A 72,089-nucleotide genomic window follows, 5' to 3' on the forward strand; every position below is an offset into this window, starting at 1 on the left:
GTCATAATTCACATCCAACAGTCATTTACAGTCAAAAAATTAAATGTTAAAATTTCATCCATATTGACCAATTTGGGAACGTTCGACAGGTCCGGAGTCATCGTTTTTCATCCGAAAATTGATGTTTTTTGGACTGTACCAAAAATGATTCAAAATGTCAATTGGATCATGCCTCATGTTGAATAACCGCTTTTTAAACCCTCACAGTGACCAAAATTGCCATTTTTACAGAGTTTTGCTTACTCAAAAGCTTCAATTTTGACCAATTTCAGGGACAGAAATTACGTTAAACACACTTATTTTAGTTGAAAAACTCATAATTCACATCCAAAAGTCATTTACAGTAAAAAAATTACATGTTAAAATTTCATCCATATTGACCATTTTGGGAACGTTCCACAAGTCCGAAGTCATCGTTTTTCATCAGAAAAGTGATTTTTTTGGACTGTACCAAAAATGATTCAAAATGTCAATTGGATCATGCCTCATGTTGAATAACCACTTTTTAAACCCTCACAGTGACCAAAATTGCCATTTTTACAGAGTTTTGCTTACTCAAAAGCTTCAATTTTGATCAATTTCAGGCACAGAAATTACGTTAAACACACTTATTTTAGTTGCAAAACTCATAATTCACATCCAACAGTCATTTACAGTCAAAAAATCAAATGTTAAAATTTCATCCATATTGACCATTTTGGAAACGTTCGACAGGTCCGGAGTCATTGTTTTTCATCCGAAAATTGATTTTTTGGACTGTACCAAAAATGATTCAAAATGTCAATTGGATCGTGCCTAATGTTGAATAACCACTTTTTAAACCCTCACATTAACCAAAATTGCCATTTTTACAGAGTTTTGCTTACTCAAAAGCCTCAATTTTGACCAATTTCAGGCACAGAAATGACTTTAAACACACTTATTTTAGTTGAAAAAGTCACAATTCATTTCCAACAGTCATTTACAGTTAAAAAATAAAATGTTAAAATTTCATCCATATTGACCATTTTGGGAACGTTCGACAGGTCCGGAGTCATCGTTTTTCATCAGAAAATTGATGTTTTTTGGACTGTACCAAAAATGATTCAAAATGTAAATTGGATCGTGCCTCATGTTGAATAACCACTTTTTAAACCCTCACAGTGACCAAAATTGCCTTTTTAACAGAGTTTTGCTTACTCAAAAGCTTCAAGTTGAAAAAGTCATAATTCACATCCAACAGTCATTTAGAGTAAAAAGATTAAATGTTAACATTTCATCCATATTGACCATTTTGGGAACGTTCGACAGGTCCGGAGTTATCGTTTTTCATCAGAAAATTGATTTTTGGACTGTACCAAAAATGATTCAACATGTAAATTGGATCGTTCCTCATGTTGAATAACCACTTTTTAAACCCTCACAGTGACCAAAATTGCCATTTTTACAGAGTTTTGCTTATTAGAAAGCTTCAATTTTGTCCAATTTCAGGCACAGAAATGACTTTAAACACACTTATTTTAGTTGAAAAAGTCATAATTCACATCCAACAGTCATTTACAGTCAAAAAATTAAATGTTAAAATTTCATCCATATTGACCAATTTGGGAACGTTCGACAGGTCCGGAGTCATCGTTTTTCATCCGAAAATTGATGTTTTTTGGACTGTACCAAAAATGATTCAAAATGTCAATTGGATCATGCCTCATGCTGAATAACCACTTTTTAAACCCTCACAGTGACCAAAATTGCCACTTTTTACAGAGTTTTGCTTACTCAAAAGCTTCAATTTTGACCAATTTCAGGGACAGAAATTACGTTAAACACACTTATTTTAGTTGAAAAACTCATAATTCACATCCAAAAGTCATTTACAGTCAAAAAATTACATGTTAAAATTTCATCCATATTGACCATTTTGGGAACGTTCCACAAGTCCGGAGTCATCGTTTTTCATCAGAAAATTGATTTTTTTGGACTGTACCAAAAATGATTCAAAATGTCAATTGGATCATGCCTCATGTTGAATAACCACTTTTTAAACCCTCACAGTGACCAAAATTGCCATTTTTACAGAGTTTTGCTTACTCAAAAGCTTCAATTTGAAAAAGTCATAATTCACATCCAACAGTCATTTAGAGTAAAAAGATTAAATGTTAACATTTCATCCATATTGACCATTTTGGGAACGTTCGACAGGTCCGGAGTTATCGTTTTTCATCAGAAAATTGATTTTTTGGACTGTACCAAAAATGATTCAAAATGTCAATTGGATCGTGCCTCATGTTGAATAACCACTTTTTAAACTGTCACAGTGACCAAAATTGCCATTTTTACAGAGTTTTGCTTACTCAAAAGCTTCAATTTTGACAAATTTCATGCACAGAAATGACTTTAAACACACTTATTTTAGTTGAAAAACTCATAATTCACATCCAACAGTCATTTATAGTCAAAAAATAAAATGGTAAAATATCATCCATATTGACCATTTTGGGAACGTTCGACAGGTCCGGAGTCATCGTTTTTCATCAGAAAATTGATTTTTTGGACGGTACCAATATGATTCAAAATGTCAATTGGATCGTGCCTCATGTTGAATAACCACTTTTTAAACTGTCACAGTGACCAAAATTGCCATTTTTACAGAGTTTTGCTTACTCAAAAGCTGCAATTTTGACCAATTTCAGGCACAGAAATGACTTTAAACACATTTATTTTAGTTGAAAAACTCATAAGTCACATCCAACAGTCATTTACAGTCAACAATTTAAATGTTAAAATTTCATCCATATTGACCATTTTGGGAACGTTCCACAAGTCCGGAGTCATCGTTTTCCATCAAAAAATTGATTTTTTGGACTGTACCAAAAATGATTCAAAATGTCAATTGGATCGTGCCTCATGTTGAATAACCACTTTTTAAACCCTCACAGTGACCAAAATTGCCATTTTTATAGAGTTTTGCTTACTCAAAAGCTTCAATTTTGACCAATTTCATGCACAGAAATGACTTTAAACACACTTATTTTAGTTGAAAAACTCATAATTCACATCCAACAGTCATTTATAGTCAAAAAATAAAATGTTAAAATATCATCCATATTGACCATTTTGGGAACGTTCGACATGTCCGGAGTCATCGTTTTTCATCAGAAAATTTATTTTTTGGACTGTACCAAAATGATTCAAAATGTAAATTGGATCATGCCTCATGTTGAATAACCACTTTTTAAACCCTCACAGTGACCAAAATTGCCATTTTTACAGAGTTTTGCTTACTCAAAAGCTTCAAGTTGAAAAAGTCGTAATTCACATCCAACAGTCATTTAGAGTAAAAAGATTAAATGTTAACATTTCATCCATATTGACCATTTTGGGAACGTTCGACAGGTCCGGAGTTATCGTTTTTCATCAGAAAATTGATTTTTTGGACTGTACCAAAAATGATTCAAAATGTCAATTGGATCGTGCCTCATGTTGAATAACCACCTTTTAAACCCTCACAGTGACCAAAATTGCCATTTTTATAGAGTTTTGCTTACTCAAAAGCTTCAATTTTGACCAATTTCATGCACAGAAATGACTTTAAACACACTTATTTTAGTTGAAAAACTCATAATTCACATCCAACAGTCATTTATAGTCAAAAAATAAAATGTTAAAATTTCATCTATATTGACCATTTTGGGAACGTTCGACAGGTCCGGAGTCATCGTTTTTCATCAGAAAATTGACTTTTTTGGACTGTAACAAAAATGATTCAAAATGTCAATTGGATCATGCCTCATGTTGAATAACCACTTTTTAAACCCTCACAGTGACCAAAATTGCCATTTTTACAGAGTTTTGCTTACTCGAAAGCTTCAATTTTGACCAATTTCAGGCACAGAAATGACTTTAAAACACACTTATTTTGGTTGAAAAACTCATAATTCACATCCAACAGTCATTTACAGTCAATAAATAAAATGTTAAAATTTCATCCATATTGACCATTTTGGGAACGTTCGACAGGTCCAGAGTCATCGTTTTTCATCAGAAAATTGACTTTTTTGGAATGTAACAAAAATGATTCAAAATGTCAATTGGATCATGCCTCATGTTGAATAACCACTTTTTAAACCCTCACAGTGACCAAAATTGCCATTTTTACAGAGTTTTGCTTACTCAAAAGCTTCAATTTTGACCAATTTCAGGCACAGAAATGACTTTAAACACACTTATTTTGGTTGAAAAACTCATAATTCACATCCAACAGTCATTTACAGTCAATAAATAAAATGTTAAAATTTCATCCATATTGACCATTTTGGGAACGTTCGACAGGTCCGGAGTCATCGTTTTTCATCTGAAAAATTATTTTTGGGACTTGTACCAAAAAGGATTCAAAATGTCAATTGGATCGTGCCTCATGTTGAATAACCACCTTTTAAACCCTCACAGTGACCAAAATTGCCATTTTTATAGAGTTTTGCTTACTCAAAAGCTTCAATTTTGACCAATTTCATGCACAGAAATGACTTTAAACACACTTATTTTAGTTGAAAAACTCATAATTCACATCCAACAGTCATTTATAGTCAAAAAATAAAATGTTAAAATTTCATCTATATTGACCATTTTGGGAACGTTCGACAGGTCCGGAGTCATCGTTTTTCATCAGAAAATTGACTTTTTTGGACTGTAACAAAAATGATTCAAAATGTCAATTGGATCATGCCTCATGTTGAATAACCACTTTTTAAACCCTCACAGTGACCAAAATTGCCATTTTTACAGAGTTTTGCTTACTCGAAAGCTTCAATTTTGACCAATTTCAGGCACAGAAATGACTTTAAAACACACTTATTTTGGTTGAAAAACTCATAATTCACATCCAACAGTCATTTACAGTCAATAAATAAAATGTTAAAATTTCATCCATATTGACCATTTTGGGAACGTTCGACAGGTCCGGAGTCATCGTTTTTCATCAGAAAATTGACTTTTTTGGAATGTAACAAAAATGATTCAAAATGTCAATTGGATCATGCCTCATGTTGAATAACCACTTTTTAAACCCTCACAGTGACCAAAATTGCCATTTTTACAGAGTTTTGCTTACTCAAAAGCTTCAATTTTGACCAATTTCAGGCACAGAAATGACTTTAAACACACTTATTTTGGTTGAAAAACTCATAATTCACATCCAACAGTCATTTACAGTCAATAAATAAAATGTTAAAATTTCATCCATATTGACCATTTTGGGAACGTTCGACAGGTCCGGAGTCATCGTTTTTCATCTGAAAAATTATTTTTGGGACTTGTACCAAAAAGGATTCAAAATGTCAATTGGATCGTGCCTCATGTTGAATAACCACCTTTTAAACCCTCACAGTGACCAAAATTGCCATTTTTATAGAGTTTTGCTTACTCAAAAGCTTCAATTTTGACCAATTTCATGCACAGAAATGACTTTAAACACACTTATTTTAGTTGAAAAACTCATAATTCACATCCAACAGTCATTTATAGTCAAAAAATAAAATGTTAAAATTTCATCTATATTGACCATTTTGGGAACGTTCGACAGGTCCGGAGTCATCGTTTTTCATCAGAAAATTGACTTTTTTGGACTGTAACAAAAATGATTCAAAATGTCAATTGGATCATGCCTCATGTTGAATAACCACTTTTTAAACCCTCACAGTGATCAAAATTGCCATTTTTACAGAGTTTTGCTTACTCGAAAGCTTCAATTTTGTCCAATTTCAGGCACAGAAATGACTTTAAACACACTTATTTTAGTTGAAAAAGTCATAATTCACATCCAACAGTCATTTACAGTCAAAAAATTAAATGTTAAAATTTCATCCATATTGACCAATTTGGGAACGTTCGACAGGTCCGGAGTCATCGTTTTTCATCCGAAAATTGATGTTTTTTGGACTGTACCAAAAATGATTCAAAATGTCAATTGGATCATGCCTCATGTTGAATAACCACTTTTTAAACCCTCACAGTGACCAAAATTGCCATTTTTACAGAGTTTTGCTTACTCAAAAGCTTCAATTTTGATCAATTTCAGGCACAGAAATTACTTTAAACACACTTATTTTAGTTGAAAAACTCATAATTCACATCCAACAGTCATTTACAGTCAAAAAATCAAATGTTAAAATTTCATCCATATTGACCATTTTGGAAACGTTCGACAGGTCCGGAGTCATTGTTTTTCATCCGAAAATTGATTTTTTGGACTGTACCAAAAATGGTTCAAAATGTCAATTGGATCGTGCCTCATGTTGAATAACCACTTTTTAAACCATCACAGTGACCAAAATTGCCATTTTTACAGAGTTTTGCTTACTCAAAAGCTTTAATTTTGACCAATTTCAGGCACAGAAATTACTTTAAACACACTTATTTTAGTTGAAAAACTCATATTTCACATCCAACAGTCATTTACAGTCAAAAAATTAAATGTTAAAATTTCATCCATATTGACCATTTTGGGAACGTTCGACAGGTCCGGAGTCATCGTTTTCCATCAGAAAATTGTTTTTTTTTTGGACTGTACCAAAAATGATTCAAAATGTCAATTGGATCGTGCCTAATGTTGAATAACCACTTTTTAAACCCTCACATTAACCAAAATTGCCATTTTTACAGAGTTTTGCTTACTCAAAAGCCTCAATTTTGACCAATTTCAGGCACAGAAATGACTTTAAACACACTTATTTTAGTTGAAAAAGTCACAATTCATTTCCAACAGTCATTTACAGTTAAAAAATAAAATGTTAAAATTTCATCCATATTGACCATTTTGGGAACGTTCGACAGGTCCGGAGTCATCGTTTTTCATCAGAAAATTGATGTTTTTTGGACTGTACCAAAAATGATTCAAAATGTAAATTGGATCGTGCCTCATGTTGAATAACCACTTTTTAAACCTTCACAGTGACCAAAATTGCCTTTTTAACAGAGTTTTGCTTACTCAAAAGCTTCAAGTTGAAAAAGTCATAATTCACATCCAACAGTCATTTAGAGTAAAAAGATTAAATGTTAACATTTCATCCATATTGACCATTTTGGGAACGTTCGACAGGTCCGGAGTTATCGTTTTTCATCAGAAAATTGATTTTTGGACTGTACCAAAAATGATTCAAAATGTCAATTGGATCGTGCCTCATGTTGAATAACCACTTTTTAAACTGTCACAGTGACCAAAATTGCCATTTTTACAGAGTTTTGCTTACTCAAAAGCTGCAATTTTGACCAATTTCAGGCACAGAAATGACTTTAAATACACTTATTTTAGTTGAAAAAGTCACAATTCATTTCCAACAGTCATTTACAGTTAAAAAATAAAATGTTAAAATTTCATCCATATTGACCATTTTGGGAACGTTTGACAGGTCCGAAGTCATCGTTTTGCATCAGAAAATTGATTTTTTGGACTGTACCAAAAATAATTCAACATGTAAATTGGATCGTTCCTCATGTTGAATAACCACTTTTTAAACCCTCACAGTGACCAAAATTGCCATTTTTATAGAGTTTTGCTTATTAGAAAGCTTCAATTTTGTCCAATTTCAGGCACAGAAATTACTTTAAACACACTTATTTTAGTTGAAAAACTCATAATTCACATCCAACAGTCATTTACAGTCAAAAAATTAAATGTTAAAATTTCATCCATATTGACCATTTTGGGAACGTTCGACAGGTCCGGAGTCATCATTTTCCATCAGAAAATGTATTTTTTTGGACTGTACCAAAAATGATTCAAAATGTCTATTGGATCGTGCCTCATGTTGAATAACCACTTTTTAAAACCTCACAGTGACCAAAATTGCCATTTTTACAGAGTTTTGCTTACTCAAAAGCTTCAATTTTGACCAATTTCAGGCACAGAAATGACTTTAAACACATTTATTTTAGTTGAAAAACTCATAATTCACATCCAACAGTCATTTACAGTCAAAAAACTTAAATGTTAACATTTCATCCATATTGACCATTTTGGGAACGTTCCACAAGTCCGGAGTCATCGTTTTTCATCAGAAAATTGAATTTTTTTGGACTGTACCAAAAATGATTCAAAATGTCAATTGGATCATGCCTCATGTTGAATAACCACTTTTTAAACCCTCACAGTGACCAAAATTGCCATTTTTACAGAGTTTTGCTTACTCAAAAGCTTCAAGTTGAAAAAAGTCATAATTCACATCCAACAGTCATTTAGAGTAAAAAGATTAAATGTTAACATTTCATCCATATTGACCATTTTGGGAACGTTCGACAGGTCCGGAGTTATCGTTTTTCATCAGAAAATTGATTTTTTGGACTGTACCAAAAATGATTCAAAATGTCAATTGGATCGTGCCTCATGTTGAATAACCACTTTTTAAACTGTTACAGTGACCAAAATTGCCATTTTTACAGAGTTTTGCTTACTCAAAAGCTTCAATTTTGACAAATTTCATGCACAGAAATGACTTTAAACACACTTATTTTAGTTGAAAAACTCATAATTCACATCCAACAGTCATTTATAGTCAAAAAATAAAATGTTAAAATATCATCCATATTGACCATTTTGGGAACGTTCGACAGGTCCGGAGTCATCGTTTTTCATCAGAAAATTGATTTTTTGGACTGTACCAATATGATTCAAAATGTCAATTGGATCGTGCCTCATGTTGAATGACCACTTTTTAAACTGTCACAGTGACCAAAATTGCCATTTTTACAGAGTTTTGCTTACTCAAAAGCTTCAATTGTGACCAATTTCAGGCACAGAAATTACTTTAAACACACTTATTTTAGTTGAAAAACTCATATTTCACATCCAACAGTCATTTACAGTCAAAAAATTAAATGTTAAAATTTCATCCATATTGACCATTTTGGGAACGTTCGACAGGTCCGGAGTCATCGTTTTCCATCAGAAAATTGTTTTTTTTTGGACTGTACCAAAAATGATTCAAAATGTCAATTGGATCGTGCCTAATGTTGAATAACCACTTTTTAAACCCTCACATTAACCAAAATTGCCATTTTTACAGAGTTTTGCTTACTCAAAAGCCTCAATTTTGACCAATTTCAGGCACAGAAATGACTTTAAACACACTTATTTTAGTTGAAAAAGTCACAATTCATTTCCAACAGTCATTTACAGTTAAAAAATAAAATGTTAAAATTTCATCCATATTGACCATTTTGGGAACGTTCGACAGGTCCGGAGTCATCGTTTTTCATCAGAAAATTGATGTTTTTTGGACTGTACCAAAAATGATTCAAAATGTAAATTGGATCGTGCCTCATGTTGAATAACCACTTTTTAAACCCTCACAGTGACCAAAATTGCCTTTTTAACAGAGTTTTGCTTACTCAAAAGCTTCAAGTTGAAAAAGTCATAATTCACATCCAACAGTCATTTAGAGTAAAAAGATTAAATGTTAACATTTCATCCATATTGACCATTTTGGGAACGTTCGACAGGTCCGGAGTTATCGTTTTTTATCAGAAAATTGATTTTTGGACTGTACCAAAAATGATTCAAAATGTCAATTGGATCGTGCCTCATGTTGAATAACCACTTTTTATACTGTCACAGTGACCAAAATTGCCATTTTTACAGAGTTTTGCTTACTCAAAAGCTGCAATTTTGACCAATTTCAGGCACAGAAATGACTTTAAATACACTTATTTTAGTTGAAAAAGTCACAATTCATTTCCAACAGTCATTTACAGTTAAAAAATAAAATGTTAAAATTTCATCCATATTGACCATTTTGGGAACGTTTGACAGGTCCGGAGTCATCGTTTTGCATCAGAATATTGATTTTTTGGACTGTACCAAAAATAATTCAACATGTAAATTGGATCGTTCCTCATGTTGAATAACCACTTTTTAAACCCTCACAGTGACCAAAATTGCCATTTTTATAGAGTTTTGCTTATTAGAAAGCTTCAATTTTGTCCAATTTCAGGCACAGAAATGACTTTAAACACACTTATTTTAGTTGAAAAAGTCATAATTCACATCCAACAGTCATTTACAGACAAAAAATTAAATGTTAAAATTTCATCCATATTGACCATTTTGGGAACGTTCGACAGGTCCGGAGTTATCGTTTTCCATCAGAAAATTGTTTTTTTGGACTGTACCAAAAATGATTCAAAATGTCAATTGGATCGTGCCTCATGTTGAATAACCACTTTTTAAACTGTCACAGTGACCAAAATTGCCATTTTTACAGAGTTTTGCTTACTCAAAAGCTTCAATTTTGACCAATTTCATGCACAGAAATGACTTTAAACACACTTATTTTAGTTGAAAAACTCATAATTCACATCCAACAGTCATTTATAGTCAAAAAATAAAATGTTAAAATATCATCCATATTGACCATTTTGGGAACGTTCGACAGGTCCGGAGTTATCGTTTTTCATCAGAAAATTGATTTTTTGGACTGTACCAAAAATGATTCAACATGTAAATTGGATCGTTCCTCATGTTGAATAACCACTTTTTAAACCCTCACAGTGACCAAAATTGCCATTTTTACAGAGTTTTGCTTATTAGAAAGCTTCAATTTTGTCCAATTTCAGGCACAGAAATGACTTTAAACACACTTATTTTAGTTGAAAAAGTCATAATTCACATCCAACAGTCATTTACAGTCAAAAAATTAAATGTTAAAATTTCATCCATATTGACCAATTTGGGAACGTTCGACAGGTCCGGAGTCATCGTTTTTCATCCGAAAATTGATGTTTTTTGGACTGTACCAAAAATGATTCAAAATGTCAATTGGATCATGCCTCATGTTGAATAACCGCTTTTTAAACCCTCACAGTGACCAAAATTGCCATTTTTACAGAGTTTTGCTTACTCAAAAGCTTCAATTTTGACCAATTTCAGGGACAGAAATTACGTTAAACACACTTATTTTAGTTGAAAAACTCATAATTCACATCCAAAAGTCATTTACAGTAAAAAAATTACATGTTAAAATTTCATCCATATTGACCATTTTGGGAACGTTCCACAAGTCCGAAGTCATCGTTTTTCATCAGAAAAGTGATTTTTTTGGACTGTACCAAAAATGATTCAAAATGTCAATTGGATCATGCCTCATGTTGAATAACCACTTTTTAAACCCTCACAGTGACCAAAATTGCCATTTTTACAGAGTTTTGCTTACTCAAAAGCTTCAATTTTGATCAATTTCAGGCACAGAAATTACGTTAAACACACTTATTTTAGTTGCAAAACTCATAATTCACATCCAACAGTCATTTACAGTCAAAAAATCAAATGTTAAAATTTCATCCATATTGACCATTTTGGAAACGTTCGACAGGTCCGGAGTCATTGTTTTTCATCCGAAAATTGATTTTTTGGACTGTACCAAAAATGATTCAAAATGTCAATTGGATCGTGCCTAATGTTGAATAACCACTTTTTAAACCCTCACATTAACCAAAATTGCCATTTTTACAGAGTTTTGCTTACTCAAAAGCCTCAATTTTGACCAATTTCAGGCACAGAAATGACTTTAAACACACTTATTTTAGTTGAAAAAGTCACAATTCATTTCCAACAGTCATTTACAGTTAAAAAATAAAATGTTAAAATTTCATCCATATTGACCATTTTGGGAACGTTCGACAGGTCCGGAGTCATCGTTTTTCATCAGAAAATTGATGTTTTTTGGACTGTACCAAAAATGATTCAAAATGTAAATTGGATCGTGCCTCATGTTGAATAACCACTTTTTAAACCCTCACAGTGACCAAAATTGCCTTTTTAACAGAGTTTTGCTTACTCAAAAGCTTCAAGTTGAAAAAGTCATAATTCACATCCAACAGTCATTTAGAGTAAAAAGATTAAATGTTAACATTTCATCCATATTGACGATTTTGGGAACGTTCGACAGGTCCGGAGTTATCGTTTTTCATCAGAAAATTGATTTTTGGACTGTACCAAAAATGATTCAAAATGTCAATTGGATCGTGCCTCATGTTGAATAACCACTTTTTAAACTGTCACAGTGACCAAAATTGCCATTTTTACAGAGTTTTGCTTAACTCAAAAGCTGCAATTTTGACCAATTTCAGGCACAGAAATGACTTTAAACACATTTATTTTAGTTGAAAAACTCATAAGTCACATCCAACAGTCATTTACAGTCAACAATTTAAATGTTAAAATTTCATCCATATTGACCATTTTGGGAACGTTCCACAAGTCCGGAGTCATCGTTTTCCATCAAAAAATTGATTTTTTGGACTGTACCAAAAATGATTCAAAATGTCAATTGGATCGTGCCTCATGTTGAATAACCACTTTTTAAACCCTCACAGTGACCAAAATTGCCATTTTTATAGAGTTTTGCTTACTCAAAAGCTTCAATTTTGACCAATTTCATGCACAGAAATGACTTTAAACACACTTATTTTAGTTGAAAAACTCATAATTCACATCCAACAGTCATTTATAGTCAAAAAATAAAATGTTAAAATATCATCCATATTGACCATTTTGGGAACGTTCGACATGTCCGGAGTCATCGTTTTTCATCAGAAAATTTATTTTTTGGACTGTACCAAAATGATTAAAAATGTAAATTGGATCATGCCTCATGTTGAATAACCACTTTTTAAACCCTCACAGTGACCAAAATTGCCATTTTTACAGAGTTTTGCTTACTCAAAAGCTTCAAGTTGAAAAAGTCGTAATTCACATCCAACAGTCATTTAGAGTAAAAAGATTAAATGTTAACATTTCATCCATATTGACCATTTTGGGAACGTTCGACAGGTCCGGAGTTATCGTTTTTCATCAGAAAATTGATTTTTTGGACTGTACCAAAAATGATTCAAAATGTCAATTGGATCGTGCCTCATGTTGAATAACCACCTTTTAAACCCTCACAGTGACCAAAATTGCCATTTTTATAGAGTTTTGCTTACTCAAAAGCTTCAATTTTGACCAATTTCATGCACAGAAATGACTTTAAACACACTTATTTTAGTTGAAAAACTCATAATTCACATCCAACAGTCATTTATAGTCAAAAAATAAAATGTTAAAATTTCATCTATATTGACCATTTTGGGAACGTTCGACAGGTCCGGAGTCATCGTTTTTCATCAGAAAATTGACTTTTTTGGACTGTAACAAAAATGATTCAAAATGTCAATTGGATCATGCCTCATGTTGAATAACCACTTTTTAAACCCTCACAGTGACCAAAATTGCCATTTTTACAGAGTTTTGCTTACTCGAAAGCTTCAATTTTGACCAATTTCAGGCACAGAAATGACTTTAAAACACACTTATTTTGGTTGAAAAACTCATAATTCACATCCAACAGTCATTTACAGTCAATAAATAAAATGTTAAAATTTCATCCATATTGACCATTTTGGGAACGTTCGACAGGTCCGGAGTCATCGTTTTTCATCAGAAAATTGACTTTTTTGGAATGTAACAAAAATGATTCAAAATGTCAATTGGATCATGCCTCATGTTGAATAACCACTTTTTAAACCCTCACAGTGACCAAAATTGCCATTTTTACAGAGTTTTGCTTACTCAAAAGCTTCAATTTTGACCAATTTCAGGCACAGAAATGACTTTAAACACACTTATTTTGGTTGAAAAACTCATAATTCACATCCAACAGTCATTTACAGTCAATAAATAAAATGTTAAAATTTCATCCATATTGACCATTTTGGGAACGTTCGACAGGTCCGGAGTCATCGTTTTTCATCTGAAAAATTATTTTTGGGACTTGTACCAAAAAGGATTCAAAATGTCAATTGGATCGTGCCTCATGTTGAATAACCACCTTTTAAACCCTCACAGTGACCAAAATTGCCATTTTTATAGAGTTTTGCTTACTCAAAAGCTTCAATTTTGACCAATTTCATGCACAGAAATGACTTTAAACACACTTATTTTAGTTGAAAAACTCATAATTCACATCCAACAGTCATTTATAGTCAAAAAATAAAATGTTAAAATTTCATCTATATTGACCATTTTGGGAACGTTCGACAGGTCCGGAGTCATCGTTTTTCATCAGAAAATTGACTTTTTTGGACTGTAACAAAAATGATTCAAAATGTCAATTGGATCATGCCTCATGTTGAATAACCACTTTTTAAACCCTCACAGTGATCAAAATTGCCATTTTTACAGAGTTTTGCTTACTCGAAAGCTTCAATTTTGTCCAATTTCAGTCACAGAAATGACTTTAAACACACTTATTTTAGTTGAAAAAGTCATAATTCACATCCAACAGTCATTTACAGTCAAAAAATTAAATGTTAAAATTTCATCCATATTGACCAATTTGGGAACGTTCGACAGGTCCGGAGTCATCGTTTTTCATCCGAAAATTGATGTTTTTTGGACTGTACCAAAAATGATTCAAAATGTCAATTGGATCATGCCTCATGTTGAATAACCACTTTTTAAACCCTCACAGTGACCAAAATTGCCACTTTTTACAGAGTTTTGCTTACTCAAAAGCTTCAATTTTGATCAATTTCAGGCACAGAAATTACTTTAAACACACTTATTTTAGTTGAAAAACTCATAATTCACATCCAACAGTCATTTACAGTCAAAAAATCAAATGTTAAAATTTCATCCATATTGACCATTTTGGAAACGTTCGACAGGTCCGGAGTCATTGTTTTTCATCCGAAAATTGATTTTTTGGACTGTACCAAAAATGGTTCAAAATGTCAATTGGATCGTGCCTCATGTTGAATAACCACTTTTTAAACCATCACAGTGACCAAAATTGCCATTTTTACAGAGTTTTGCTTACTCAAAAGCTTTAATTTTGACCAATTTCAGGCACAGAAATTACTTTAAACACACTTATTTTAGTTGAAAAACTCATATTTCACATCCAACAGTCATTTACAGTCAAAAAATTAAATGTTAAAATTTCATCCATATTGACCATTTTGGGAACGTTCGACAGGTCCGGAGTCATCGTTTTCCATCAGAAAATTGTTTTTTTTTGGACTGTACCAAAAATGATTCAAAATGTCAATTGGATCGTGCCTAATGTTGAATAACCACTTTTTAAACCCTCACATTAACCAAAATTGCCATTTTTACAGAGTTTTGCTTACTCAAAAGCCTCAATTTTGACCAATTTCAGGCACAGAAATGACTTTAAACACACTTATTTTAGTTGAAAAAGTCACAATTCATTTCCAACAGTCATTTACAGTTAAAAAATAAAATGTTAAAATTTCATCCATATTGACCATTTTGGGAACGTTCGACAGGTCCGGAGTCATCGTTTTTCATCAGAAAATTGATGTTTTTTGGACTGTACCAAAAATGATTCAAAATGTAAATTGGATCGTGCCTCATGTTGAATAACCACTTTTTAAACCTTCACAGTGACCAAAATTGCCTTTTTAACAGAGTTTTGCTTACTCAAAAGCTTCAAGTTGAAAAAGTCATAATTCACATCCAACAGTCATTTAGAGTAAAAAGATTAAATGTTAACATTTCATCCATATTGACCATTTTGGGAACGTTCGACAGGTCCGGAGTCATCGTTTTCCATCAGAAAATTGTTTTTTTTTGGACTGTACCAAAAATGATTCAAAATGTCAATTGGATCGTGCCTAATGTTGAATAACCACTTTTTAAACCCTCACATTAACCAAAATTGCCATTTTTACAGAGTTTTGCTTACTCAAAAGCCTCAATTTTGACCAATTTCAGGCACAGAAATGACTTTAAATACACTTATTTTAGTTGAAAAAGTCACAATTCATTTCCAACAGTCATTTACAGTTAAAAAATAAAATGTTAAAATTTCATCCATATTGACCATTTTGGGAACGTTTGACAGGTCCGAAGTCATCGTTTTGCATCAGAAAATTGATTTTTTGGACTGTACCAAAAATGATTCAAAATGTCTATTGGATCGTGCCTCATGTTGAATAACCACTTTTTAAAACCTCACAGTGACCAAAATTGCCATTTTTACAGAGTTTTGCTTACTCAAAAGCTTCAATTTTGACCAATTTCAGGCACAGAAATGACTTTAAACACATTTATTTTAGTTGAAAAACTCATAATTCACATCCAACAGTCATTTACAGTCAAAAAACTTAAATGTTAACATTTCATCCATATTGACCATTTTGGGAACGTTCCACAAGTCCGGAGTCATCGTTTTTCATCAGAAAATTGAATTTTTTTGGACTGTACCAAAAATGATTCAAAATGTCAATTGGATCATGCCTCATGTTGAATAACCACTTTTTAAACCCTCACAGTGACCAAAATTGCCATTTTTACAGAGTTTTGCTTACTCAAAAGCTTCAAGTTGAAAAAAGTCATAATTCACATCCAACAGTCATTTAGAGTAAAAAGATTAAATGTTAACATTTCATCCATATTGACCATTTTGGGAACGTTCGACAGGTCCGGAGTTATCGTTTTTCATCAGAAAATTGATTTTTTGGACTGTACCAAAAATGATTCAAAATGTCAATTGGATCGTGCCTCATGTTGAATAACCACTTTTTAAACTGTTACAGTGACCAAAATTGCCATTTTTACAGAGTTTTGCTTACTCAAAAGCTTCAATTTTGACAAATTTGATGCACAGAAATGACTTTAAACACACCTATTTTAGTTGAAAAACTCATAATTCACATCCAACAGTCATTTATAGTCAAAAAATAAAATGTTAAAATATCATCCATATTGACCATTTTGGGAACGTTCGACAGGTCCGGAGTCATCGTTTTCCATCAGAAAATTGTTTTTTTTTGGACTGTACCAAAAATGATTCAAAATGTCAATTGGATCGTGCCTAATGTTGAATAACCACTTTTTAAACCCTCACATTAACCAAAATTGCCATTTTTACAGAGTTTTGCTTACTCAAAAGCCTCAATTTTGACCAATTTCAGGCACAGAAATGACTTTAAACACACTTATTTTAGTTGAAAAAGTCACAATTCATTTCCAACAGTCATTTACAGTTAAAAAATAAAATGTTAAAATTTCATCCATATTGACCATTTTGGGAACGTTCGACAGGTCCGGAGTCATCGTTTTTCATCAGAAAATTGATGTTTTTTGGACTGTACCAAAAATGATTCAAAATGTAAATTGGATCGTGCCTCATGTTGAATAACCACTTTTTAAACCCTCACAGTGACCAAAATTGCCTTTTTAACAGAGTTTTGCTTACTCAAAAGCTTCAAGTTGAAAAAGTCATAATTCACATCCAACAGTCATTTAGAGTAAAAAGATTAAATGTTAACATTTCATCCATATTGACCATTTTGGGAACGTTCGACAGGTCCGGAGTTATCGTTTTTTATCAGAAAATTGATTTTTGGACTGTACCAAAAATGATTCAAAATGTCAATTGGATCGTGCCTCATGTTGAATAACCACTTTTTATACTGTCACAGTGACCAAAATTGCCATTTTTACAGAGTTTTGCTTACTCAAAAGCTTCAATTTTGACCAATTTCAGGCACAGAAATTACTTTAAACACACTTATTTTAGTTGAAAAACTCATATTTCACATCCAACAGTCATTTACAGTCAAAAAATTAAATGTTAAAATTTCATCCATATTGACCATTTTGGGAACGTTCGACAGGTCCGGAGTCATCGTTTTCCATCAGAAAATTGTTTTTTTTTGGACTGTACCAAAAATGATTCAAAATGTCAATTGGATCGTGCCTAATGTTGAATAACCACTTTTTAAACCCTCACATTAACCAAAATTGCCATTTTTACAGAGTTTTGCTTACTCAAAAGCCTCAATTTTGACCAATTTCAGGCACAGAAATGACTTTAAACACACTTATTTTAGTTGAAAAAGTCACAATTCATTTCCAACAGTCATTTACAGTTAAAAAATAAAATGTTAAAATTTCATCCATATTGACCATTTTGGGAACGTTCGACAGGTCCGGAGTCATCGTTTTTCATCAGAAAATTGATGTTTTTTGGACTGTACCAAAAATGATTCAAAATGTAAATTGGATCGTGCCTCATGTTGAATAACCACTTTTTAAACCCTCACAGTGACCAAAATTGCCTTTTTAACAGAGTTTTGCTTACTCAAAAGCTTCAAGTTGAAAAAGTCATAATTCACATCCAACAGTCATTTAGAGTAAAAAGATTAAATGTTAACATTTCATCCATATTGACCATTTTGGGAACGTTCGACAGGTCCGGAGTTATCGTTTTTTATCAGAAAATTGATTTTTGGACTGTACCAAAAATGATTCAAAATGTCAATTGGATCGTGCCTCATGTTGAATAACCACTTTTTATACTGTCACAGTGACCAAAATTGCCATTTTTACAGAGTTTTGCTTACTCAAAAGCTGCAATTTTGACCAATTTCAGGCACAGAAATGACTTTAAATACACTTATTTTAGTTGAAAAAGTCACAATTCATTTCCAACAGTCATTTACAGTTAAAAAATAAAATGTTAACATTTCATCCATATTGACCATTTTGGGAACGTTTGACAGGTCCGGAGTCATCGTTTTGCATCAGAATATTGATTTTTTGGACTGTACCAAAAATAATTCAACATGTAAATTGGATCGTTCCTCATGTTGAATAACCACTTTTTAAACCCTCACAGTGACCAAAATTGCCATTTTTATAGAGTTTTGCTTATTAGAAAGCTTCAATTTTGTCCAATTTCAGGCACAGAAATGACTTTAAACACACTTATTTTAGTTGAAAAAGTCATAATTCACATCCAACAGTCATTTACAGACAAAAAATTAAATGTTAAAATTTCATCCATATTGACCATTTTGGGAACGTTCGACAGGTCCGGAGTTATCGTTTTCCATCAGAAAATTGTTTTTTTGGACTGTACCAAAAATGATTCAAAATGTCAATTGGATCGTGCCTCATGTTGAATAACCACTTTTTAAACTGTCACAGTGACCAAAATTGCCATTTTTACAGAGTTTTGCTTACTCAAAAGCTTCAATTTTGACCAATTTCATGCACAGAAATGACTTTAAACACACTTATTTTAGTTGAAAAACTCATAATTCACATCCAACAGTCATTTATAGTCAAAAAATAAAATGTTAAAATATCATCCATATTGACCATTTTGGGAACGTTCGACAGGTCCGGAGTTATCGTTTTTCATCAGAAAATTGATTTTTTGGACTGTACCAAAAATGATTCAACATGTAAATTGGATCGTTCCTCATGTTGAATAACCACTTTTTAAACCCTCACAGTGACCAAAATTGCCATTTTTACAGAGTTTTGCTTATTAGAAAGCTTCAATTTTGTCCAATTTCAGGCACAGAAATGACTTTAAACACACTTATTTTAGTTGAAAAAGTCATAATTCACATCCAACAGTCATTTACAGTCAAAAAATTAAATGTTAAAATTTCATCCATATTGACCAATTTGGGAACGTTCGACAGGTCCGGAGTCATCGTTTTTCATCCGAAAATTGATGTTTTTTGGACTGTACCAAAAATGATTCAAAATGTCAATTGGATCATGCCTCATGTTGAATAACCGCTTTTTAAACCCTCACAGTGACCAAAATTGCCATTTTTACAGAGTTTTGCTTACTCAAAAGCTTCAATTTTGACCAATTTCAGGGACAGAAATTACGTTAAACACACTTATTTTAGTTGAAAAACTCATAATTCACATCCAAAAGTCATTTACAGTAAAAAAATTACATGTTAAAATTTCATCCATATTGACCATTTTGGGAACGTTCCACAAGTCCGAAGTCATCGTTTTTCATCAGAAAAGTGATTTTTTTGGACTGTACCAAAAATGATTCAAAATGTCAATTGGATCATGCCTCATGTTGAATAACCACTTTTTAAACCCTCACAGTGACCAAAATTGCCATTTTTACAGAGTTTTGCTTACTCAAAAGCTTCAATTTTGATCAATTTCAGGCACAGAAATTACGTTAAACACACTTATTTTAGTTGCAAAACTCATAATTCACATCCAACAGTCATTTACAGTCAAAAAATCAAATGTTAAAATTTCATCCATATTGACCATTTTGGAAACGTTCGACAGGTCCGGAGTCATTGTTTTTCATCCGAAAATTGATTTTTTGGACTGTACCAAAAATGATTCAAAATGTCAATTGGATCGTGCCTAATGTTGAATAACCACTTTTTAAACCCTCACATTAACCAAAATTGCCATTTTTACAGAGTTTTGCTTACTCAAAAGCCTCAATTTTGACCAATTTCAGGCACAGAAATGACTTTAAACACACTTATTTTAGTTGAAAAAGTCACAATTCATTTCCAACAGTCATTTACAGTTAAAAAATAAAATGTTAAAATTTCATCCATATTGACCATTTTGGGAACGTTCGACAGGTCCGGAGTCATCGTTTTTCATCAGAAAATTGATGTTTTTTGGACTGTACCAAAAATGATTCAAAATGTAAATTGGATCGTGCCTCATGTTGAATAACCACTTTTTAAACCCTCACAGTGACCAAAATTGCCTTTTTAACAGAGTTTTGCTTACTCAAAAGCTTCAAGTTGAAAAAGTCATAATTCACATCCAACAGTCATTTAGAGTAAAAAGATTAAATGTTAACATTTCATCCATATTGACGATTTTGGGAACGTTCGACAGGTCCGGAGTTATCGTTTTTCATCAGAAAATTGATTTTTGGACTGTACCAAAAATGATTCAAAATGTCAATTGGATCGTGCCTCATGTTGAATAACCACTTTTTAAACTGTCACAGTGACCAAAATTGCCATTTTTACAGAGTTTTGCTTAACTCAAAAGCTGCAATTTTGACCAATTTCAGGCACAGAAATGACTTTAAATACACTTATTTTAGTTGAAAAAGTCACAATTCATTTCCAACAGTCATTTACAGTTAAAAAATAAAATGTAAAAATTTCATCCATATTGACCATTTTGGGAACGTTTGACAGGTCCGGAGTCATCGTTTTGCATCAGAAAATTGATTTTTTGGACTGTACCAAAAATGATTCAAAATGTCAATTGGATCATGCCTCATGTTGAATAACCACTTTTTAAACCCTCACAGTGACCAAAATTGCCATTTTTACAGAGTTTTGCTTACTCGAAAGCTTCAATTTTGACCAATTTCAGGCACAGAAATTACTTTAAACACACTTATTTTAGTTGAAAAACTCATAATTCACATCCAACAGTCATTTACAGTCAAAAAATTAAATGTTAAAATTTTATCCATATTGACCATTTTGGGAACGTTCGACAGGTCCGGAGTCATCATTTTCCATCAGAAAATGTATTTTTTTGGACTGTACCAAAAATGATTCAAAATGTCTATTGGATCGTGCCTCATGTTGAATAACCACTTTTTAAAACCTCACAGTGACCAAAATTGCCATTTTTACAGAGTTTTGCTTACTCAAAAGCTTCAATTTTGACCAATTTCAGGCACAGAAATGACTTTAAACACATTTATTTTAGTTGAAAAACTCATAATTCACATCCAACAGTCATTTACAGTCAAAAAACTTAAATGTTAAAATTTCATCCATATTGACCATTTTGGGAACGTTCCACAAGTCCGGAGTCATCGTTTTTCATCAGAAAATTGAATTTTTTTGGACTGTACCAAAAATGATTCAAAATGTCAATTGGATCATGCCTCATGTTGAATAACCACTTTTTAAACCCTCACAGTGACCAAAATTGCCATTTTTACAGAGTTTTGCTTACTCAAAAGCTTCAAGTTGAAAAAGTCATAATTCACATCCAACAGTCATTTAGAGTAAAAAGATTAAATGTTAACATTTCATCCATATTGACCATTTTGGGAACGTTCGACAGGTCCGGAGTTATCGTTTTTCATCAGAAAATTGATTTTTTGGACTGTACCAAAAATGATTCAAAATGTCAATTGGATCGTGCCTCATGTTGAATAACCACTTTTTAAACTGTTACAGTGACCAAAATTGCCATTTTTACAGAGTTTTGCTTACTCAAAAGCTTCAATTTTGACAAATTTCATGCACAGAAATGACTTCAAACACACTTATTTTAGTTGAAAAACTCATAATTCACATCCAACAGTCATTTATAGTCAAAAAATAAAATGTTAAAATATCATCCATATTGACCATTTTGGGAACGTTCGACAGGTCCGGAGTCATCGTTTTTCATCAGAAAATGGATTTTTTGGACTGTACCAATATGATTCAAAATGTCAATTGGATCGTGCCTCATGTTGAATGACCACTTTTTAAACTGTCACAGTGACCAAAATTGCCATTTTTACAGAGTTTTGCTTACTCAAAAGCTTCAATTTTGACCAATTTCAGGCACAGAAATTACTTTAAACACACTTATTTTAGTTGAAAAACTCATTTTTCACATCCAACAGTCATTTACAGTCAAAAAATTAAATGTTAAAATTTCATCCATATTGACCATTTTGGGAACGTTCGACAGGTCCGGAGTCATCGTTTTTCATCAGAAAATTGATGTTTTTTGGACTGTACGAAAAATGATTCAAAATGTAAATTGGATCGTGCCTCATGTTGAATAACCACTTTTTAAACCCTCACAGTGACCAAAATTGCCTTTTTAACAGAGTTTTGCTTACTCAAAAGCTTCAAGTTGAAAAAGTCATAATTCACATCCAACAGTCATTTAGAGTAAAAAGATTAAATGTTAACGTTTCATCCATATTGACCATTTTGGGAACGTTCGACAGGTCCGGAGTTATCGTTTTTTATCAGAAAATTGATTTTTGGACTGTACCAAAAATGATTCAAAATGTCAATTGGATCGTGCCTCATGTTGAATAACCACTTTTTAAACTGTCACAGTGACCAAAATTGCCATTTTTACAGAGTTTTGCTTACTCAAAAGCTGCAATTTTGACCAATTTCAGGCACAGAAATGACTTTAAATACACTTATTTTAGTTGAAAAAGTCACAATTCATTTCCAACAGTCATTTACAGTTAAAAAATAAAATGTTAAAATTTCATCCATATTGACCATTTTGGGAACGTTTGACAGGTCCGGAGTCATTGTTTTGCATCAGAAAATTGATTTTTTGGACTGTACCAAAAATAATTCAACATGTAAATTGGATCGTTCCTCATGTTGAATAACTACTTTTAAACCCTCACAGTGACCAAAATTGCCATTTTTATAGAGTTTTGCTTATTAGAAAGCTTCAATTTTGTCCAATTTCAGGCACAGAAATGACTTTAAACACACTTATTTTAGTTGAAAAAGTCATAATTCACATCCAACAGTCATTTACAGACAAAAAATTAAATGTTAAAATTTCATCCATATTGACCATTTTGGGAACGTTCGACAGGTCCGGAGTCATCGTTTTTCATCAGAAAATTTATGTTTTTTGGACTGTACCAAAAATGATTCAAAATGTCAATTGGATCATGCCTCATGTTGAATAACCACTTTTTAAACCCTCACAGTGACCAAAATTGCCATTTTTACAGAGTTTTGCTTACTCGAAAGCTTCAATTTTGACCAATTTCAGGCACAGAAATTACTTTAAACACACTTATTTTAGTTGAAAAACTCATAATTCACATCCAACAGTCATTTACAGTCAAAAAATTAAATGTTAAAATTTCATCCATATTGACCATTTTGGGAACGTTCGACAGGTCCGGAGTCATCATTTTCCATCAGAAAATGTATTTTTTTGGACTGTACCAAAAATGATTCAAAATGTCTATTGGATCGTGCCTCATGTTGAATAACCACTTTTTAAAACCTCACAGTGACCAAAATTGCCATTTTTACAGAGTTTTGCTTACTCAAAAGCTTCAATTTTGACCAATTTCAGGCACAGAAATGACTTTAAACACATTTATTTTAGTTGAAAAACTCATAATTCACATCCAACAGTCATTTACAGTCAAAAAACTTAAATGTTAAAATTTCATCCATATTGACCATTTTGGGAACGTTCCACAAGTCCGGAGTCATCGTTTTTCATCAGAAAATTGAATTTTTTTGGACTGTACCAAAAATGATTCAAAATGTCAATTGGATCATGCCTCATGTTGAATAACCACTTTTTAAACCCTCACAGTGACCAAAATTGCCATTTTTACAGAGTTTTGCTTACTCAAAAGCTTCAAGTTGAAAAAGTCATAATTCACATCCAACAGTCATTTAGAGTAAAAAGATTAAATGTTAACATTTCATCCATATTGACCATTTTGGGAACGTTCGACAGGTCCGGAGTTATCGTTTTTCATCAGAAAATTGATTTTTTGGACTGTACCAAAAATGATTCAAAATGTCAATTGGATCGTGCCTCATGTTGAATAACCACTTTTTAAACCCTCACAGTGACCAAAATTGCCATTTTTACAGAGTTTTGCTTACTCAAAAGCTTCAATTTTGATCAATTTCAGGCACAGAAATTACGTTAAACACACTTATTTTAGTTGAAAAACTCATAATTCACATCCAACAGTCATTTACAGTCAAAAAATCAAATGTTAAAATTTCATCCATATTGACCATTTTGGAAACGTTCGACTGGTCCGGAGTCATTGTTTTTCATCCGAAAATTGATTTTTTGGACTGTACCAAAAATGATTCAAAATGTCAATTGGATCGTGCCTAATGTTGAATAACCACTTTTTAAACCCTCACATTAACCAAAATTGCCATTTTTACAGAGTTTTGCTTACTCAAAAGCCTAAATTTTGACCAATTTCAGGCACAGAAATGACTTTAAACACACTTATTTTAGTTGAAAAAGTCACAATTCATTTCCAACAGTCATTTACAGTTAAAAAATAAAATGTTAAAATTTCATCCATATTGACCATTTTGGGAACGTTCGACAGGTCCGGAGTCATCGTTTTTCATCAGAAAATTGATGTTTTTTGGACTGTACCAAAAATGATTCAAAATGTAAATTGGATCGTGCCTCATGTTGAATAACCACTTTTTAAACCCTCACAGTGACCAAAATTGCCATTTTTACAGAGTTTTGCTTACTCAAAAGCTTCAATTTTGATCAATTTCAGGCACAGAAATTACTTTAAACACACTTATTTTAGTTGAAAAACTCATAATTCACATCCAACAGTCATTTACAGTCAAAAAATCAAATGTTAAAATTTCATCCATATTGACCATTTTGGGAACGTTCGACAGGTCCGGAGTCATCGTTTTCCATCAAAAAATTGATTTTTTGGACTGTACCAAAAATGATTCAAAATGTCAATTGGATCGTGCCTCATGTTGAATAACCACTTTTAAACCCTCACAGTGACCAAAATTGCCATTTTTATAGAGTTTTGCTTACTCAAAAGCTTCAATTTTGACCAATTTCATGCACAGAAATGACTTTAAACACACTTATTTTAGTTGAAAAACTCATAATTCACATCCAACAGTCATTTATAGTCAAAAAATAAAATGTTAAAATATCATCCATATTGACCATTTTGGGAACGTTCGACAGGTCCGGAGTTATCGTTTTTCATCAGAAAATTGTTTTTTTGGACTGTACCAAAAATTATTCAAAATGTCAATTGGATCGTGCCTCATGTTGAATAACCACTTTTTAAACTGTCACAGTGACCAAAATTGCCATTTTTACAGAGTTTTGCTTACTCAAAAGCTTCAATTTTGACCAATTTCATGCACAGAAATGACTTTAAACACACTTATTTTAGTTGAAAAACTCATAATTCACATCCAACAGTCATTTATAGTTAAAAAATAAAATGTTAAAATATCATCCATATTGACCATTTTGGGAACGTTCGACAGGTCCGGAGTTATCGTTTTTCATCAGAAAATTGATTTTTTGGACTGTACCAAAAATGATTCAACATGTAAATTGGATCGTTCCTCATGTTGAATAACCACTTTTTAAACCCTCACAGTGACCAAAATTGCCATTTTTACAGAGTTTTGCTTATTAGAAAGCTTCAATTTTGTCCAATTTCAGGCACAGAAATGACGTTAAACACACTTATTTTAGTTGAAAAAGTCATAATTCACATCCAACAGTCATTTACAGTCAAAAAATTAAATGTTAAAATTTCATCCATATTGACCAATTTGGGAACGTTCGACAGGTCCGGAGTCATCGTTTTTCATCCGAAAATTGATGTTTTTTGGACTGTACCAAAAATGATTCAAAATGTCAATTGGATCATGCCTCATGTTGAATAACCACTTTTTAAACCCTCACAGTGACCAAAATTGCCACTTTTTACAGAGTTTTGCTTACTCAAAAGCTTCAATTTTGACCAATTTCAGGGACAGAAATTACGTTAAACACACTTATTTTAGTTGAAAAACTCATAATTCACATCCAACAGTCATTTACAGTCAAAAAATTACATGTTAAAATTTCATCCATATTGACCATTTTGGGAACGTTCCACAAGTCCGGAGTCATCGTTTTTTATCAGAAAATTGAATTTTTTGGGACTGTACCAAAAATGATTCAAAATGTCAATTGGATCATGCCTCATGTTGAATAACCACTTTTTAAACCCTCACAGTGACCAAAATTGCCATTTTTACAGAGTTTTGCTTACTCAAAAGCTTCAAGTTGAAAAAGTCATAATTCACATCCAACAGTCATTTAGAGTAAAAAGATTAAATGTTAACATTTCATCCATATTGACCATTTTGGGAACGTTCGACAGGTCCGGAGTTATCGTTTTTCATCAGAAAATTGATTTTTTGGACTGTACCAAAAATGATTCAAAATGTCAATTGGATCGTGCCTCATGTTGAATAACCACTTTTTAAACTGTTACAGTGACCAAAATTGCCATTTTTACTGAGTTTTGCTTACTCAAAAGCTTCAATTTTGACAAATTTCATGCACAGAAATGACTTTAAACACATTTATTTTAGTTGAAAAACTCATAAGTCACATCCAACAGTCATTTACAGTCAACAATTTAAATGTTAAAATTTCATCCATATTGACCATTTTGGGAACATTCCATAAGTCCGGAGTCATCGTTTTTCATCAGAAAATAGATTTTTTTGGACTGTACCAAAAATGATTCAAAATGTCAATTGGATCGTGCCTCATGTTGAATAACCACTTTTTAAACCCTCACAGTGACCAAAATTGCCATTTTTATAGAGTTTTGCTTACTCAAAAGCTTCAATTTTGACCAATTTCATGCACAGAAATGACTTTAAACACACTTATTTTAGTTGAAAAACTCATAATTCACATCCAACAGTCATTTATAGTCAAAAAATAAAATGTTAAAATATCATCCATATTGACCATTTTGGGAACGTTCGACATGTCCGGAGTCATCGTTTTTCATCAGAAAATTGATTTTTTTGACTGTACCAAAATGATTCAAAATGTAAATTGGATCATGCCTCATGTTGAATAACCACTTTTTAAACCCTCACATTAACCAAAATTGCCATTTTTACAGAGTTTTGCTTACTCAAAAGCTTCAAGTTGAAAAAGTCATAATTCACATCCAACAGTCATTTAGAGTAAAAAGATTAAATGTTAACATTTCATCCATATTGACCATTTTGGGAACGTTCGACAGGTCCGGAGTCATCGTTTTTCATCAGAAAATTGTTTTTTTGGACTGTACCAAAAATTATTCAAAATGTCAATTGGATCGTGCCTCATGTTGGATAACCACTTTTTAAACTGTCACAGTGACCAAAATTGCCATTTTTACAGAGTTTTGCTTACTCAAAAGCTTCAATTTTGACCAATTTCATGCACAGAAATGACTTTAAACACACTTATTTTAGTTGAAAAAGTCATAATTCACATCCAACAGTCATTTACAGTCAAAAAATTAAATGTTAAAATTTCATCCATATTGACCAATTTGGGAACGTTCGACAGGTCCGGAGTCATCGTTTTTCATCCGAAAATTGATGTTTTTTGGACTGTACCAAAAATGATTCAAAATGTCAATTGGATCATGCCTCATGTTGAATAACCACTTTTTAAACCCTCACAGTGACCAAAATTGCCACTTTTTACAGAGTTTTGCTTACTCAAAAGCTTCAATTTTGACCAATTTCAGGGACAGAAATTACGTTAAACACACTTATTTTAGTTGAAAAACTCATAATTCACATCCAACAGTCATTTACAGTCAAAAAATCAAATGTTAAAATTTCATCCATATTGACCATTTTGGGAATGTTCGACAGGTCCGGAGGCATCGTTTTCCATCAGAAAATTGATTTTTTTGGACTGTACCAAAAATGATTCAAAATGTCAATTGGATCGTGCCTCATGTTGAATAACCACTTTTTAAACCCTCACAGTAACCAAAATTGCCATTTTTACTGAGTTTTGCGTATTCAAAAGCTTCAATTTTGACCAATTTCAGGCACAGAAATGACTTTAAACACACTTATTTTAGTTGAAAAAGTCATAATTCACATCCAACAGTCATTTAGAGTCAAAAGATTAAATGTTAAAATTTCATCCATATTGACCATTTTGGGAACGTTCGACAGGTCCGGAGTCATCGTTTTTCATCTGAAAAATGATTTTTTGGACTTGTACCAAAAAGGATTCAAAATGTCAATTGGATCGTGCCTCATGTTGAATAACCACCTTTTAAACCCTCACAGTGACCAAAATTGCCATTTTTATAGAGTTTTGCTTACTCAAAAGCTTCAATTTTGACCAATTTCATGCACAGAAATGACTTTAAACACACTAATTTTAGTTGAAAAACTCATAATTCACATCCAACAGTCATTTATAGTCAAAAAATAAAATGTTAAAATTTCATCCATATTGACCATTTTGGGAAAGTTCGACAGGTTCGGAGTCATCGTTTTTCATCAGAAAATTGACTTTTTTGGACTGTAACAAAAATGATTCAAAATGTCAATTGGATCGTGCCTCATGTTGAATAACCACTTTTTAAACCATCACAGTGACCAAAATTGCCATTTTTACAGAGTTTTGCTTACTCAAAAGCTTCAATTTTGACCAATTTCAGGTACAGAAATTACTTTAAACACACTTATTTTAGTTGAAAAACTCATAATTCACATCCAACAGTCATTTACAGTCAAAAAATTAAATGTTAAAATTTCATCCATATTGACCATTTTGGGAACGTTTGACAGGTCAGGAGTCATCGTTTTCCATCAGAAAATTGGGTTTTTTTGCACTGTACCAAAAATGATTCAAAATGTCAATTGGATCGTGCCTAATGTTGAATAACCACTTTTTAAACCCTCCCAGTAACCAAAATTGCCATTTTTACAGAGTTTTGCTTGATCAAAAGCCTCAATTTTGACCAATTTCAGGCACAGAAATGACTTTAAACACACTTATTTTAGTTGTAAAAGTCATAATTCACATCCAACAGTCATTTAGAGTCAAACGATTAAATGTTAAAATTTCATCCATATTGACCATTTTGGGGACGTTCGACAGGTCCGGAGTCATCGTTTTTCATCAGAAAATTGATTTTTTGGACTGTACCAATATGATTCAAAATGTCAATTGGATCGTGCCTCATGTTGAATAACCACTTTTTAAACTGTCACAGTGACCAAAATTGCCATTTTTACAGAGTTTTGCTTACTCAAAAGCTGCAATTTTGACCAATTTCAGGCACAGAAATGACTTTAAATACACTTATTTTAGTTGAAAAAGTCACAATTCATTTCCAACAGTCATTTACAGTTAAAAAATAAAATGTTAAAATTTCATCCATATTGACCATTTTGGGAACGTTTGACAGGTCCGGAGTCATCGTTTTGCATCAGAAAATTGATTTTTTGGACTGTACCAAAAATAATTCAACATGTAAATTGGATCGTTCCTCATGTTGAATAACCACTTTTTAAACCCTCACAGTGACCACAATTGCCATTTTTATAGAGTTTTGCTTATTAGAAAGCTTCAATTTTGTCCAATTTCAGGCACAGAAATGACTTTAAACACACTTATTTTAGTTGAAAAAGTCATAATTCACATCCAACAGTCATTTACAGTCAAAAAATTAAATGTTAACATTTCATCCATATTGACCCTTTTGGGAACGTTCGACAGGTCCGGAGTCATCATTTTCCATCAGAAAATGTATTTTTTTGGACTGTACCAAAAATGATTCAAAATGTCTATTGGATCGTGCCTCATGTTGAATAACCACTTTTTAAAACCTCACAGTGACTAAAATTGCCATTTTTACAGAGTTTTGCTTACTCAAAAGCTTCAATTTTGACCAATTTCAGGCACAGAAATGACTTTAAACACATTTATTTTAGTTGAAAAACTCATAATTCACATCCAACAGTCATTTACAGTCAAAAAACTTAAATGTTAAAATTTCATCCATATTGACCATTTTGGGAGCGTTCGACAGGTCCGGAGTTATCGTTTTTCATCAGAAAATTGATTTTTTGGACTGTACCAAAAATGATTCAAAATGTCAATTGGATCGTTCCTCATGTTGAATAACCACTTTTTAAACTGTCACAGTGACCAAAATTGCCATTTTTACAGAGTTTTGCTTACTCAAAAGCTTCAATTTTGACCAATTTCAGGCACAGAAATGACTTTAAACACATTTATTTTAGTTGAAAAACTCATAATTCACATCCAACAGTCATTTACAGTCAAAAAACTTAAATGTTAAAATTTCATCCATATTGACCATTTTGGGAACGTTCGACAGGTCCGGAGTTATCGTTTTTCATCAGAAAATTGATTTTTTGGACTGTACCAAAAATGATTCAAAATGTCAATTGGATCGTGCCTCATGTTGAATAACCACTTTTTAAACTGTCACAGTGACCAAAATTGCCATTTTTACAGAGTTTTGCTTACTCAAAAGCTTCAATTTTGACAAATTTCATGCACAGAAATGACTTTAAACACACTTATTTTAGTTGAAAAACTCATAATTCACATCCAACAGTCATTTATAGTCAAAAAATAAAATGTTAAAATATCATCCATATTGACCATTTTGGGAACGTTCGACAGGTCCGGAGTCATCGTTTTTCATCAGAAAATTGATTTTTTGGACTGTACCAAAAATGATTCAACATGTAAATTGGATCGTGCCTCATGTTGAATAACCACTTTTTAAACTGTCACAGTGACCAAAATTGCCATTTTTACAGAGTTTTGCTTATTAGAAAGCTTCAATTTTGTCCAATTTCAGGCACAGAAATGACTTTAAACACACTTATTTTAGTTGAAAAAGTCATAATTCACATCCAACAGTCATTTACAGTCAAAAAATTAAATGTTAAAATTTCATCCATATTGACCAATTTGGGAACGTTCGACAGGTCCGGAGTCATCGTTTTTCATCCGAAAATTGATGTTTTTTGGACTGTACCAAAAATGATTCAAAATGTCAATTGGATCATGCCTCATGTTGAATAACCACTTTTTAAACCCTCACAGTGACCAAAATTGCCACTTTTTACAGAGTTTTGCTTACTCAAAAGCTTCAATTTTGACCAATTTCAGGGACAGAAATTACGTTAAACACACTCATTTTAGTTGAAAAACTCATAATTCACATCCAACAGTCATTTACAGTCAAAAAATTACATGTTAAAATTTCATCCATATTGACCATTTTGGGAACGTTCCACAAGTCCGGAGTCATCGTTTTTCATCAGAAAATTGATTTTTTTGGACTGTACCAAAAATGATTCAAAATGTCTATTGGATCGAGCCTCATGTTGAATAACCACTTTTTAAAACCTCACAGTGACCAAAATTGCAATTTTTACAGAGTTTTGCTTACTCAAAAGCTTCAAGTTGAAAAAGTCATAATTCACATCCAACAGTCATTTACAGTCAAAAAACGTAAATGTTAAAATTTCATCCATATTGACCATTTTGGGAACGTTCCACAAGTCCGGAGTCATCGTTTTTCATCAGAAAATTGAATTTTTTTGGACTGTACCAAAAATGATTCAAAATGTCAATTGGATCATGCCTCATGTTGAATAACCACTTTTTAAACCCTCACAGTGACCAAAATTGCCATTTTTACAGAGTTTTGCTTACTCAAAAGCTTCAAGTTGAAAAAGTCATAATTCACATCCAACAGTCATTTAGAGTAAAAAAGATTAAATGTTAACATTTTATCCATATTGACCATTTTGGGAACGTTCGACAGGTCCGGAGTTATCGTTTTTCATCAGAAAATTGATTTTTTGGACTGTACCAAAAATGATTCAAAATGTCAATTGGATCGTGCCTCATGTTGAATAACCACTTTTTAAACTGTCACAGTGACCAAAATTGCCATTTTTACAGAGTTTTGCTTACTCAAAAGCTTCAATTTTGACAAATTTCATGCACAGAAATTACTTTAAACACACTTATTTTAGTTGAAAAACTCATAATTCACATCCAACAGTCATTTATAGTCAAAAAATAAAATGTTAAAATATCATCCATATTGACCATTTTGGGAACGTTCGACAGGTCCGGAGTCATCGTTTTTCATCAGAAAATTGATTTTTTGGACTGTACCAAAAATGATTCAACATGTAAATTGGATCGTGCCTCATGTTGAATAACCACTTTTAAACTGTCACAGTGACCAAAATTGCCATTTTTACAGAGTTTTGCTTATTAGAAAGCTTCAATTTTGTCCAATTTCAGGCACAGAAATGACTTTAAACACACTTATTTTAGTTGAAAAAGTCATAATTCACATCCAACAGTCATTTACAGTCAAAAAATTAAATGTTAAAATTTCATCCATATTGACCAATTTGGGAACGTTCGACAGGTCCGGAGTCATCGTTTTTCATCCGAAAATTGATGTTTTTTGGACTGTACCAAAAATGATTCAAAATGTCAATTGGATCATGCCTCATGTTGAATAACCACTTTTTAAACCCTCACAGTGACCAAAATTGCCACTTTTTACAGAGTTTTGCTTACTCAAAAGCTTCAATTTTGACCAATTTCAGGGACAGAAATTACGTTAAACACACTCATTTTAGTTGAAAAACTCATAATTCACATCCAACAGTCATTTACAGTCAAAAAATTACATGTTAAAATTTCATCCATATTGACCATTTTGGGAACGTTCCACAAGTCCGGAGTCATCGTTTTTCATCAGAAAATTGATTTTTTTGGACTGTACCAAAAATGATTCAAAATGTCTATTGGATCGAGCCTCATGTTGAATAACCACTTTTTAAAACCTCACAGTGACCAAAATTGCAATTTTTACAGAGTTTTGCTTACTCAAAAGCTTCAAGTTGAAAAAGTCATAATTCACATCCAACAGTCATTTACAGTCAAAAAACGTAAATGTTAAAATTTCATCCATATTGACCATTTTGGGAACGTTCCACAAGTCCGGAGTCATCGTTTTTCATCAGAAAATTGAATTTTTTTGGACTGTACCAAAAATGATTCAAAATGTCAATTGGATCATGCCTCATGTTGAATAACCACTTTTTAAACCCTCACAGTGACCAAAATTGCCATTTTTACAGAGTTTTGCTTACTCAAAAGCTTCAAGTTGAAAAAGTCATAATTCACATGCAACAGTCATTTAGAGTAAAAAAGATTAAATGTTAACATTTTATCCATATTGACCATTTTGGGAACGTTCGACAGGTCCGGAGTTATCGTTTTTCATCAGAAAATTGATTTTTTGGACTGTACCAAAAATGATTCAAAATGTCAATTGGATCGTGCCTCATGTTGAATAACCACTTTTTAAACTGTCACAGTGACCAAAATTGCCATTTTTACAGAGTTTTGCTTACTCAAAAGCTTCAATTTTGACAAATTTCATGCACAGAAATTACTTTAAACACACTTATTTTAGTTGAAAAACTCATAATTCACATCCAACAGTCATTTATAGTCAAAAAATAAAATGTTAAAATATCATCCATATTGACCATTTTGGGAACGTTCGACAGGTCCGGAGTCATCGTTTTTCATCAGAAAAATTGATTTTTTGGACTGTACCAATATGATTCAAAATGTCAATTGGATCGTGCCTCATGTTGAATAACCACTTTTTAAACTGTCACAGTGACCAAAATTGCCATTTTTACAGAGTTTTGCTTACTCAAAAGCTGCAATTTTGACCAATTTCAGGCACAGAAATGACTTTAAACACATTTACTTTAGTTGAAAAAACTCATAATTCACATCCAAACAGTCATTTACAGTCAACAATTTAAATGTTAAAATTTCATCCATATTGACCATTTTGGGAACGTTCGACAGGTCCGGAGTCATCGTTTTCCATCAAAAAATTGATTTTTTGGACTGTACCAAAAATGATTCAAAATGTCAATTGGATCGTGCCTCATGTTGAATAACCACTTTTTAAACCCTCACAGTGACCAAAATTGCCATTTTTATAGAGTTTTGCTTACTCAAAAGCTTCAATTTTGACCAATTTCATGCACAGAAATGACTTTAAACACACTTATTTTAGTTGAAAAACTCATAATTCACATCCAACAGTCATTTATAGTCAAAAAATAAAATGTTAAAATATCATCCATATTGACCATTTTGGGAACGTTCGACATGTCCGGAGTCATCGTTTTTCATCAGAAAATTGATTTTTTGGACTGTACCAAAATGATTCAAAATGTAAATTGGATCATGCCTCATGTTGAATAACCACTTTTTAAACCCTCACAGTGACCAAAATTGCCATTTTTACAGAGTTTTGCTTACTCAAATGCTTCAAGTTGAAAAAGTCATAATTCACATCCAACAGTCATTTAGAGTAAAAAGATTAAATGTTAACATTTCATCCATATTGACCATTTTGGGAACGTTCGACAGGTCCGGAGTTATCGTTTTTCATCAGAAAATTGTTTTTTTGGACTGTACCAAAAATGATTCAAAATGTCAATTGGATCGTGCCTCATGTTGAATAACCACTTTTTAAACTGTTACAGTGACCAAAATTGCCATTTTTACAGAGTTTTGCTTACTCAAAAAGCTTCAATTTTGACCAATTTCATGCATAGAAATGACTTTAAACACACTTATTTTAGTTGAAAAACTCATAATTCACATCCAACAGTCATTTATAGTCAAAAAATAAAATGTTAAAATATCATCCATATTGACCATTTTGGGAACGTTCGACAGGTCCGGAGTTATCGTTTTTCATCAGAAAATTGATTTTTTGGACTGTACCAAAAATGATTCCAAATGTCAATTGGATCGTGCCTAATGTTGAATAACCACTTTTTAAACCCTCACAGTAACCAAAATTGCCATTTTTACAGAGTTTTGCTTACTCAAAAGCTTCAATTGTGACCAATTTCAGGCACAGAAATGACTTTAAACACACTTATTTTAGTTGTAAAAGTCATAATTCACATCCAACAGTCATTTAGAGTCAAACGATTAAATGTTAAAATTTCATCCATATTGACCATTTTTGGGACGTTCAACAGGTCCGGAGTCATCGTTTTTCATCAGAAAATTGATTTTTTGGACTGTACCAAAAATGATTCAAAATGTCAATTAGATCATGCCTCATGTTGAATAACCACTTTTTAAACCCTCACAGTAACCAAAATTGCCATTTTTACAGAGTTTTGCTTACTCAAAAGCTTCAATTTTGACCAATTTCATGCACAGAAATGACTTTAAACACACTTATTTTAGTTGAAAAAGTCATAATTCACATCCAACAGTCATTTACAGTCAAAAAACGTAAATGTTAAAATTTCATCCATATTGACCATTTTGGGAACGTTCCACAAGTCCGGAGTCATCGTTTTTCATCAGAAAATTGAATTTTTTTGGACTGTACCAAAAATGATTCAAAATGTCAATTGGATCATGCCTCATGTTGAATAACCACTTTTTAAACCCTCACAGTGACCAAAATTGCCATTTTTACAGAGTTTTGCTTACTCAAAAGCTTCAAGTTGAAAAAGTCATAATTCACATCCAACAGTCATTTAGAGTAAAAAAGATTAAATGTTAACATTTTATCCATATTGACCATTTTGGGAACGTTCGACAGGTCCGGAGTTATCGTTTTTCATCAGAAAATTGATTTTTTGGACTGTACCAAAAATGATTCAAAATGTCAATTGGATCGTGCCTCATGTTGAATAACCACTTTTTAAACTGTCACAGTGACCAAAATTGCCATTTTTACAGAGTTTTGCTTACTCAAAAGCTTCAATTTTGACAAATTTCATGCACAGAAATTACTTTAAACACACTTATTTTAGTTGAAAAACTCATAATTCACATCCAACAGTCATTTATAGTCAAAAAATAAAATGTTAAAATATCATCCATATTGACCATTTTGGGAACGTTCGACAGGTCCGGAGTCATCGTTTTTCATCAGAAAATTGATTTTTTGGACTGTACCAATATGATTCAAAATGTCAATTGGATCGTGCCTCATGTTGAATAACCACTTTTTAAACTGTCACAGTGACCAAAATTGCCATTTTTACAGAGTTTTGCTTACTCAAAAGCTGCAATTTTGACCAATTTCAGGCACAGAAATGACTTTAAACACATTTACTTTAGTTGAAAAACTCATAATTCACATCCAACAGTCATTTACAGTCAACAATTTAAATGTTAAAATTTCATCCATATTGACCATTTTGGGAACGTTCGACAGGTCCGGAGTCATCGTTTTCCATCAAAAAATTGATTTTTTGGACTGTACCAAAAATGATTCAAAATGTCAATTGGATCGTGCCTCATGTTGAATAACCACTTTTTAAACACTCACAGTGACCAAAATTGCCATTTTTATAGAGTTTTGCTTACTCAAAAGCTTCAATTTTGACCAATTTCATGCACAGAAATGACTTTAAACACACTTATTTTAGTTGAAAAACTCATAATTCACATCCAACAGTCATTTATAGTCAAAAAAATAAAATGTTAAAATATCATCCATATTGACCATTTTGGGAACGTTCGACATGTCCGGAGTCATCGTTTTTCATCAGAAAATTGATTTTTTGGACTGTACCAAAATGATTCAAAATGTAAATTGGATCATGCCTCATGTTGAATAACCACTTTTTAAACCCTCACAGTGACCAAAATTGCCATTTTTACAGAGTTTTGCTTACTCAAATGCTTCAAGTTGAAAAAGTCATAATTCACATCCAACAGTCATTTAGAGTAAAAAAGATTAAATGTTAACATTTCATCCATATTGACCATTTTGGGAACGTTCGACAGGTCCGGAGTTATCGTTTTTCATCAGAAAATTGTTTTTTTGGACTGTACCAAAAATGATTCAAAATGTCAATTGGATCGTGCCTCATGTTGAATAACCACTTTTTAAACTGTTACAGTGACCAAAATTGCCATTTTTACAGAGTTTTGCTTACTCAAAAGCTTCAATTTTGACCAATTTCATGCATAGAAATGACTTTAAACACACTTATTTTAGTTGAAAAACTCATAATTCACATCCAACAGTCATTTATAGTCAAAAAATAAAATGTTAAAATATCCATCCATATTGACCATTTTGGGAACGTTCGACAGGTCCGGAGTTATCGTTTTTCATCAGAAAATTGATTTTTTGGACTGTACCAAAAATGATTCCAAATGTCAATTGGATCGTGCCTAATGTTGAATAACCACTTTTTAAACCCTCACAGTAACCAAAATTGCCATTTTTACAGAGTTTTGCTTACTCAAAAGCTTCAATTGTGACCAATTTCAGGCACAGAAATGACTTTAAACACACTTATTTTAGTTGTAAAAGTCATAATTCACATCCAACAGTCATTTAGAGTCAAACGATTAAATGTTAAAATTTCATCCATATTGACCATTTTTGGGACGTTCAACAGGTCCGGAGTCATCGTTTTCATCAGAAAATTGATTTTTTGGACTGTACCAAAAATGATTCAAAATGTCAATTAGATCATGCCTCATGTTGAATAACCACTTTTTAAACCCTCACAGTAACCAAAATTGCCATTTTTACAGAGTTTTGCTTACTCAAAAGCTTCAATTTTGACCAATTTCATGCACAGAAATGACTTTAAACACACTTATTTTAGTTGAAAAACTCATAATTCACATCCAACAGTCATTTATAGTCAAAAAATTAAATGTTAAAATATCATCCATATTGACCATTTTGGGAACGTTCGACATGTCCGGAGTCATCGTTTTTCATCAGAAAATTGATTTTTTGGACTGTACCAAAATGATTCAAAATGTAAATTGGATCATGCCTCATGTTGAATACCCACTTTTTAAACCCTCACAGTGACCAAAATTGCCATTTTTACAGAGTTTTGCTTACTCAAATGCTTCAAGTTGAAAAAGTCATAATTCACATCCAACAGTCATTTAGAGTAAAAAGATTAAATGTTAACATTTCATCCATATTGACCATTTTGGGAACGTTCGACAGGTCCGGAGTAATCGTTTTTCATCAGAAAATTGTTTTTTTGGACTGTACAAAAAATGATTCAAAATGTCAATTGGATCGTGCCTCATGTTGAATAACCACTTTTTAAACTGTCACAGTGACCAAAATTGCCATTTTTACAGAGTTTTGCTTACTCAAAAGCTTCAATTTTGACCAATTTCATGCACAGAAATGACTTTAAACACACTTATTTTAGTTGAAAAACTCATAATTCACATCCAACAGTCATTTATAGTCAAAAAATAAAATGTTAAAATATCATCCATATTGACCATTTTGGGAACGTTCGACAGGTCCGGAGTTATCGTTTTTCATCAGAAAATTGATTTTTTGGACTGTACCAAAAATGATTCAACATGTAAATTGGATCGTTCCTCATGTTGAATAACCACTTTTTAAACCCTCACAGTGACCAAAATTGCCATTTTTACAGAGTTTTGCTTATTAGAAAGCTTCAATTTTGTCCAATTTCAGGCACAGAAATGACTTTAAACACACTTATTTTAGTTGAAAAAGTCATAATTCACATCCAAGTCATTTACAGTCAAAAAATTAAATGTTAAAATTTCATCCATATTGATCAATTTGGGAACGTTCGACAGGTCCGGAGTCATCGTTTTTCATCCGAAAATTGATGTTTTTTGGACTGTACCAAAAATGATTCAAAATGTCAATTGGATCATGCCTCATGTTGAATAACCACTTTTTACACCCTCACAGTGACCAAAATTGCCACTTTTTACAGAGTTTTGCTTACTCAAAAGCTTCAATTTTGACCAATTTCAGGGACAGAAATTACGTTAAACACACTTATTTTAGTTGAAAAACTCATAATTCACATCCAACAGTCATTTACAGTCAAAAAAATTACATGTTAAAATTTCATCCATATTGACCATTTTGGGAACGTTCCACAAGTCCGGAGTCATCGTTTTTCATCAGAAAATTGATTTTTTTGGACTGTACCAAAAATGATTCAAAATGTCAATTGGATCATGCCTCATGTTGAATAACCACTTTTTAAACCCTCACAGTGACCAAAATTGCCACTTTTTACAGAGTTTTGCTTACTCAAAAGCTTCAATTTTGAACAATTTCAAGTAAGAAATTACGTTAAACACACTCATTTTAGTTGAAAAACTCATAATTCACATCCAACAGTCATTTACAGTCAAAAAATTACATGTTAAAATTTCATCCATATTGACCATTTTGGGGAAGGTTCCACAAGTCCGGAGTCATCGTTTTTCATCAGAAAATTGATTTTTTTGGACTGTACCAAAAATGATTCAAAATGTCTATTGGATCGTGCCTCATGTTGAATAACCACTTTTTAAAACCTCACAGTGACCAAAATTGCCATTTTTACAGAGTTTTGCTTACTCAAAAGCTTCAAGTTGAAAAAGTCATAATTCACATCCAACAGTCATTTACAGTCAAAAAACGTAAATGTTAAAATTTCATCCATATTGACCATTTTGGGAACGTTCCACAAGTCCGGAGTCATCGTTTTTCATCAGAAAATTGAATTTTTTTGGACTGTACCAAAAATGATTCAAAATGTCAATTGGATCATGCCTCATGTTGAATAACCACTTTTTAAACCCTCACAGTGACCAAAATTGCCATTTTTACAGAGTTTTGCTTACTCAAAAGCTTCAAGTTGAAAAAGTCATAATTCACATCCAACAGTCATTTAGAGTAAAAAGATTAAATGTTAACATTTTATCCATATTGACCATTTTGGGAACGTTCGACAGGTCCGGAGTTATCGTTTTTCATCAGAAAATTGTTTTTTTGGACTGTACCAAAAATGATTCAAAATGTCAATTGGATCGTGCCTCATGTTGAATAACCACTTTTTAAACTGTCACAGTGACCAAAATTGCCATTTTTACAGAGTTTTGCTTACTCAAAAGCTTCAATTTTGACAAATTTCATGCACAGAAATTACTTTAAACACACTTATTTTAGTTGAAAAACTCATAATTCACATCCAACAGTCATTTATAGTCAAAAAATAAAATGTTAAAATATCATCCATATTGACCATTTTGGGAACGTTCGACAGGTCCGGAGTCATCGTTTTTCATCAGAAAATTGATTTTTTGGACTGTACCAATATGATTCAAAATGTCAATTGGATCGTGCCTCATGTTGAATAACCACTTTTTAAACTGTCACAGTGACCAAAATTGCCATTTTTACAGAGTTTTGCTTACTCAAAAGCTGCAATTTTGACCAATTTCAGGCACAGAAATGACTTTAAACACATTTACTTTAGTTGAAAAACTCATAATTCACATCCAACAGTCATTTACAGTCAACAATTTAAATGTTAAAATTTCATCCATATTGACCATTTTGGGAACGTTCGACAGGTCCGGAGTCATCGTTTTCCATCAAAAAATTGATTTTTTGGACTGTACCAAAAATGATTCAAAATGTCAATTGGATCGTGCCTCATGTTGAATAACCACTTTTTAAACCCTCACAGTGACCAAAATTGCCATTTTTATAGAGTTTTGCTTACTCAAAAGCTTCAATTTTGACCAATTTCATGCACAGAAATGACTTTAAACACACTTATTTTAGTTGAAAAACTCATAATTCACATCCAACAGTCATTTATAGTCAAAAAATAAAATGTTAAAATATCATCCATATTGACCATTTTGGGAACGTTCGACATGTCCGGAGTCATCGTTTTTCATCAGAAAATTGATTTTTTGGACTGTACCAAAATGATTCAAAATGTAAATTGGATCATGCCTCATGTTGAATAACCACTTTTTAAACCCTCACAGTGACCAAAATTGCCATTTTTACAGAGTTTTGCTTACTTAAATGCTTCAAGTTGAAAAAGTCATAATTCACATCCAACAGTCATTTAGAGTAAAAAGATTAAATGTTAACATTTCATCCATATTGACCATTTTGGGAACGTTCGACAGGTCCGGAGTTATCGTTTTTCATCAGAAAATTGTTTTTTTGGACTGTACCAAAAATGATTCAAAATGTCAATTGGATCGTGCCTCATGTTGAATAACCACTTTTTAAACTGTCACAGTGACCAAAATTGCCATTTTTACAGAGTTTTGCTTACTCAAAAGCTTCAATTTTGACCAATTTCATGCACAGAAATGACTTTAAACACACTTATTTTAGTTGAAAAACTCATAATTCACATCCAACAGTCATTTATAGTCAAAAAATAAAATGTTAAAATATCATCCATATTGACCATTTTGGGAACGTTCGACAGGTCCGGAGTTATCGTTTTTCATCAGAAAATTGATTTTTTGGACTGTACCAAAAATGATTCAACATGTAAATTGGATCGTTCCTCATGTTGAATAACCACTTTTTAAACCCTCACAGTGACCAAAATTGCCATTTTTACAGAGTTTTGCTTATTAGAAAGCTTCAATTTTGTCCAATTTCAGGCACAGAAATGACTTTAAACACACTTATTTTAGTTGAAAAAGTCATAATTCACATCCAACAGTCATTTACAGTCAAAAATTAAAATGTTAAAATTTCATCCATATTGATCAATTTGGGAACGTTCGACAGGTCCGGAGTCATCGTTTTTCATCCGAAAATTGATGTTTTTTGGACTGTACCAAAAATGATTCAAAATGTCAATTGGATCATGCCTCATGTTGAATAACCACTTTTTACACCCTCACAGTGACCAAAATTGCCACTTTTTACAGAGTTTTGCTTACTCAAAAGCTTCAATTTTGACCAATTTCAGGGACAGAAATTACGTTAAACACACTTATTTTAGTTGAAAAACTCATAATTCACATCCAACAGTCATTTACAGTCAAAAAATTACATGTTAAAATTTCATCCATATTGACCATTTTGGGAACGTTCCACAAGTCCGGAGTCATCGTTTTTCATCAGAAAATTGATTTTTTTGGACTGTACCAAAAATGATTCAAAATGTCAATTGGATCATGCCTCATGTTGAATAACCACTTTTTAAACCCTCACAGTGACCAAAATTGCAATTTTTACAGAGTTTTGCTTACTCAAAAGCTTCAATTTTGATCAATTTCAGGCACAGAAATTACTTTAAACACACTTATTTTAGTTGAAAAACTCATAATTCACATCCAACAGTCATTTACAGTCAAAAAATTACATGTTAAAATTTCATCCATATTGACCATTTTGGGAAGGTTCCACAAGTCCGGAGTCATCGTTTTTCATCAGAAAATTGATTTTTTTGGACTGTACCAAAATTGATTCAAAATGTCTATTGGATCGTGCCTCATGTTGAATAACCACTTTTTAAAACCTCACAGTGACCAAAATTGCCATTTTTACAGAGTTTTGCTTACTCAAAAGCTTCAAGTTGAAAAAGTCATAATTCACATCCAACAGTCATTTACAGTCAAAAAACGTAAATGTTAAAATTTCATCCATATTGACCATTTTGGGAACGTTCCACAAGTCCGGAGTCATCGTTTTTCATCAGAAAATTGAATTTTTTTGGACTGTACCAAAAATGATTCAAAATGTCAATTGGATCATGCCTCATGTTGAATAACCACTTTTTAAACCCTCACAGTGACCAAAATTGCCATTTTTACAGAGTTTTGCTTACTCAAAAGCTTCAAGTTGAAAAAGTCATAATTCACATCCAACAGTCATTTAGAGTAAAAAGATTAAATGTTAACATTTTATCCATATTGACCATTTTGGGAACGTTCGACAGGTCCGGAGTTATCGTTTTTCATCAGAAAATTGATTTTTTGGACTGTACCAAAAATGATTCAAAATGTCAATTGGATCGTGCCTCATGTTGAATAACCACTTTTTAAACTGTCACAGTGACCAAAATTGCCATTTTTACAGAGTTTTGCTTACTCAAAAGCTTCAATTTTGACAAATTTCATGCACAGAAATTACTTTAAACACACTTATTTTAGTTGAAAAACTCATAATTCACATCCAACAGTCATTTATAGTCAAAAAATAAAATGTTAAAATATCATCCATATTGACCATTTTGGGAACGTTCGACAGGTCCGGAGTCATCGTTTTTCATCAGAAAATTGATTTTTTGGACTGTACCAATATGATTCAAAATGTCAATTGGATCGTGCCTCATGTTGAATAACCACTTTTTAAACTGTCACAGTGACCAAAATTGCCATTTTTACAGAGTTTTGCTTACTCAAAAGCTGCAATTTTGACCAATTTCAGGCACAGAAATGACTTTAAGCACATTTACTTTAGTTGAAAAACTCATAATTCACATCCAACAGTCATTTACAGTCAACAATTTAAATGTTAAAATTTCATCCATATTGACCATTTTGGGAACGTTCGACAGGTCCGGAGTCATCGTTTTCCATCAGGAAATTGTTTTTTTGGACTGTACCAAAAATGATTCAAAATGTCAATTGGATCGTGCCTCATGTTGAATAACCACTTTTTAAACCCTCACAGTGACCAAAATTGCCATTTTTACAGAGTTTTGCTTACTCAAAAGCTTCAATTTTGACCAATTTCAGGCACAGAAATTACTTTAAACACACTTATTTTAGTTGAAAAACTCATAATTCACATCCAACAGTCATTTACAGTCAAAAAATTAAATGTTAAAATTTCATCCATATTGACCATTTTGGGAACGTTCGACAGGTCTGGAGTCATCGTTTTCCATCAGAAAATTGTTTTTTTTGCACTGTACCAAAAATGATTCCAAATGTCAATTGGATCGTGCCTAATGTTGAATAACCACTTTTTAAACCCTCACAGTAACCAAAATTGCCATTTTTACAGAGTTTTGCTTACTCAAAAGCTTCAATTGTGACCAATTTCAGGCACAGAAATGACTTTAAACACACTTATTTTAGTTGTAAAAGTCATAATTCACATCCAACAGTCATTTAGAGTCAAACGATTAAATGTTAAAATTTCATCCATATTGACCATTTTTGGGACGTTCAACAGGTCCGGAGTCATCGTTTTTCATCAGAAAATTGATTTTTTGGACTGTACCAAAAATGATTCAAAATGTCAATTAGATCATGCCTCATGTTGAATAACCACTTTTTAAACCCTCACAGTAACCAAAATTGCCATTTTTACAGAGTTTTGCTTACTCAAAAGCTTCAATTGTGACCAATTTCAGGCACAGAAATTACTTTAAACACACTTATTTTAGTTGAAAAACTCATAATTCACATCCAACAGTCATTTACAGTCAAAAAAATTAAATGTTAAAATTTCATCCATATTGACCATTTTGGGAACGTTCTACAGGTCCGGAGTCATGGTTTTTCATCAGAAAATTGATTTTTTGGACTGTACCAAAAATGATTCAAAATGTAAATTGGATCGTGCCTCATGTTGAATAACCACTTTTTAAACCCTCACAGTGACCAAAATTGCCATTTTTACAGAGTTTTGCTTACTCAAAAGCTTCAAGTTGAAAAAGTCATAATTCACATCCAACAGTCATTTAGAGTAAAAAGATTAAATGTTAACATTTCATCCATATTGACCATTTTGGGAACGTTCGACAGGTCCGGAGTTATCGTTTTTCATCAGAAAATTGATTTTTTGGACCGTACCAAAAATAATTCAAAATGTCAATTGGATCATGCCTCATGTTGAATACCCACTTTTTAAACTGTCACAGTGACCAAAATTGCCATTTTTACAGAGTTTTGCTTACTCAAAAGCTGCAATTTTGACCAATTTCAGGCACAGAAATGACTTTAAACACACTTATTTTAGTTGAAAAAGTCACAATTCATTTCCAACAGTCATTTACAGTTAAAAAATAAAATGTTAAAATTTCATCCATATTGACCATTTTGGGAACGTTCGACAGGTCCGGAGTCATCGTTTTTCATCAGAAAATTGATGTTTTTTGGACTGTACCAAAAATGATTCAAAATGTAAATTGGATCGTGCCTCATGTTGAATAACCACTTTTTAAACCTCACAGTGACCAAAATTGCCTTTTTTACAGAGTTTTGCTTACTCAAAAGCTTCAAGTTGAAAAAGTCATAATTCACATCCAACAGTCATTTAGAGTAAAAAGATTAAATGTTAACATTTCATCCATATTGACCATTTTGGGAACGTTCGACAGGTCCGGAGTTATCGTTTTTCATCAGAAAATTGATTTTTGGACTGTACCAAAATGATTCAAAATGTAAATTGGATCATGCCTCATGTTGAATAACCACTTTTTAAACCCTCACAGTGACCAAAATTGCCATTTTTACTGAGTTTTGCTTACTCAAATGCTTCAAGTTGAAAAAGTCATAATTCACATCCAACAGTCATTTAGAGTAAAAAGATTAAATGTTAACATTTCATCCATATTGACCATTTTGGGAACGTTCGACAGGTCCGGAGTTATCGTTTTTCATCAGAAAATTGTTTTTTTGGACTGTACCAAAAATGATTCAAAATGTCAATTGGATCGTGCCTCATGTTGAATAACCACTTTTTAAACTGTTACAGTGACCAAAATTGCCATTTTTACAGTTTTGCTTACTCAAAAGCTTCAATTTTGACCAATTTCATGCATAGAAATGACTTTAAACACACTTATTTTAGTTGAAAAACTCATAATTCACATCCAACAGTCATTTATAGTCAAAAAATAAAATGTTAAAATATCATCCATATTGACCATTTTGGGAACGTTCGACAGGTCCGGAGTTATCGTTTTTCATCAGAAAATTGATTTTTTGGACTGTACCAAAAATGATTCCAAATGTCAATTGGATCGTGCCTAATGTTGAATAACCACTTTTTAAACCCTCACAGTAACCAAAATTGCCATTTTTACAGAGTTTTGCTTACTCAAAAGCTTCAATTGTGACCAATTTCAGGCACAGAAATGACTTTAAACACACTTATTTTAGTTGTAAAAGTCATAATTCACATCCAACAGTCATTTAGAGTCAAACGATTAAATGTTAAAATTTCATCCATATTGACCATTTTTGGGACGTTCAACAGGTCCGGAGTCATCGTTTTTCATCAGAAAATTGATTTTTTGGACTGTACCAAAAATGATTCAAAATGTCAATTAGATCATGCCTCATGTTGAATAACCACTTTTTAAACCCTCACAGTAACCAAAATTGCCATTTTTACAGAGTTTTGCTTACTCAAAAGCTTCAATTGTGACCAATTTCAGGCACAGAAATTACTTTAAACACACTTATTTTAGTTGAAAAACTCATAATTCACATCCAACAGTCATTTACAGTCAAAAAAATTAAATGTTAAAATTTCATCCATATTGACCATTTTGGGAACGTTCTACAGGTCCGGAGTCATGGTTTTTCATCAGAAAATTGATTTTTTGGACTGTACCAAAAATGATTCAAAATGTAAATTGGATCGTGCCTCATGTTGAATAACCACTTTTTAAACCCTCACAGTGACCAAAATTGCCATTTTTACAGAGTTTTGCTTACTCAAAAGCTTCAAGTTGAAAAAGTCATAATTCACATCCAACAGTCATTTAGAGTAAAAAGATTAAATGTTAACATTTCATCCATATTGACCATTTTGGGAACGTTCGACAGGTCCGGAGTTATCGTTTTTCATCAGAAAATTGATTTTTTGGACCGTACCAAAAATAATTCAAAATGTCAATTGGATCATGCCTCATGTTGAATACCCACTTTTTAAACTGTCACAGTGACCAAAATTGCCATTTTTACAGAGTTTTGCTTACTCAAAAGCTGCAATTTTGACCAATTTCAGGCACAGAAATGACTTTAAACACACTTATTTTAGTTGAAAAAGTCACAATTCATTTCCAACAGTCATTTACAGTTAAAAAATAAAATGTTAAAATTTCATCCATATTGACCATTTTGGGAACGTTCGACAGGTCCGGAGTCATCGTTTTTCATCAGAAAATTGATGTTTTTTGGACTGTACCAAAAATGATTCAAAATGTAAATTGGATCGTGCCTCATGTTGAATAACCACTTTTTAAACCTCACAGTGACCAAAATTGCCTTTTTTACAGAGTTTTGCTTACTCAAAAGCTTCAAGTTGAAAAAGTCATAATTCACATCCAACAGTCATTTAGAGTAAAAAGATTAAATGTTAACATTTCATCCATATTGACCATTTTGGGAACGTTCGACAGGTCCGGAGTTATCGTTTTTCATCAGAAAATTGATTTTTGGACTGTACCAAAATGATTCAAAATGTAAATTGGATCATGCCTCATGTTGAATAACCACTTTTTAAACCCTCACAGTGACCAAAATTGCCATTTTTACTGAGTTTTGCTTACTCAAATGCTTCAAGTTGAAAAAGTCATAATTCACATCCAACAGTCATTTAGAGTAAAAAGATTAAATGTTAACATTTCATCCATATTGACCATTTTGGGAACGTTCGACAGGTCCGGAGTTATCGTTTTTCATCAGAAAATTGTTTTTTTGGACTGTACCAAAAATGATTCAAAATGTCAATTGGATCGTGCCTCATGTTGAATAACCACTTTTTAAACTGTCACAGTGACCAAAATTGCCATTTTTACAGAGTTTTGCTTACTCAAAAGCTTCAATTTTGACCAATTTCATGCATAGAAATGACTTTAAACACACTTATTTTAGTTGAAAAACTCATAATTCACATCCAACAGTCATTTATAGTCAAAAAATAAAATGTTAAAATATCATCCATATTGACCATTTTGGGAACGTTCGACAGGTCCGGAGTTATCGTTTTTCATCAGAAAATTGATTTTTTGGACTGTACCAAAAATGATTCAACATGTAAATTGGATCGTTCCTCATGTTGAATAACCACTTTTTAAACCCTCACAGTGACCAAAATTGCCATTTTTACAGAGTTTTGCTTATTAGAAAGCTTCAATTTTGTCCAATTTCAGGCACAGAAATGACTTTAAACACACTTATTTTAGTTGAAAAAGTCATAATTCACATCCAACAGTCATTTACAGTCAAAAAATAAAATGTTAAAATATCATCCATATTGACCATTTTGGGAACGTTCGACAGGTCCGGAGTTATCGTTTTTCATCAGAAAATTGATTTTTTGGACTGTACCAAAAATGATTCAACATGTAAATTGGATCGTTCCTCATGTTGAATAACCACTTTTTAAACCCTCACAGTGACCAAAATTGCCATTTTTACAGAGTTTTGCTTATTAGAAAGCTTCAATTTTGTCCAATTTCAGGCACAGAAATGACTTTAAACACACTTATTTTAGTTGAAAAAGTCATAATTCACATCCAACAGTCATTTACAGTCAAAAAATTAAATGTTAAAATTTCATCCATATTGACCAATTTGGGAACGTTCGACAGGTCCGGAGTCATCGTTTTTCATCCGAAAATTGATGTTTTTTGGACTGTACCAAAAATGATTCAAAATGTCAATTGGATCATGCCTCATGTTGAATAACCACTTTTTAAACCCTCACAGTGACCAAAATTGCCACTTTTTACAGAGTTTTGCTTACTCAAAAGCTTCAATTTTGACCAATTTCAGGGACAGAAATTACGTTAAACACACTCATTTTAGTTGAAAAACTCATAATTCACATCCAACAGTCATTTACAGTCAAAAAATTACATGTTAAAATTTCATCCATATTGACCATTTTGGGAACGTTCCACAAGTCCGGAGTCATCGTTTTTCATCAGAAAATTGATTTTTTTGGACTGTACCAAAAATGATTCAAAATGTCTATTGGATCGAGCCTCATGTTGAATAACCACTTTTTAAAACCTCACAGTGACCAAAATTGCCATTTTTACAGAGTTTTGCTTACTCAAAAGCTTCAAGTTGAAAAAGTCATAATTCACATCCAACAGTCATTTACAGTCAAAAAACGTAAATGTTAAAATTTCATCCATATTGACCATTTTGGGAACGTTCCACAAGTCCGGAGTCATCGTTTTTCATCAGAAAATTGAATTTTTTTGGACTGTACCAAAAATGATTCAAAATGTCAATTGGATCATGCCTCATGTTGAATAACCACTTTTTAAACCCTCACAGTGACCAAAATTGCCATTTTTACAGAGTTTTGCTTACTCAAAAGCTTCAAGTTGAAAAAGTCATAATTCACATCCAACAGTCATTTAGAGTAAAAAGATTAAATGTTAACATTTTATCCATATTGACCATTTTGGGAACGTTCGACAGGTCCGGAGTTATCGTTTTTCATCAGAAAATTGATTTTTTGGACTGTACCAAAAATGATTCAAAATGTCAATTGGATCGTGCCTCATGTTGAATAACCACTTTTTAAACTGTCACAGTGACCAAAATTGCCATTTTTACAGAGTTTTGCTTACTCAAAAGCTTCAATTTTGACAAATTTCATGCACAGAAATTACTTTAAACACACTTATTTTAGTTGAAAAACTCATAATTCACATCCAACAGTCATTTATAGTCAAAAAATAAAATGTTAAAATATCATCCATATTGACCATTTTGGGAACGTTCGACAGGTCCGGAGTCATCGTTTTTCATCAGAAAATTGATTTTTTGGACTGTACCAATATGATTCAAAATGTCAATTGGATCGTGCCTCATGTTGAATAACCACTTTTTAAACTGTCACAGTGACCAAAATTGCCATTTTTACAGAGTTTTGCTTACTCAAAAGCTGCAATTTTGACCAATTTCAGGCACAGAAATGACTTTAAACACATTTACTTTAGTTGAAAAACTCATAATTCACATCCAACAGTCATTTACAGTCAACAATTTAAATGTTAAAATTTCATCCATATTGACCATTTTGGGAACGTTCGACAGGTCCGGAGTCATCGTTTTCCATCAAAAAATTGATTTTTTGGACTGTACCAAAAATGATTCAAAATGTCAATTGGATCGTGCCTCATGTTGAATAACCACTTTTTAAACCCTCACAGTGACCAAAATTGCCATTTTTATAGAGTTTTGCTTACTCAAAAGCTTCAATTTTGACCAATTTCATGCACAGAAATGACTTTAAACACACTTATTTTAGTTGAAAAACTCATAATTCACATCCAACAGTCATTTATAGTCAAAAAATAAAATGTTAAAATATCATCCATATTGACCATTTTGGGAACGTTCGACATGTCCGGAGTCATCGTTTTTCATCAGAAAATTGATTTTTTGGACTGTACCAAAATGATTCAAAATGTAAATTGGATCATGCCTCATGTTGAATACCCACTTTTTAAACCCTCACAGTGACCAAAATTGCCATTTTTACAGAGTTTTGCTTACTCAAATGCTTCAAGTTGAAAAAGTCATAATTCACATCCAACAGTCATTTAGAGTAAAAAGATTAAATGTTAACATTTCATCCATATTGACCATTTTGGGAACGTTCGACAGGTCCGGAGTTATCGTTTTTCATCAGAAAATTGTTTTTTTGGACTGTACAAAAAATGATTCAAAATGTCAATTGGATCGTGCCTCATGTTGAATAACCACTTTTTAAACTGTCACAGTGACCAAAATTGCCATTTTTACAGAGTTTTGCTTACTCAAAAGCTTCAATTTTGACCAATTTCATGCACAGAAATGACTTTAAACACACTTATTTTAGTTGAAAAACTCATAATTCACATCCAACAGTCATTTATAGTCAAAAAATAAAATGTTAAAATATCATCCATATTGACCATTTTGGGAACGTTCGACAGGTCCGGAGTTATCGTTTTTCATCAGAAAATTGATTTTTTGGACTGTACCAAAAATGATTCAACATGTAAATTGGATCGTTCCTCATGTTGAATAACCACTTTTTAAACCCTCACAGTGACCAAAATTGCAATTTTTACAGAGTTTTGCTTATTAGAAAGCTTCAATTTTGTCCAATTTCAGGCACAGAAATGACTTTAAACACACTTATTTTAGTTGAAAAAGTCATAATTCACATCCAACAGTCATTTACAGTCAAAAAATTAAATGTTAAAATTTCATCCATATTGATCAATTTGGGAACGTTCGACAGGTCCGGAGTCATCGTTTTTCATCCGAAAATTGATGTTTTTTGGACTGTACCAAAAATGATTCAAAATGTCAATTGGATCATGCCTCATGTTGAATAACCACTTTTTACACCCTCACAGTGACCAAAATTGCCACTTTTTACAGAGTTTTGCTTACTCAAAAGCTTCAATTTTGACCAATTTCAGGGACAGAAATTACGTTAAACACACTTATTTTAGTTGAAAAACTCATAATTCACATCCAACAGTCATTTACAGTCAAAAAATTACATGTTAAAATTTCATCCATATTGACCATTTTGGGAACGTTCCACAAGTCCGGAGTCATCGTTTTTCATCAGAAAATTGATTTTTTTGGACTGTACCAAAAATGATTCAAAATGTCAATTGGATCATGCCTCATGTTGAATAACCACTTTTTAAACCCTCACAGTGACCAAAATTGCAATTTTTACAGAGTTTTGCTTACTCAAAAGCTTCAATTTTGATCAATTTCAGGCACAGAAATTACTTTAAACACACTTATTTTAGTTGAAAAACTCATAATTCACATCCAACAGTCATTTACAGTCAAAAAATTTAATGTTAAAATTTCATCCATATTGACCAATTTGGGAACGTTCGACAGGTCCGGAGTCATCGTTTTTCATCCGAAAATTGATGTTTTTTGGACTGTACCAAAAATGATTCAAAATGTCATTTGGATCATGCCTCATGTTGAATAACCACTTTTTAAACCCTCACAGTGACCAAAATTGCCACTTTTTACAGAGTTTTGCTTACTCAAAAGCTTCAATTTTGAACAATTTCAAGTAAGAAATTACGTTAAACACACTCATTTTAGTTGAAAAACTCATAATTCACATCCAACAGTCATTTACAGTCAAAAAATTACATGTTAAAATTTCATTTATATTGACCATTTTGGGAAGGTTCCACAAGTCCGGAGTCATCGTTTTTCATCAGAAAATTGAATTTTTTTGGACTGTACCAAAAATGATTCAAAATGTCAATTGGATCATGCCTCATGTTGAATAACCACTTTTTAAACCCTCACAGTGACCAAAATTGCCATTTTTACAGAGTTTTGCTTACTCAAAAGCTTCAAGTTGAAAAAGTCATAATTCACATCCAACAGTCATTTAGAGTAAAAAGATTAAATGTTAACATTTTATCCATATTGACCATTTTGGGAACGTTCGACAGGTCCGGAGTTATCGTTTTTCATCAGAAAATTGTTTTTTTGGACTGTACCAAAAATGATTCAAAATGTCAATTGGATCGTGCCTCATGTTGAATAACCACTTTTTAAACTGTCACAGTGACCAAAATTGCCATTTTTACAGAGTTTTGCTTACTCAAAAGCTTCAATTTTGACAAATTTCATGCACAGAAATTACTTTAAACACACTTATTTTAGTTGAAAAACTCATAATTCACATCCAACAGTCATTTATAGTCAAAAAATAAAATGTTAAAATATCATCCATATTGACCATTTTGGGAACGTTCGACAGGTCCGGAGTCATCGTTTTTCATCAGAAAATTGATTTTTTGGACTGTACCAATATGATTCAAAATGTCAATTGGATCGTGCCTCATGTTGAATAACCACTTTTTAAACTGTCACAGTGACCAAAATTGCCATTTTTACAGAGTTTTGCTTACTCAAAAGCTGCAATTTTGACCAATTTCAGGCACAGAAATGACTTTAAACACATTTACTTTAGTTGAAAAACTCATAATTCACATCCAACAGTCATTTACAGTCAACAATTTAAATGTTAAAATTTCATCCATATTGACCATTTTGGGAACGTTCGACAGGTCCGGAGTCATCGTTTTCCATCAAAAAATTGATTTTTTGGACTGTACCAAAAATGATTCAAAATGTCAATTGGATCGTGCCTCATGTTGAATAACCACTTTTTAAACCCTCACAGTGACCAAAATTGCAATTTTTACAGAGTTTTGCTTACTCAAAAGCTTCAATTTTGATCAATTTCAGGCACAGAAATTACTTTAAACACACTTATTTTAGTTGAAAAACTCATAATTCACATCCAACAGTCATTTACAGTCAAAAAATTTAATGTTAAAATTTCATCCATATTGACCAATTTGGGAACGTTCGACAGGTCCGGAGTCATCGTTTTTCATCCGAAAATTGATGTTTTTTGGACTGTACCAAAAATGATTCAAAATGTCATTTGGATCATGCCTCATGTTGAATAACCACTTTTTAAACCCTCACAGTGACCAAAATTGCCACTTTTTACAGAGTTTTGCTTACTCAAAAGCTTCAATTTTGAACAATTTCAAGTAAGAAATTACGTTAAACACACTCATTTTAGTTGAAAAACTCATAATTCACATCCAACAGTCATTTACAGTCAAAAAATTACATGTTAAAATTTCATTTATATTGACCATTTTGGGAAGGTTCCACAAGTCCGGAGTCATCGTTTTTCATCAGAAAATTGAATTTTTTTGGACTGTACCAAAAATGATTCAAAATGTCAATTGGATCATGCCTCATGTTGAATAACCACTTTTTAAACCCTCACAGTGACCAAAATTGCCATTTTTACAGAGTTTTGCTTACTCAAAAGCTTCAAGTTGAAAAAGTCATAATTCACATCCAACAGTCATTTAGAGTAAAAAGATTAAATGTTAACATTTTATCCATATTGACCATTTTGGGAACGTTCGACAGGTCCGGAGTTATCGTTTTTCATCAGAAAATTGTTTTTTTGGACTGTACCAAAAATGATTCAAAATGTCAATTGGATCGTGCCTCATGTTGAATAACCACTTTTTAAACTGTCACAGTGACCAAAATTGCCATTTTTACAGAGTTTTGCTTACTCAAAAGCTTCAATTTTGACAAATTTCATGCACAGAAATTACTTTAAACACACTTATTTTAGTTGAAAAACTCATAATTCACATCCAACAGTCATTTATAGTCAAAAAATAAAATGTTAAAATATCATCCATATTGACCATTTTGGGAACGTTCGACAGGTCCGGAGTCATCGTTTTTCATCAGAAAATTGATTTTTTGGACTGTACCAATATGATTCAAAATGTCAATTGGATCGTGCCTCATGTTGAATAACCACTTTTTAAACTGTCACAGTGACCAAAATTGCCATTTTTACAGAGTTTTGCTTACTCAAAAGCTGCAATTTTGACCAATTTCAGGCACAGAAATGACTTTAAACACATTTACTTTAGTTGAAAAACTCATAATTCACATCCAACAGTCATTTACAGTCAACAATTTAAATGTTAAAATTTCATCCATATTGACCATTTTGGGAACGTTCGACAGGTCCGGAGTCATCGTTTTCCATCAAAAAATTGATTTTTTGGACTGTACCAAAAATGATTCAAAATGTCAATTGGATCGTGCCTCATGTTGAATAACCACTTTTTAAACCCTCACAGTGACCAAAATTGCCATTTTTATAGAGTTTTGCTTACTCAAAAGCTTCAATTTTGACCAATTTCATGCACAGAAATGACTTTAAACACACTTATTTTAGTTGAAAAACTCATAATTCACATCCAACAGTCATTTATAGTCAAAAAATAAAATGTTAAAATATCATCCATATTGACCATTTTGGGAACGTTCGACATGTCCGGAGTCATCGTTTTTCATCAGAAAATTGATTTTTTGGACTGTACCAAAATGATTCAAAATGTAAATTGGATCATGCCTCATGTTGAATAACCACTTTTTAAACCCTCACAGTGACCAAAATTGCCATTTTTACAGAGTTTTGCTTACTTAAATGCTTCAAGTTGAAAAAGTCATAATTCACATCCAACAGTCATTTAGAGTAAAAAGATTAAATGTTAACATTTCATCCATATTGACCATTTTGGGAACGTTCGACAGGTCCGGAGTTATCGTTTTTCATCAGAAAATTGTTTTTTTGGACTGTACCAAAAATGATTCAAAATGTCAATTGGATCGTGCCTCATGTTGAATAACCACTTTTTAAACTGTCACAGTGACCAAAATTGCCATTTTTACAGAGTTTTGCTTACTCAAAAGCTTCAATTTTGACCAATTTCATGCACAGAAATGACTTTAAACACACTTATTTTAGTTGAAAAACTCATAATTCACATCCAACAGTCATTTATAGTCAAAAAATAAAATGTTAAAATATCATCCATATTGACCATTTTGGGAACGTTCGACAGGTCCGGAGTTATCGTTTTTCATCAGAAAATTGATTTTTTGGACTGTACCAAAAATGATTCAACATGTAAATTGGATCGTTCCTCATGTTGAATAACCACTTTTTAAACCCTCACAGTGACCAAAATTGCCATTTTTACAGAGTTTTGCTTATTAGAAAGCTTCAATTTTGTCCAATTTCAGGCACAGAAATGACTTTAAACACACTTATTTTAGTTGAAAAAGTCATAATTCACATCCAACAGTCATTTACAGTCAAAAAATTAAATGTTAAAATTTCATCCATATTGATCAATTTGGGAACGTTCGACAGGTCCGGAGTCATCGTTTTTCATCCGAAAATTGATGTTTTTTGGACTGTACCAAAAATGATTCAAAATGTCAATTGGATCATGCCTCATGTTGAATAACCACTTTTTACACCCTCACAGTGACCAAAATTGCCACTTTTTACAGAGTTTTGCTTACTCAAAAGCTTCAATTTTGACCAATTTCAGGGACAGAAATTACGTTAAACACACTTATTTTAGTTGAAAAACTCATAATTCACATCCAACAGTCATTTACAGTCAAAAAATTACATGCTAAAATTTCATCCATATTGACCATTTTGGGAACGTTCCACAAGTCCGGAGTCATCGTTTTTCATCAGAAAATTGATTTTTTTGGACTGTACCAAAAATGATTCAAAATGTCAATTGGATCATGCCTCATGTTGAATAACCACTTTTTAAACCCTCACAGTGACCAAAATTGCAATTTTTACAGAGTTTTGCTTACTCAAAAGCTTCAATTTTGATCAATTTCAGGCACAGAAATTACTTTAAACACACTTATTTTAGTTGAAAAACTCATAATTCACATCCAACAGTCATTTACAGTCAAAAAATTAAATGTTAAAATTTCATCCATATTGACCAATTTGGGAACGTTCGACAGGTCCGGAGTCATCGTTTTTCATCCGAAAATTGATGTTTTTTGGACTGTACCAAAAATGATTCAAAATGTCATTTGGATCATGCCTCATGTTGAATAACCACTTTTTAAACCCTCACAGTGACCAAAATTGCCACTTTTTACAGAGTTTTGCTTACTCAAAAGCTTCAATTTTGAACAATTTCAAGTAAGAAATTACGTTAAACACACTCATTTTAGTTGAAAAACTCATAATTCACATCCAACAGTCATTTACAGTCAAAAAATTACATGTTAAAATTTCATCCATATTGACCATTTTGGGGAGGTTCCACAAGTCCGGAGTCATCGTTTTTCATCAGAAAATTGATTTTTTTGGACTGTACCAAAAATGATTCAAAATGTCTATTGGATCGTGCCTCATGTTGAATAACCACTTTTTAAAACCTCACAGTGACCAAAATTGCCATTTTTACAGAGTTTTGCTTACTCAAAAGCTTCAAGTTGAAAAAGTCATAATTCACATCCAACAGTCATTTACAGTCAAAAAACGTAAATGTTAAAATTTCATCCATATTGACCATTTTGGGAACGTTCCACAAGTCCGGAGTCATCGTTTTTCATCAGAAAATTGAATTTTTTTGGACTGTACCAAAAATGATTCAAAATGTCAATTGGATCATGCCTCATGTTGAATAACCACTTTTTAAACCCTCACAGTGACCAAAATTGCCATTTTTACAGAGTTTTGCTTACTCAAAAGCTTCAAGTTGAAAAAGTCATAATTCACATCCAACAGTCATTTAGAGTAAAAAGATTAAATGTTAACATTTTATCCATATTGACCATTTTGGGAACGTTCGACAGGTCCGGAGTTATCGTTTTTCATCAGAAAATTGTTTTTTTGGACTGTACCAAAAATGATTCAAAATGTCAATTGGATCGTGCCTCATGTTGAATAACCACTTTTTAAACTGTCACAGTGACCAAAATTGCCATTTTTACAGAGTTTTGCTTACTCAAAAGCTTCAATTTTGACAAATTTCATGCACAGAAATTACTTTAAACACACTTATTTTAGTTGAAAAACTCATAATTCACATCCAACAGTCATTTATAGTCAAAAAATAAAATGTTAAAATATCATCCATATTGACCATTTTGGGAACCTTCGACAGGTCCGGAGTCATCGTTTTTCATCAGAAAATTGATTTTTTGGACTGTACCAATATGATTCAAAATGTCAATTGGATCGTGCCTCATGTTGAATAACCACTTTTTAAACTGTCACAGTGACCAAAATTGCCATTTTTACAGAGTTTTGCTTACTCAAAAGCTGCAATTTTGACCAATTTCAGGCACAGAAATGACTTTAAACACATTTACTTTAGTTGAAAAACTCATAATTCACATCCAACAGTCATTTACAGTCAACAATTTAAATGTTAAAATTTCATCCATATTGACCATTTTGGGAACGTTCGACAGGTCCGGAGTCATCGTTTTCCATCAAAAAATTGATTTTTTGGACTGTACCAAAAATGATTCAAAATGTCAATTGGATCGTGCCTCATGTTGAATAACCACTTTTTAAACCCTCACAGTGACCAAAATTGCCATTTTTATAGAGTTTTGCTTACTCAAAAGCTTCAATTTTGACCAATTTCATGCACAGAAATGACTTTAAACACACTTATTTTAGTTGAAAAACTCATAATTCACATCCAACAGTCATTTATAGTCAAAAAATAAAATGTTAAAATATCATCCATATTGACCATTTTGGGAACGTTCGACATGTCCGGAGTCATCGTTTTTCATCAGAAAATTGATTTTTTGGACTGTACCAAAATGATTCAAAATGTAAATTGGATCATGCCTCATGTTGAATAACCACTTTTTAAACCCTCACAGTGACCAAAATTGCCATTTTTACAGAGTTTTGCTTACTTAAATGCTTCAAGTTGAAAAAGTCATAATTCACATCCAACAGTCATTTAGAGTAAAAAGATTAAATGTTAACATTTCATCCATATTGACCATTTTGGGAACGTTCGACAGGTCCGGAGTTATCGTTTTTCATCAGAAAATTGTTTTTTTGGACTGTACCAAAAATGATTCAAAATGTCAATTGGATCGTGCCTCATGTTGAATAACCACTTTTTAAACTGTCACAGTGACCAAAATTGCCATTTTTACAGAGTTTTGCTTACTCAAAAGCTTCAATTTTGACCAATTTCATGCACAGAAATGACTTTAAACACACTTATTTTAGTTGAAAAACTCATAATTCACATCCAACAGTCATTTATAGTCAAAAAATAAAATGTTAAAATATCATCCATATTGACCATTTTGGGAACGTTCGACAGGTCCGGAGTTATCGTTTTTCATCAGAAAATTGATTTTTTGGACTGTACCAAAAATGATTCAACATGTAAATTGGATCGTTCCTCATGTTGAATAACCACTTTTTAAACCCTCACAGTGACCAAAATTGCCATTTTTACAGAGTTTTGCTTATTAGAAAGCTTCAATTTTGTCCAATTTCAGGCACAGAAATGACTTTAAACACACTTATTTTAGTTGAAAAAGTCATAATTCACATCCAACAGTCATTTACAGTCAAAAAATTAAATGTTAAAATTTCATCCATATTGATCAATTTGGGAACGTTCGACAGGTCCGGAGTCATCGTTTTTCATCCGAAAATTGATGTTTTTTGGACTGTACCAAAAATGATTCAAAATGTCAATTGGATCATGCCTCATGTTGAATAACCACTTTTTACACCCTCACAGTGACCAAAATTGCCACTTTTTACAGAGTTTTGCTTACTCAAAAGCTTCAATTTTGACCAATTTCAGGGACAGAAATTACGTTAAACACACTTATTTTAGTTGAAAAACTCATAATTCACATCCAACAGTCATTTACAGTCAAAAAATTACATGTTAAAATTTCATCCATATTGACCATTTTGGGAACGTTCCACAAGTCCGGAGTCATCGTTTTTCATCAGAAAATTGATTTTTTTGGACTGTACCAAAAATGATTCAAAATGTCAATTGGATCATGCCTCATGTTGAATAACCACTTTTTAAACCCTCACAGTGACCAAAATTGCAATTTTTACAGAGTTTTGCTTACTCAAAAGCTTCAATTTGATCAATTTCAGGCACAGAAATTACTTTAAACACACTTATTTTAGTTGAAAAACTCATAATTCACATCCAACAGTCATTTACAGTCAAAAAATTAAATGTTAAAATTTCATCCATATTGACCATTTTGGGAAGGTTCCACAAGTCCGGAGTCATCGTTTTTCATCAGAAAATTGATTTTTTTGGACTGTACCAAAAATGATTCAAAATGTCTATTGGATCGTGCCTCATGTTGAATAACCACTTTTTAAAACCTCACAGTGACCAAAATTGCCATTTTTACAGAGTTTTGCTTACTCAAAAGCTTCAAGTTGAAAAAGTCATAATTCACATCCAACAGTCATTTACAGTCAAAAAACGTAAATGTTAAAATTTCATCCATATTGACCATTTTGGGAACGTTCCACAAGTCCGGAGTCATCGTTTTTCATCAGAAAATTGAATTTTTTTGGACTGTACCAAAAATGATTCAAAATGTCAATTGGATCATGCCTCATGTTGAATAACCACTTTTTAAACCCTCACAGTGACCAAAATTGCCATTTTTACAGAGTTTTGCTTACTCAAAAGCTTCAAGTTGAAAAAGTCATAATTCACATCCAACAGTCATTTAGAGTAAAAAGATTAAATGTTAACATTTTATCCATATTGACCATTTTGGGAACGTTCGACAGGTCCGGAGTTATCGTTTTTCATCAGAAAATTGATTTTTTGGACTGTACCAAAAATGATTCAAAATGTCAATTGGATCGTGCCTCATGTTGAATAACCACTTTTTAAACTGTCACAGTGACCAAAATTGCCATTTTTACAGAGTTTTGCTTACTCAAAAGCTTCAATTTTGACAAATTTCATGCACAGAAATTACTTTAAACACACTTATTTTAGTTGAAAAACTCATAATTCACATCCAACAGTCATTTATAGTCAAAAAATAAAATGTTAAAATATCATCCATATTGACCATTTTGGGAACGTTCGACAGGTCCGGAGTCATCGTTTTTCATCAGAAAATTGATTTTTTGGACTGTACCAATATGATTCAAAATGTCAATTGGATCGTGCCTCATGTTGAATAACCACTTTTTAAACTGTCACAGTGACCAAAATTGCCATTTTTACAGAGTTTTGCTTACTCAAAAGCTGCAATTTTGACCAATTTCAGGCACAGAAATGACTTTAAGCACATTTACTTTAGTTGAAAAACTCATAATTCACATCCAACAGTCATTTACAGTCAACAATTTAAATGTTAAAATTTCATCCATATTGACCATTTTGGGAACGTTCGACAGGTCCGGAGTCATCGTTTTCCATCAAAAAATTGATTTTTTGGACTGTACCAAAAATGATTCAAAATGTCAATTGGATCGTGCCTCATGTTGAATAACCACTTTTTAAACCCTCACAGTGACCAAAATTGCCATTTTTATAGAGTTTTGCTTACTCAAAAGCTTCAATTTTGACCAATTTCATGCACAGAAATGACTTTAAACACACTTATTTTAGTTGAAAAACTCATAATTCACATCCAACAGTCATTTATAGTCAAAAAATAAAATGTTAAAATATCATCCATATTGACCATTTTGGTAACGTTCGACATGTCCGGAGTCATCGTTTTTCATCAGAAAATTGATTTTTTGGACTGTACCAAAATGATTCAAAATGTAAATTGGATCATGCCTCATGTTGAATAACCACTTTTTAAACCCTCACAGTGACCAAAATTGCCATTTTTACAGAGTTTTGCTTACTTAAATGCTTCAAGTTGAAAAAGTCATAATTCACATCCAACAGTCATTTAGAGTAAAAAGATTAAATGTTAACATTTCATCCATATTGACCATTTTGGGAACGTTCGACAGGTCCGGAGTTATCGTTTTTCATCAGAAAATTGTTTTTTTGGACTGTACCAAAAATGATTCAAAATGTCAATTGGATCGTGCCTCATGTTGAATAACCACTTTTTAAACTGTCACAGTGACCAAAATTGCCATTTTTACAGAGTTTTGCTTACTCAAAAGCTTCAATTTTGACCAATTTCATGCACAGAAATGACTTTAAACACACTTATTTTAGTTGAAAAACTCATAATTCACATCCAACAGTCATTTATAGTCAAAAAATAAAATGTTAAAATATCATCCATATTGACCATTTTGGGAACGTTCGACAGGTCCGGAGTTATCGTTTTTCATCAGAAAATTGATTTTTTGGACTGTACCAAAAATGATTCAACATGTAAATTGGATCGTTCCTCATGTTGAATAACCACTTTTTAAACCCTCACAGTGACCAAAATTGCCATTTTTACAGAGTTTTGCTTATTAGAAAGCTTCAATTTTGTCCAATTTCAGGCACAGAAATGACTTTAAACACACTTATTTTAGTTGAAAAAGTCATAATTCACATCCAACAGTCATTTACAGTCAAAAAATTAAATGTTAAAATTTCATCCATATTGATCAATTTGGGAACGTTCGACAGGTCCGGAGTCATCGTTTTTCATCCGAAAATTGATGTTTTTTGGACTGTACCAAAAATGATTCAAAATGTCAATTGGATCATGCCTCATGTTGAATAACCACTTTTTACACCCTCACAGTGACCAAAATTGCCACTTTTTACAGAGTTTTGCTTACTCAAAAGCTTCAATTTTGACCAATTTCAGGGACAGAAATTACGTTAAACACACTTATTTTAGTTGAAAAACTCATAATTCACATCCAACAGTCATTTACAGTCAAAAAATTACATGTTAAAATTTCATCCATATTGACCATTTTGGGAACGTTCCACAAGTCCGGAGTCATCGTTTTTCATCAGAAAATTGATTTTTTTGGACTGTACCAAAAATGATTCAAAATGTCAATTGGATCATGCCTCATGTTGAATAACCACTTTTTAAACCCTCACAGTGACCAAAATTGCAATTTTTACAGAGTTTTGCTTACTCAAAAGCTTCAATTTGATCAATTTCAGGCACAGAAATTACTTTAAACACACTTATTTTAGTTGAAAAACTCATAATTCACATCCAACAGTCATTTACAGTCAAAAAATTAAATGTTAAAATTTCATCCATATTGACCAATTTGGGAACGTTCGACAGGTCCGGAGTCATCGTTTTTCATCCGAAAATTGATGTTTTTTGGACTGTACCAAAAATGATTCAAAATGTCAATTGGATCATGCCTCATGTTGAATAACCACTTTTTAAACCCTCACAGTGACCAAAATTGCAATTTTTACAGAGTTTTGCTTACTCAAAAGCTTCAATTTTGATCAATTTCAGGCACAGAAATTACTTTAAACACACTTATTTTAGTTGAAAAACTCATAATTCACATCCAACAGTCATTTACAGTCAAAAAATTAAATGTTAAAATTTCATCCATATTGACCAATTTGGGAACGTTCGACAGGTCCGGAGTCATCGTTTTTCATCCGAAAATTGATGTTTTTTGGACTGTACCAAAAATGATTCAAAATGTCAATTGGATCATGCCTCATGTTGAATAACCACTTTTTAAACCCTCACAGTGACCAAAATTGCCACTTTTTACAGAGTTTTGCTTACTCAAAAGCTTCAATTTTGACCAATTTCAGGGACAGAAATTACGTTAAACACACTCATTTTAGTTGAAAAACTCATAATTCACATCCAACAGTCATTTACAGTCAAAAAATTACATGTTAAAATTTCATCCATATTGACCATTTTGGGAAGGTTCCACAAGTCCGGAGTCATCGTTTTTCATCAGAAAATTGATTTTTTTTGGACTGTACCAAAAATGATTCAAAATGTCTATTGGATCGTGCCTCATGTTGAATAACCACTTTTTAAAACCTCACAGTGACCAAAATTGCCATTTTTACAGAGTTTTGCTTACTCAAAAGCTTCAAGTTGAAAAAGTCATAATTCACATCCAACAGTCATTTACAGTCAAAAAACGTAAATGTTAAAATTTCATCCATATTGACCATTTTGGGAACGTTCCACAAGTCCGGAGTCATCGTTTTTCATCAGAAAATTGAATTTTTTTGGACTGTACCAAAAATGATTCAAAATGTCAATTGGATCATGCCTCATGTTGAATAACCACTTTTTAAACCCTCACAGTGACCAAAATTGCCATTTTTACAGAGTTTTGCTTACTCAAAAGCTTCAAGTTGAAAAAGTCATAATTCACATCCAACAGTCATTTAGAGTAAAAAGATTAAATGTTAACATTTTATCCATATTGACCATTTTGGGAACGTTCGACAGGTCCGGAGTCATCGTTTTCCATCAAAAAATTGATTTTTTGGACTGTACCAAAAATGATTCAAAATGTCAATTGGATCGTGCCTCATGTTGAATAACCACTTTTTAAACCCTCACAGTGACCAAAATTGCCATTTTTATAGAGTTTTGCTTACTCAAAAGCTTCAATTTTGACCAATTTCATGCACAGAAATGACTTTAAACACACTTATTTTAGTTGAAAAACTCATAATTCACATCCAACAGTCATTTATAGTAAAAAAATAAAATGTTAAAATATCATCCATATTGACCATTTTGGGAACGTTCGACATGTCCGGAGTCATCGTTTTTCATCAGAAAATTGATTTTTTGGACTGTACCAAAATGATTCAAAATGTAAATTGGATCATGCCTCATGTTGAATAACCACTTTTTAAACCCTCACAGTGACCAAAATTGCCATTTTTACAGAGTTTTGCTTACTTAAATGCTTCAAGTTGAAAAAGTCATAATTCACATCCAACAGTCATTTAGAGTAAAAAGATTAAATGTTAACATTTCATCCATATTGACCATTTTGGGAACGTTCGACAGGTCCGGAGTTATCGTTTTTCATCAGAAAATTGTTTTTTTGGACTGTACCAAAAATTATTCAAAATGTCAATTGGATCGTGCCTCATGTTGAATAACCACTTTTTAAACTGTCACAGTGACCAAAATTGCCATTTTTACAGAGTTTTGCTTACTCAAAAGCTTCAATTTTGACCAATTTCATGCACAGAAATGACTTTAAACACACTTATTTTAGTTGAAAAACTCATAATTCACATCCAACAGTCATTTATAGTCAAAAAATAAAATGTTAAAATATCATCCATATTGACCATTTTGGGAACGTTCGACAGGTCCGGAGTTATCGTTTTTCATCAGAAAATTGATTTTTTGGACTGTACCAAAAATGATTCAACATGTAAATTGGATCGTTCCTCATGTTGAATAACCACTTTTTAAACCCTCACAGTGACCAAAATTGCCATTTTTACAGAGTTTTGCTTATTAGAAAGCTTCAATTTTGTCCAATTTCAGGCACAGAAATGACTTTAAACACACTTATTTTAGTTGAAAAAGTCATAATTCACATCCAACAGTCATTTACAGTCAAAAAATTAAATGTTAAAATTTCATCCATATTGATCAATTTGGGAACGTTCGACAGGTCCGGAGTCATCGTTTTTCATCCGAAAATTGATGTTTTTTGGACTGTACCAAAAATGATTCAAAATGTCAATTGGATCATGCCTCATGTTGAATAACCACTTTTTAAACCCTCACAGTGACCAAAATTGCCACTTTTTACAGAGTTTTGCTTACTCAAAAGCTTCAATTTTGACCAATTTCAGGGACAGAAATTACGTTAAACACACTTATTTTAGTTGAAAAACTCATAATTCACATCCAACAGTCATTTACAGTCAAAAAATTACATGTTAAAATTTCATCCATATTGACCATTTTGGGAACGTTCCACAAGTCCGGAGTCATCGTTTTTCATCAGAAAATTGATTTTTTTGGACTGTACCAAAAATGATTCAAAATGTCAATTGGATCATGCCTCATGTTGAATAACCACTTTTTAAACCCTCACAGTGACCAAAATTGCCATTTTTACAGAGTTTTGCTTACTCAAAAGCTTCAATTTTGATCAATTTCAGGCACAGAAATTACTTTAAACACACTTATTTTAGTTGAAAAACTCATAATTCACATCCAACAGTCATTTACAGTCAAAAAATTAAATGTTAAAATTTCATCCATATTGACCAATTTGGGAACGTTCGATAGGTCCAGAGTCATCGTTTTTCATCCGAAAATTGATGTTTTTTGGACTGTACCAAAAATGATTCAAAATGTCAATTGGATCATGCCTCATGTTGAATAACCACTTTTTAAACCCTCACAGTGACCAAAATTGCCACTTTTTACAGAGTTTTGCTTACTCAAAAGCTTCAATTTTGACCAATTTCAGGGACAGAAATTACGTTAAACACACTCATTTTAGTTGAAAAACTCATAATTCACATCCAACAGTCATTTACAGTCAAAAAATTACATGTTAAAATTTCATCCATATTGACCATTTTGGGAACGTTCCACAAGTCCGGAGTCATCGTTTTTCATCAGAAAATTGATTGTTTTGGACTGTACCAAAAATGATTCAAAATGTCTATTGGATCGTGCCTCATGTTGAATAACCACTTTTTAAAACCTCACAGTGACCAAAATTGCCATTTTTACAGAGTTTTGCTTACTCAAAAGCTTCAAGTTGAAAAAGTCATAATTCACATCCAACAGTCATTTACAGTCAAAAAACGTAAATGTTAAAATTTCATCCATATTGACCATTTTGGGAACGTTCCACAAGTCCGTAGTCATCGTTTTTCATCAGAAAATTGAATTTTTTTGGACTGTACCAAAAATTATTCAAAATGTCAATTGGATCATGCCTCATGTTGAATAACCACTTTTTAAACCCTCACAGTGACCAAAATTGCCATTTGTACAGAGTTTTGCTTACTCAAAAGCTTCAAGTTGAAAAAGTCATAATTCACATCCAACAGTCATTTAGAGTAAAAAGATTAAATGTTAACATTTTATCCATATTGACCATTTTGGGAACGTTCGACAGGTCCGGAGTTATCGTTTTTCATCAGAAAATTGATTTTTTTGGACTGTACCAAAAATGATTCAAAATGTCAATTGGATCGTGCCTCATGTTGAATAACCACTTTTTAAACTGTCACAGTGACCAAAATTGCCATTTTTACAGAGTTTTGCTTACTCAAAAGCTTCAATTTTGACAAATTTCATGCACAGAAATTACTTTAAACACACTTATTTTAGTTGAAAAACTCATAATTCACATCCAACAGTCATTTATAGTCAAAAAATAAAATGTTAAAATATCATCCATATTGACCATTTTGGGAACGTTCGACAGGTCCGGAGTCATAAGTTTTTCATCAGAAAATAGATTTTTTGGACTGTACCAATATGATTCAAAATGTCAATTGGATCGTGCCTCATGTTGAATAACCACTTTTTAAACTGTCACAGTGACCAAAATTGCCATTTTTACAGAGTTTTGCTTACTCAAAAGCTTCAATTTTGACCAATTTCATGCACAGAAATGACTTTAAACACACTTATTTTAGTTGAAAAACTCATTATTCACATCCAACAGTCATTTATAGTCAAAAAATAAAATGTTAAAATATCATCCATATTGACCATTTTGGGAACGTTCGACAGGTCCGGAGTTATCGTTTTTCATCAGAAAATTGATTTTTTGGACTGTACCAAAAATGATTCAACATGTAAATTGGATCGTTCCTCATGTTGAATAACCACTTTTTAAACCCTCACAGTGACCAAGATTGCCATTTTTACAGAGTTTTGCTTATTAGAAAGCTTCAATTTTGTCCAATTTCAGGCACAGAAATGACTTTAAACACACTTATTTTAGTTGAAAAAGTCATAATTCACATCCAACAGTCATTTACAGTCAAAAAATGAAATGTTAAAATTTCATCCATATTGATCAATTTGGGAACGTTCGACAGGTCCGGAGTCATCGTTTTTCATCCGAAAATTGATGTTTTTTGGACTGTACCAAAAATGATTCAAAATGTCAATTGGATCATGCCTCATGTTGAATAACCACTTTTTACACCCTCACAGTGACCAAAATTGCCACTTTTTACAGAGTTTTGCTTACTCAAAAGCTTCAATTTTGACCAATTTCAGGGACAGAAATTACATTAAACACACTTATTTTAGTTGAAAAACTCATAATTCACATCCAACGGTCATTTACAGTCAAAAAATTACATGTTAAAATTTCATCCATATTGACCATTTTGGGAACGTTCCACAAGTCCGGAGTCATCGTTTTTCATCAGAAAATTGATTTTTTTGGACTGTACCAAAAATGATTCAAAATGTCAATTGGATCATGCCTCATGTTGAATAACCACTTTTTAAACCCTCACAGTGACCAAAATTGCAATTTTTACAGAGTTTTGCTTACTCAAAAGCTTCAATTTTGATCAATTTCAGGCACAGAAATTACTTTAAACACACTTATTTTAGTTGAAAAACTCATAATTCACATCCAACAGTCATTTACAGTCAAAAAATTAAATGTTAAAATTTCATCCATATTGACCATTTTGGGAAGGTTCCACAAGTCCGGAGTCATCGTTTTTCATCAGAAAATTGATTTTTTTGGACTGTACCAAAAATGATTCAAAATGTCTATTGGATCGTGCCTCATGTTGAATAACCACTTTTTAAAACCTCACAGTGACCAAAATTGCCATTTTTACAGAGTTTTGCTTACTCAAAAGCTTCAAGTTGAAAAAGTCATAATTCACATCCAACAGTCATTTACAGTCAAAAAACGTAAATGTTAAAATTTCATCCATATTGACCATTTTGGGAACGTTCCACAAGTCCGGAGTCATCGTTTTTCATCAGAAAATTGAATTTTTTTGGACTGTACCAAAAATGATTCAAAATGTCAATTGGATCATGCCTCATGTTGAATAACCACTTTTTAAACCCTCACAGTGACCAAAATTGCCATTTTTACAGAGTTTTGCTTACTCAAAAGCTTCAAGTTGAAAAAGTCATAATTCACATCCAACAGTCATTTAGAGTAAAAAGATTAAATGTTAACATTTTATCCATATTGACCATTTTGGGAACGTTCGACAGGTCCGGAGTTATCGTTTTTCATCAGAAAATTGATTTTTTGGACTGTACCAAAAATGATTCAAAATGTCAATTGGATCGTGCCTCATGTTGAATAACCACTTTTTAAACTGTCACAGTGACCAAAATTGCCATTTTTACAGAGTTTTGCTTACTCAAAAGCTGCAATTTTGACCAATTTCAGGCACAGAAATGACTTTAAACACATTTACTTTAGTTGAAAAACTCATAATTCACATCCAACAGTCATTTACAGTCAACAATTTAAATGTTAAAATTTCATCCATATTGACCATTTTGGGAACGTTCGACAGGTCCGGAGTCATCGTTTTCCATCAAAAAATTGATTTTTTGGACTGTACCAAAAATGATTCAAAATGTCAATTGGATCGTGCCTCATGTTGAATAACCACTTTTTAAACCCTCACAGTGACCAAAATTGCCATTTTTATAGAGTTTTGCTTACTCAAAAGCTTCAATTTTGACCAATTTCATGCACAGAAATGACTTTAAACACACTTATTTTAGTTGAAAAACTCATAATTCACATCCAACAGTCATTTATAGTCAAAAAATAAAATGTTAAAATATCATCCATATTGACCATTTTGGGAACGTTCGACATGTCCGGAGTCATCGTTTTTCATCAGAAAATTGATTTTTTGGACTGTACCAAAATGATTCAAAATGTAAATTGGATCATGCCTCATGTTGAATAACCACTTTTTAAACCCTCACAGTGACCAAAATTGCCATTTTTACAGAGTTTTGCTTACTTAAATGCTTCAAGTTGAAAAAGTCATAATTCACATCCAACAGTCATTTAGAGTAAAAAGATTAAATGTTAACATTTCATCCATATTGACCATTTTGGGAACGTTCGACAGGTCCGGAGTTATCGTTTTTCATCAGAAAATTGTTTTTTTGGACTGTACCAAAAATGATTCAAAATGTCAATTGGATCGTGCCTCATATTGAATAACCACTTTTTAAACTGTCACAGTGACCAAAATTGCCATTTTTACAGAGTTTTGCTTACTCAAAAGCTTCAATTTTGACCAATTTCATGCACAGAAATGACTTTAAACACACTTATTTTAGTTGAAAAACTCATAATTCACATCCAACAGTCATTTATAGTCAAAAAATAAAATGTTAAAATATCATCCATATTGACCATTTTGGGAACGTTCGACAGGTCCGGAGTTATCGTTTTTCATCAGAAAATTGATTTTTTGGACTGTACCAAAAATGATTCAACATGTAAATTGGATCGTTCCTCATGTTGAATAACCACTTTTTAAACCCTCACAGTGACCAAAATTGCCATTTTACAGAGTTTTGCTTACTTAAATGCTTCAAGTTGAAAAAGTCATAATTCACATCCAACAGTCATTTAGAGTAAAAAGATTAAATGTTAACATTTCATCCATATTGACCATTTTGGGAACGTTCGACAGGTCCGGAGTTATCGTTTTTCATCAGAAAATTGTTTTTTTGGACTGTACCAAAAATGATTCAAAATGTCAATTGGATCGTGCCTCATGTTGAATAACCACTTTTTAAACTGTCACAGTGACCAAAATTGCCATTTTTACAGAGTTTTGCTTACTCAAAAGCTTCAATTTTGACAAATTTCATGCACAGAAATTACTTTAAACACACTTATTTTAGTTGAAAAAGTCATAATTCACATCCAACAGTCATTTACAGTCAAAAAATTAAATGTTAAAATTTCATCCATATTGATCAATTTGGGAACGTTCGACAGGTCCGGAGTCATCGTTTTTCATCCGAAAATTGATGTTTTTTGGACTGTACCAAAAATGATTCAAAATGTCAATTGGATCATGCCTCATATTGAATAACCACTTTTTAAACCCTCACAGTGACCAAAATTGCCACTTTTTACAGAGTTTTGCTTACTCAAAAGCTTCAATTTTGACAAATTTCATGCACAGAAATTACTTTAAACACACTTATTTTAGTTGAAAAACTCATAATTCACATCCAACAGTCATTTATAGTCAAAAAATAAAATGTTAAAATATCATCCATATTGACCATTTTGGGAACGTTCGACAGGTCCGGAGTCATCGTTTTTCATCAGAAAATTGATTTTTTGGACTGTACCAATATGATTCAAAATGTCAATTGGATCGTGCCTCATGTTGAATAACCACTTTTTAAACTGTCACAGTGACCAAAATTGCCATTTTTACAGAGTTTTGCTTACTCAAAAGCTGCAATTTTGACCAATTTCAGGCACAGAAATGACTTTAAACACATTTACTTTAGTTGAAAAACTCATAATTCACATCCAACAGTCATTTACAGTCAACAATTTAAATGTTAAAATTTCATCCATATTGACCATTTTGGGAACGTTCGACAGGTCCGGAGTCATCGTTTTCCATCAAAAAATTGATTTTTTGGACTGTACCAAAAATGATACAAAATGTCAATTGGATCGTGCCTCATGTTGAATAACCACTTTTTAAACCCTCACAGTGACCAAAATTGCCATTTTTATAGAGTTTTGCTTACTCAAAAGCTTCAATTTTGACCAATTTCATGCACAGAAATGACTTTAAACACACTTATTTTAGTTGAAAAACTCATAATTCACATCCAACAGTCATTTATAGTCAAAAAATAAAATGTTAAAATATCATCCATATTGACCATTTTGGGAACGTTGACATGTCCGGAGTCATCGTTTTTCATCAGAAAATTGATTTTTTGGACTGTACCAAAATGATTCAAAATGTAAATTGGATCATGCCTCATGTTGAATAACCACTTTTTAAACCCTCACAGTGACCAAAATTGCCATTTTTACAGAGTTTTGCTTACTTAAATGCTTCAAGTTGAAAAAGTCATAATTCACATCCAACAGTCATTTAGAGTAAAAAGATTAAATGTTAACATTTCATCCATATTGACCATTTTGGGAACGTTCGACAGGTCCGGAGTTATCGTTTTTCATCAGAAAATTGTTTTTTTGGACTGTACCAAAAATGATTCAAAATGTCAAATGGATCGTGCCTCATATTGAATAACCACTTTTTAAACTGTCACAGTGACCAAAATTGCCATTTTTACAGAGTTTTGCTTACTCAAAAGCTTCAATTTTGACCAATTTCATGCACAGAAATGACTTTAAACACACTTATTTTAGTTGAAAAACTCATAATTCACATCCAACAGTCATTTATAGTCAAAAAATAAAATGTTAAAATATCATCCATATTGACCATTTTGGGAACGTTCGACAGGTCCGGAGTTATCGTTT

The sequence above is a fragment of the Lissotriton helveticus genome, chromosome 6 (genome assembly GCF_964261635.1).
Source record: "Lissotriton helveticus chromosome 6, aLisHel1.1, whole genome shotgun sequence".
Classification (NCBI taxonomy): domain Eukaryota; kingdom Metazoa; phylum Chordata; class Amphibia; order Caudata; family Salamandridae; genus Lissotriton; species Lissotriton helveticus.